The following is a 72,089-nucleotide window of genomic DNA, read 5'->3' as shown; positions in this document are numbered from 1 at the left end:
ATGGTTCATATGCATAGAAGTATCATTAAATTTGGCGTAAGAAGAGTTATTCTCATTAATAGTAATTGGAGCAAGATTATTATCAAGAATTTGAACATGGTAAACAAGTTGTCTATTAAGGGAATTGTTTTTAGTAACCCAATCATGACTATGACAAGTTTCATAAGGATAGTTAGAACCTATATCATAGCATTCTTTATAATAATCATTAGGGATCGGAGGCACATTGTCATCATTTTCAGAATTAATTTCCCGAGAGATTTGCAATATCAAAAGTAGTGTGCTCATTCAAATCATGATTGCTAATGTATGTAAAGGGCATAGGAAGATCATCATATTCAGATTCATTATCACAATAATCATTAGGAGCAACATACTTACGGTTACCTATTGTTATCTCATATACGCGGGGATATGATGTTACCTCTTTCTTTTTATTCTCCTTCTTCTTCTTCTTCTTCTTCGTTCCCTTCTTCTTCTCCTTCTCTTCCTTCTCCTCGTTCCCTTCTTCAGGAGGGAGAGGCTTGAAGGGTGGCTTGTCCGCATAACCTGATTTACTTTCAGAAACAATAGAAGAAACTTGGGAGGATCCCTCCTTTTCATTAATTAGTTGAAAACACACAGCGGTCCTATCATATTTTGGCAAGGTGTCATCTTCTAAAACATTTTGTATGTAAGTATTTGTATGGCCATTATCAATGCAATAAGAAAAACACCCATGCAGGACATCATCAATATCAAGATCACTCATATGTAACAAAGAGATTTTTCTCGACAGTTCTTCACACCCCAAAAATAAAGTAAGTTCATCATGCTGATTAGGAGTAATTTCATCATCACAATACAAATTTGCAGCACTCATTGGGTTCAAAATATCACTGGAGGAACATTGAAAATTAAAATGACCCACTTCATGGCAAACTTCACAAATAAAAGGATAGAGGGCACAAACATTTTTACCAAGATCATCTAGAGCCCTAAACCACTTTCTAGTTTTTTCATTAGCATGATGGATGCAATATTCATCTTTGATTTGATTAATTCCACAAGGTCTATGTATTCCACAAAAATTAACATGCTTATAGGAAATAGCATTCTTAGGAGTTTGAGCATGCTTATTGCAATAATTAACAATAATTTCATTCTTCATGCAAGCCTCTTTAAAAGGTTCATGATACTTATCAAAATTATTTTTAGGCAATTCGAAATGAGAAGCAAAGGCTTTATAAAGATTTGCAGTAACTTGAGAGTCAAGACCATAAGTGGCACTCATATTTCGAAATTTATCGGTATCCATAAAAGCTTCAATGCATTCATAATCATAATTTATACCTGACTCTTTACCTTCATTGTTCTCCCATCCTTCGAGCATTGTCCTCAATCCGATCAAGGAGGTCCCACCTAGCTTCAACCTCCTTGCTTGTGAAAGATCCCTCCGAACACGCGTCCGGATAGTCCTTGTGTTGTCCCGAAAGCCTCGCATAAAAATTGTTAACAATAACATTACGGGGGAGCTCATGAATGGGACATTTGAGCATTAGTGATTTCAATCTCCCCCACGCTTGAGAAATACTCTCTCCATCACGAGGATAAAAGTTATAAATATAATTCCTATCAATATGCACTTCATGCGGAGGATAAAATTTAGAATAAAAGAGAGATGCAATTTCCTCCCAACCAAGAGAATGCCTATTCTCCAACAATTTATACCAATGCGTCGCTTTACCCGACAGCGAAACAGAGAATAGCTTCTTCCTCACTTCATCCATAGAGATACCTGCACACTTGAATAACCCACATAATTCGTGCAAAAACAGTAAATGATCTCTAGGATGGACAGTTCCATCCCCTTTATAGTGGTTGTCCATAACACGTTCAATAATTTTCATGGGTATTTTATACGGAATACTTTCAGCCGGTGGATTTAAAATATCAGAAGCATTATTAGAGTTATCGCATATGGGAGATAAAGCATTATAGAACAAATTTTCTCCCCTAAAGATGGGAAGCTAAAAAGACCACAAAAACTAGCTTCCCCAAGCTTAGACTTCTTCATAGCATTAGCAGTAATTGCATTCATACTAATAACATCGCTACTAGCATGCAAATAAGGTTTCATAGGTTTCTTAATTTTCGCATCAAACAATCCATGTTTTAAATCAGGAAATAGAATAAGAAGCTCACTCTTGTACATTATGCCAAACTAGTGTAAACAAGAAACAACAAGATGCAATTGCAGGATCTAAAGGAAATAGCTTTGAGCACACACACAACGGCGCCGGAAAAATACTTTACCTGGGACCGTAGTATGAGTGCCTTTTTACCTTTCCTCCCCGGCAACGGCGCCAGAAAAGTGCTTGATGTCTACGTTCCCCCTCCTTTCCTGTAGACGGTGTTGGGCCTCCAAGAGCGAGAGGTTTGTAGAACAGCGAGCAAGTTTCCCTTAAGTGGATACCCAAGGTTTATCGAACTCGGGGAGGAAGAGGTCAAAGATATCCCTCTCATGCAACCACTGCAACCACAAAGCAAGAAGTCTCTTGTGTCCCCAACACACCAAATAGGTGCACTAGTTCGGCGAAGAGATAGTGAAATACAGGTGGTATAAATAAGTATGAGCAGTAGCAACGGTGCCAGAAAAGTGCTTGGCGTGTAGTTGATGGTGGTGGTATTGCAGCAGTAGTAACGCAGTAAAACAGTAACAAGCAGTAGTAACTCAGCAGTAGTAACGCAGCAGTAGTAAACAAGCAGTATTTAGGAACAAGGCCTAGGGATTACACTTTCACTAGTGGACACTCTCAACATTGATCACATAACAGAACAGATAAATGCATACTCTACACTTTTGTTGGATGATGAACACATTGCGTAGGATTACACGAACCCTCAATGCCGGAGTTAACAAGCTCCACAATAATGCTCATGTTTAAGTAACCTTTAGTGTAAGATAGATCAACGCTACTAAACCAAGTACTAGCATAGCATGCACACTTGTCACCTTCATGCATATGTAGGAGGAATAGATCACATCAATATTATCATAGCAATAGTTAACTCCATAATCTACAAGAGATCATGATCATAGCATAAACCAAGTACTAACACGGTGCACACACTCGTCACCATTACACACGTGCGGGAGGAATAGAACTACTTTAATAACACATCACTAGAGTAGCACATAGATAGTAGTGATACAAAACTCAGATGAATCTCAATCATGTAAAGCAGCTCATGAGATCATTGTATTGAAGTACATGGAGAGAGATTAACCACATAGCTACCGGTACAGCCCCGAGCCTCGATGGAGAACTACTCCCTCCTCATGGGAGCAGCAGCGGTGATGAAGATGGCGGTGGAGATGGCAGCGGTGGCGATGGAGATGGCAGCGGTGTCGATGGAGAAGCCTTCCGGGGGCACTTCCCCGCTCCGGCAGGGTGCCGGAATAGAGTTCTGTCCCCCGAATTGGAGTTTCGTGACGGTGGCGGCGCCCCTGGAGTCTTTCTGGAGTTTCGTCAATTGGTACTGCGTTTTTAGGTCGAAAGGGGTTATATAGGCGAAGAGGCGGCGCGGAGAGGGCTGACAGGGCGGCCTCACCCTAGGCCGGCGCGGCCGGACCCCGGCCCGCGCGGCCCTATGGTGTGGGGCCCCCCGGCTCCTCTCCGACTCTTCTTCGGTGTTCGGAGCCTTCCGGGGAAAATAGGAGGTTTGGCGTTGATTTCGTCCAATTCCGAGAATATTGCCCGAACAGCCTTTACTGGAACCAAAAACAGCAGAAAACGAGAGCGGCACTTCGGCATCTTGTTAATAGGTTAGTTCCAGAAAATGCACGAATATGACATAAAGTGTGCATATAACATGTAGATAACATCAATAATGTGGCATGGAACACAAGAAATTATCGATACGTTGGAGACGTATCACGGACACGCGCCCATGTGGAAGAAAAAATCTATTTTTTGGGAGCTAGAATATTGGAAAGTCCTGGAAGTCCGCTCTGCAATCGACGTGATGCACCTGACCAAGAATCTTTGTGTGAATATTCTAGGTTTTCTGGGTGTGTATGGAAAGACAAAAGATACACCAGAAGCACGGGAGGACCAGGAACGTCATAAAGGATGAAACGGCAATCATCCAGGGCAGTTTGTAGGGCCTGCCAGCTACGCTCTTACCAAACAAGAGAAGGAGATCTTTTTTGAAGCCCTATTAAGTATCAAGGTTCCGTCTGGTTTCTCGTCGAATATAAAGGGGATAGTAAATATGAAGGAGAAAAAATTCCAGAACCTGAAGTCCCATGACTGTCACGTGCTTATGACACAATTGCTTCCGGTTGCATTGAGGGGTCTTCTACCGGAAAATGTTCGACTAGCCATTGTGAAGATATGTGCATTCCTCAACGCAATTTCTCGGAAGGTAATGGATCCGAAACTTTGTCGGGATTACGGGAAGATGTGGTCGAATGTCTTGTCAGCTTCGAGTTGTTGTTCCCACCATCCTTCTTCAATATTATGACGCACCTCCTCGTTCACCTAGTTGAAGAGATTAGAATTCTCGGTCCTGTATTTCTACACAATATGTTCCCCTTTGAGAGGTTCATGGGAGTCTTAAAGAAATATGTTCATAACCGAGCTAGGCCGGAAGGAAGTATCTCAAAGGGCTACGGAACTGAGGAGGTCATTGAGTTTTGTGTTGACTTTCTTCCTGACCTTAAGCCGATTGGTGTTCCTGAATCTCGGTATGAGGGGAGGCTGACTTGGAAAAGGCACACTAGGAAAGAAAGCAACGGTGTGCAGGGACAAGATTTCTTTCAATCAAGCACACTACACAGTTCTATACAATTCCATCTTGGTGGCTCCGTACATCGAGAAACATAAGAATGCTTTACGAGAAATAAACCCGGGCCAGCCCGAGTCCTTGATTACACGTCCACACATGAATACCTTCGGCAGTTGGTTGCAAAGACATCTCATTAATGACCCATCTGTTGTGGAGCAGCTGTACTTGTTGGCCAGGTTACCATCTTCAAACATATGTACATTCCAAGGGTACGAGATAAATGGGAATACATTTTACACGATCGACCAAGATAAAAAGAGCACCAACCAAAACAGCGGTGTCCGCTTCGATGCAAAAGACGAGAATGGGCAGACCACCACATATTATGGATACATAGAGGAGATATGGGAACTTGACTATGGTCCCACTTTTAAGGTCCCTTTGCTTCGGTGCAAATGGGTGAAGCTCAGCGGTATACATATTGACGATAAGTACGGTATGACAACAGTGGATCCCAACAATCTTGCGTACTTGGACGAGCCATTTGTCCTAGCCAGCGAGGTGGCTCAAGTTTTCTACGTGAAGGACATGTCTAGCAAATCAAGAAAAAGAAATCAACAAAAGAATACATCAACCGAGGAGCCAAAGCGCCACATAGTTCTTTCGGGGAAAAGAAACATTGTGGGAGTGGATGACAAGACAGACATCTCAGAAGATTATAATAAGTTTAAAGAAATTCCGCCCTTCACGGTGAAAATTGACCCAAGCATCTTACTAAATGATGAAGATTCTCCATGGCTACGGCGTAGAAGATCACAACACTAGATGGCGATGTAATAATGTATTCTTCATATATAGTTCCCAAGACAATCTCTACATTTATGTAATAATGAGAACCCTTTCCCCAACACTGTTAGAGGAGACGGAGTCTTTCACGGGCTTGCAGGGAAAATTTTCCGAGGAGCAGCTTCCGAAGATGCTGTAGGGCGTGTGCACCAACGACATCTTCGAGAAGCTGCGCCACGGGAGATTTCCCAACCCTTTCCTTCATCCATGGGAATGAAACTGTGCTTGGCTTGTTGATCTGCTTGGCAAGGTGTATCGATGCTCCTTTTATAGGCACGGCACCGCTTCTACTTTGTCTTGTTCCTTCGACAGGGCGTTGTGCGCTACATGCTTTATCTCATCGAGCAGTGCGTCCACCCACGCGTCCTTATCCTGCCGACAGCTTTAGTCCCGGTTGCAGCCACCAACCGTGACAAAAGGTTACCGACACATCATCCCCCCAGATAAGGCCCTCCTAGATAAGCCTCCCCCAGTCTTTTGTCCCGGTTTGAGCCTCCACCCGGGATGAAAGTTTCGCGCGCCACTTCGTTCCCGCCTATTTTCTTCCCGCATTCCCGCCATTTTTCCACTATATATATGTAGGCTTGGACTCATATCTGCAAACCTCATCACTCTCTCCCATGGCTTCCATCGTATGTCTAACACCCCGGAGGCGGAGGCGCTTTGCGCCTCGAACTACCCCTGCCCGCCCGGCTACCGCGTCCCGACCGGCTGGTTGCTGAGCGTCGGAGGCGTACCGGTCCCTCCTATCCCTGTAGGTGTGCCACGCGAGATGGCCATCACGAACCACTACTATTTCGAGCTCACGCCCGAGCAGCGGAGGAATCCCCGGTGGCATCCCGACTACGGCCCGACTTGGGACAGCTTCTTCATCAATCGGCGTGAGAGGGCGGTTGCCGTGTACGAGGAGGACGGCCCGCCTCCTTCGAACTTCAACGAGGCCGGCCGTCGGATGTGGTGGCGCGGCCGGACTCTCCAGAGCGTCATGGCCTATCGTGGCCCCCGCCTGCGCTACCCTCAATCCCAGCCCACGCGTGGTCATCCGCCGAGGTTCGACAACCGCGACCCCGATGCTAGCGACGATGACGTCGGCGACTATGATGACTACAGTGGCGACTATTATAGGGCTAGGCACGACTATGATTGAATGGCTCCAACATTCGAATCTGGCCATGTATCTTATTTTTCAGTTGAGCTCTGTACTTTAATTTCAGTTCAATCGTAATAAATTTCATGTCAACCACTTTATTGAACAAAAACAACTGACAACGACTTTATAAACTAAATTTAAACTAATAGAACCGACAACGACTTTATTGAAATTACAATAAAATAGATAAATTACTAGTCTAGTCTCTACTCGTCGTCGGAGGTTGTCTCCGTCCAAATGTCATCCCACCGAGGGTCGTTTTCGGTCCAAGTTGTATTCGGGTTCTCGAGCTCGAAGGCGGCGACGGCCCGACGGTGGCGCATGTTGGACCTGCGTTGTGCCCTAAGGTTAGCAAAGGACGCGTCGGTGTTGTCGACATCGTTGGGGAACTGCGCCCTCCACTGGCGCATCAACTGCTCGTCGCGCTCGGCGATGGCGATCCTGCGCTGCACCTGGCGGTGCCGGCGACGGTCCTCGTCGTCGACGAGGCACGGCGGTGGCGCGAGGAACTCCGCCTCCTCTAGCGATTCAACATCCGGGAAGTTCATGTCGTGCCCTGGCCGCCGAAAGCGCCACGCCGCCGCGTCGTAAGCGCGCGCCGCCAGCTCCGGCGTGTTGTACGTGCCGAGGGTGAGGCGGAAGCCATCGGCGCGTATCTCGGCGATGAACCTACCGCTCGGACGCACTCGAACGCCACGGAAACCGGACGCCCCTCGACGACATGGAGGCATCCCGGAGATGAATGAGCGGAGGCGGTGGCGACGTGTGGTCGCGAGAGGGAGAGGGGTGCCGGCGACGTGTGGTTGCACCCGCACTCGTCGCTCTATATAGCGCACGCGGGGCATGGCACGTGTAAGCGGTGGCTACACGTCGCACGCCGGCGTCGGCGGGGCGAGGCACGTGGAAGCGGTGGCGACACGTGGCACGGGGACGCGACACGAGTGGCACGGCGGCGGTGCACAGGGGTGAAACATACACGACTATCCGTTTCATATGATGCGAGATGCAAATAGGTATATGGATGTCATATTCATGTTCATTAGCTTTTTCTGATCAATATTCATATATAAAACATTTGTATTTGAGTTACCATTCAAAAGTTATTGAAATAATAGTTTTATTAATTTAAAATAGAAAAAAGAAAAGGGGTGAAGAGGGATGGATGAGCTGATCCGTGGCACAGACCATCCAACGGCTCTAGGCCGTTGGATTCAAACGGCCAGAGCCGTTGGATGGGCTGTGCCACGGATCAACTCCTACCCCCTTTTGTCGCGGGTCGAGCCACGGCCGCGATAAAAGGACCCCCCTTTTATCGCGGGTGGTGGCACGACCCGCGATAAAAGGGGGGCCTTTTATCACGGGTCGTGCCACCACCCGCGACAAAAGGGGTTAGGTATAAATACCTAACCCCGCGGGCGGAGCCCCCACCCGCGACACCCGGAGGCCATTCCCTTAGCGAAATTGCGCCGCCAGGCTGCCCAATTTCACCGCCGCCGCCGGCCATCTTCCTCGCCTCCGGCCGCCGCCTCTTCGCCTCCGGCCGCCGCCTCTTCGCCGCCCCCGCCCTCTGCGCCGCCTCCGCCCTCTGCGCCGCATCTGCGCGCGCCGCCTCCGCCACTCTGCGCCGCCTACGCGCGCGCGGCCTCGATCTACGCGCGGCAACTCCGGCCGCCGCCTCCTCTGGGGCACCCCCGGCCGCCGCCGCCCCCTCTGCGCCACAGGTAGCCGCCACCCTCCGCCGCCCCGCGCGCGCGGCCGCCGGTGCCGGCCGGCCATGCCCCGGCCTTTTTTTTCTTTAAGTTTTTTCATTAATTTTTTTATTAAGTTAGTTAGTTTAGTTTAGTTAGCATTAGTATTTAGTTTTAATTAGTATTAGTTAGTTAGTATTAGTATTAGTATTTAGATTAAATTTAGTATTAGTTAGTTAGTTTAAATTTTTGTAGATAGTTCATTCAAATTTTGTAGTTACTTAGTTTAAATTTTGTATTAATTCAAATCTTGTAGTTAGTTAGATTAAATTTTGTATTAATTTAAATTTTATATTAGTTTAAATTTTGTATTAGTTAGATTAAACCGACGCAAACACTCTCGCGAACAACACTCGCCGACACCCCTCTCCCTCTCGCAAACAACCGACGCAAACACTCGCCGACACCCCTCTCCCTCTCGCGAACAACACTCGCCGACACCCCTCTTCTCTCCCTGTCACGAACAACCGACGCCGACACCGGCCCTCTCCCTCTCGCAAACACCTCTCTCTCCCTCTCGCGAAAACCACCGACGCCGCAACTCCCATCTTCTCTCCCTCTCGCGAACAACCGACGCCGACACCGGCCCTCTCCCTCTCGCGAACAACCGACGCCGATTAGTGTTAGGGTTAGGTTAGTGTTTGGTTAGCTAGGGTTAGGGTTTGCTTAGTGTTTGATTAGGGTTAGGGTTAGAACATGTACTTATCGATTTAATTTTTTGCAGAAACAATGGATCGATTCGAACGGGACTTGGAACAGGAAGACATTTTCGAGAACATAATCCGCGATGGTGATGGAGAAGCCGGCGGCTCCGGTGATGGAGAAGCCGATGGCTCCGGTGATCATGGAGAAGCCGGCGACTCCGGTGATGGAGAAGCCGACGGCTCCGGTGATCATGGAGAAGCCGGCGGCTCCGGTGATGGAGAAGCCGACGGCTCCGGTGATGGAGAAGTCGACGGCTCCGGTAATGACGAGGTATACGATCAGTTGAGGCATTAATGGAATTCTATATGTACATATGTATATAAATTAACTGATTTTTATTCTCTTAGGCCTCCGAAGATAAGTTGGTGAAACGAGGCCCGACAAAGAGACTGGGCAAAAAAGACCACTTCAACATTGAAGCTATATCACCGGAAGGCCAACCTGTGGCACCCGCGAGTGTCAGAGTGACATTTAAGAATCAGTGCGGAGTTGTGGTTAGAGATCATATCCCGATCATCGTTAGAGAATGGAACAAGACCAAGAATGTGTCCGAAGATCAGGTTGCCGATAGGTACAAGAACACACTTTTTGACGACCTCATGTCACATTTCACTTTGCCAAATTTGGGATCGGACTGCGAGAATGCCAAGCGAGAGGGCGCTAGTGAAGAAATGGGCTCTTAAGAAGATGGGGGAACTTTTCCGAGCGTATAAGAACCGGTTATGGAAAGCTTATAAGGCCGAGAAGAAGCCTCCGGTATTCGAAAACTACCTAGCGAAGCAGGAGCATAATTGGGAAGAATTTGTGAAGTACAAAGAATCGAGAGGAGGCTGTGAACCTGTCCAAGAAAAACAAGAAGAATGCAAGCGAAAAGAAATATCACCATCATACGGGGCGAGGGGCTACGAAGTAGCCATGCCTAAGTGGGATGCACAAGAGGCTGAGATGGAGCGGAATGGGATCACTCCGGAACCCACGCGAGAAGGATGGGACATTAGGGCTCGAAATTGGTTCCTCGCGCATGGCTGTGAGTATGACATGAAGACAGGGAACATTGTTGAAAGTGACAAGCAGGGTTAGGGTACCCGGGGAAAAATGGATTACCGTGACGACAGATATAAAGGCGGGAAAACTAAAGTTTGCTCCCGATAGAGAGAAAGACTTGCTGACGCTTGTCCTCGGTAATCCTGAGAAGGGAGGATGAACAAGAGGCTTCGGCCCTAGTGTTCCGTGGTCGCTTGGGTTTCCGGCCGACGCAGAGACTTATAGAAGCCGAGCGAGAGCTAAACAACGCGAGCTGGAGGTGCAGAATGACCGGATGGCCGAGTTCCAACGCCAACTTGACCAGTAGCAGCGGGAGATTCAGCAGCAGCAGCGGGAGATAAATGAACTAAAAGGACAGCGCCAGCCAGATAATACCGCTGGCATATCTCAGCGACGAGACAGCAGCGTGGCCGACTCGGAGGCCCCTCCTACACGGATGATAGATGGCGGTCCTAGCGACCCCGTGGATGGAATCAAGGAGCAAACACCTTGTGATCTCCATGTGGTGTTCAGGAACATGTCTGTTAAGGTGGCGGTCGGCTATGTCTTACCCGCATTTGGACCCGAAGGTGAGCCGGCAACATGGCATGGCAATGAGATTCCAGCTGGCTATGCTCGTGTCGGGGTGGATTCGGTTGTACCGTCGTGGGAGACATTGGAGCTCGAAATCCCTGGAGGTGATGGGGGCTTACACTCGGAGAGGTGTCTGGGAGAAATCATTCTCTCGGAAAAGAAGAACATCGAGCTGCCAGGCTGGGTAGCCCCTAGTACCAGTCGTCCGAGCAGGTCACCATCACCTCCTCCAGATGATCGCAGGCCACCATCACCTCCTCCTACTGATCACATGTCGCCACCGTCACCCCATGGGTACGATGTCGACCACGACATCTGTAGTCCATCTCCATCTCCAGCGTCGCCGCCTCCGCCCACTAAAAATCGGAATGCACCCTACCGGAAGCGTTTCAAGAGTCCTATCCGCAAGATGTCGCCCCTCCCAAAAGTACCAAAGGTTCCTCCCCCCCGTCCTTGGGATCTTACTGTCGAGGAAAATGCGGCCGCTGTTGCGAAACACAACTATGATCATTTCCATAAGCCAAAACCTCCAGCGCCAGAGCCATACACCGAGAAGCAAATAGCATATGCTACTTCTTTTCTGAACACACCATCGCAATATGACTTACACGAGAAGAAGGATGACTATACACGCCACCTTGCGAGGGTAATTGATGACAAGAGGGAGAATGAAAAGGCTAAGAAGAACAAGGATGACAAGGCTAAGAAGAAGGATATTGCTACCATGAGCAAATCATCAGCTAGAAGTGCAGCCGAGAAGAAGTCAAGTTCAACAACTGCACCCCTCAAGGCCAAGCAAACGACAAAAGGCAAAAAGAGAAAGGAAGTTCCCCTCCTCGAAGATCAGCCCAAACAATCGATTCCAGCACTCAAAGTGTTTAATGTTCCCAAGCTGTACCAGGAACAGGGTGGTTTCGATATGGAAGAAGCTGCAAAGCTAGCGGCTGCCTGTGACGTTACCGTGGAGGAATTGATGTATGCAACAGATGTTGCACTACCCACTGCTGATATAGCTCCTAAATTTGTCTACGGGGCCGACTTGGTCAGCACAGAGCAGTGATGTCTACGGGTGCTTCTATTCTTGTAGACAGTGTTGGGCCTCCAAGAGCAGAGGTTTGTAGAACAGCAGCAAGTTTCCCTTAAGTGGATCACCCAAGGTTTATCGAACTCAGGGAGGAAGAGGTCAAAGATATCCCTCTCATGCAACCCTGCAACCACAAAGCAAGAAGTCTCTTGTGTCCCCAACACACGTAATAGGTGCACTAGTTCGGCGAAGAGATAGTGAAATACAGGTGGTATGAATAAGTATGAGCAGTAGCAATGGCGCCAGAAAAGTGCTTGTCGGCGTGCGATTGATGGTGGTAATATTGCGAGCGAGTATAAATGCGATAAAACGAGTAAACAAGCAGCGATAGCGATATTTAGGAACAAGGCCTAGGGATCATACTTTCACTAGTGGACACTCTCAACATTGATCACATAACAGAATAAATAGATAGATGCTAGACTCTACACCCTCTTGTTGGATGATGAACACCACTAACCGTGTAGGATTACACGAACCCTCAATGCCGGAGTTAACAAGCTCCACAATATTCAATGTTCATATTTAAATAACCTTAGAGTGCATAACAGATCAACAAAACCAAACCAAGTACTAACATAGCATGCACACTGTCACCTTCACACTACGAAAGGAGGCATAGATCACATCAATACCATCATAGCAATAGTTAACTTCATAATCTACAAGAGATCACAATCATAGCCCTACGCCAAGTACTACACGATGCACACACTGTCACCATTACACCGTGCAGGAGGAATAAACTACTTTAATAACATCACTAGAGTAGCACACAGATAGATTGTGATACAAAACACATCGCAATCATAAAGAGATATAAATAAGCACTTCACTATGCTACTCTGAATTACTCTCTGGCAAGATAACGAACACTAATTCATCATGTAGGCAAACCTTAAAGATGCATTCCCAAGTACTAATGAACACCCCACGCTGTCACTTTGAGCATTCACAGGAGGTACTAACACACCAAAATTTCATAGAGACATCCAACTCAAATCATAACTCAGTGAATAAGTATTCTGTGAAATATAGCCTAAGAGACCCACACGGTGCACACACTGTCACCTTTACACACGTGGGACAAGGAATCTCCGGAGATCACATAAGTAAAATCCACTTGACTAGCATAATGACATCTAGATTACAAGCATCATCATATGAATCTCAATCATGTAAGGCAGCTCATGGGATTATTGTATTGAAGTACATAGGAGAGAGATGAACCACATAGCTACCGGTACAACCCCGAGCCTCGATGGAGAACTACTCCCTCCTCATGGGAGACAGCAGCGGTGATGAAGATGGCGGTGGTGTTGATGGAGAAGCCTTCCGGGGGCACTTCCCCGTCCCGGCGGCGTGCCGGAACAGAGACTCATGTCCCCCAGATCTTGGTTTCGCGATGGCGGCGGCTCTGGAAGGTTTTCTCTGGTTTCGTCGAACGTGATAGGGTTTTCGCGACGGAGACCTTAAGTAGGCGGAAGGGCAGCCTCGGAGGGGGCCTGGTGGGCCCACACACTAGGGGGGCGCGCCCCCCCTGGGCCGCGCCGCCCTGTGGGGTGGGGCCCCCTAGCTCCTCTCCGGTACTTCTTCGATGCTCTGGAACCTTCCGGGAAAAATAGGATGTTGGGCGTTGATTTCGTCCGATTCTGAGACTATTTCCTTACTAGGATTTCTGAAACCAAAAACAGCAGAAAACAGCAACTGGCCCTTCGGCATCTCGTCAATAGGTTAGTTCCGGAAAACGCATAATAATGACATAAAGTATGCATAAAACATGTAGATATCATCAATAATGTGGCATGGAACATAAGAAATTATCGATACGTCGGAGACGTATCAGCATCCCCAAGCTTAGTTCCTGCTCGTCCCGAGCAGGTAAACGATAACAAAGATAATTTCTGGAGTGACATGCCATCATAACCTTGATCATACTATTGTAAGCATATGTAATGAATGCAGCGGTCAAAACAATGGTAATGACATGAGTAAACAAATGAATCATAAAGCAAAGACTTTTCATGAATAGTACTTTCAAGACAAGCATCAATAAGTCTTGCATAAGAGTTAACTCATAAAGCAATAAATCAAAGTAAAGGTATTGAAGCAACACAAAGGAAGATTAAGTTTCAGCGGTTGCTTTCAACTTATAACATGTATATCTCATGGATAGTGTCAATGTAAAGTAATATAACAAGTGCAATATGCAAGTATGTAGGAATCAATGCACAGTTCTCACAAGTGTTTGCTTCTTGAGGTGGAGAGAAAATGGTCCTTCAAAGAGGAAAGCATTCGATTGCTATATTTGTGCTAGAGCTTTTATTTTGAAAACATGAAACAATTTTGTCAACGGTAGTAATAAAGCATATGTATCATGTAAATTATATCTTACAAGTTGCAAGCCTCATGCATAGTATACTAATAGTGCCCGCACCTTGTCCTAATTAGCTCGGATTAACACGGATTATCATTGCATGACATATGTTTCAACCAAGTGTCACAAAGGGGTACCTCTATGCCGCCTGTACAAGGGTCTAAGGAGAAAGTTCGCATTGGATTTCTCGCTTTTGATCATTCTTCAACTTAGACACCCATACCGGGACAACATAGACAACGAGATAATGGACTCCTCTTTTAATGCTTAAGAATTCAACAGCTTAATATTCTCATAAGAGATTGAGGTTTTATGTCCAAACTGAAACTTCCACCATGATTCATGGCTTTAGTTAGCGGCCCAATGTTCTTCTCTAACAGTATGCATACTCAAACCATTTGATTGTGAAAACCGCCGTTACTTCAGACAAGACGAACATGCATAGCAACTCACATGATATTCAACAAAGAGTTGATGGCGTCCCCAGGAGCATGGTTATCGCACAACAAGCAACTTAATAAGAGATAAAGTGCATAAGTACATATTCAATACCACAATAGTTTTTAAGGCTATTTTGTCCCATGAGCTATATATTGCAAAGGCGAATGATGGAAATTTAAAGGTAGCACTCAAGCAATTTACTTTGGAATGGCGGAGAAATACCATGTAGTAGGTAGGTATGGTGGACACAAATGGCATAGTGGTTGGCTCAAGGATTTTGGATGCATGAGAAGTATTCCCTCTCGATACAAGGTTTAGGCTAGCAAGGTTATTTGAAACAAACACAAGGATGAACCGGTGCAGCAAAACTCACATAAAAGACATATTGTAAACATTATAAGACTCTACACCGTCTTCCTTGTTGTTCAAAACTCAATACTAGAAATTATCTAGACTTTAGAGAGACCAAATATGCAAACCAAATTTTAGCAAGCTCTATGTATTTCTTCATTAATAGGTGCAAAGTATATGATGCAAGAGCTTAAACATGAGCACAACAATTGCCAAGTATCAAATTATTCAAGACATTTTAGAATTACTACATGTAGCATTTCCCGATTCCAACCATATAACAATGAACGAAGCAGTTTCAACCTTTGCCATGAACATTAAAAGCTAAGAACACATGTGTTCATACGAACCAGCGGAGCGTGTCTCTCTCCCACACAAGCATTTATTCAAACAAAAACACAAACAAAAGCACATAGACGCTCCAAGTAAAGTACATAAGATGTGACCGAATAAAAATATAGTTTCAAGGGAGGAACCTGATAAATTTGTCGATGAAGAAGGGGATGCCTTGGGCATCCCCAAGCTTAGATGCTTGAGTCTTCTTGAAATATGCAGGGATGAACCACCGGGGCATCCCCAAGCTTAGAGCTTTCACTCTTCTTGATCACATTGTATCATCCTCCTCTCTTGACCCTTGAAAACTTCCTCCACACCAAACTCAAAACAACTCATTAGAGGGTTAGTGCATAATAAAAAATTCACATGTTCAGAGGTGTCACAATCATTCTTAACACTTCTGGACATTGCTCAAAGCTACTGGAAGGTAATGGAACAAAGAAATCCACCCAACACAACGAAAGAAGCAATGCGAAATAAAAGGCAGAATCTGTCAAAACAGAACAGTCCGTAAAGACGAATTTTATTGAGGCACCAGACTTGCTCAGATGAAAATGCCCAAATTTAATCAAAGTTGCGTACATATCTGAGGATCACTCACGTAAATTGGCATAATTTTCTGAGTTACCTACAGAGAATTAGACCCAGATTCGTGACAGCAAGAAATCTGTTTCTGCGCAGTAATCCAAATCTAGTATGAACCTTACTATCAAAGACTTTACTTGGCACAACAATGTAACAAAATTAATATAAGGAGAGGTTGCTACAGTAGTAACAACTTCCAAGACACAAATACAAAATAAAATTACTGTAACAAAATAAACACATGGGTTATCTCCCAAGAAGTTCTTTCTTTATAGCCATTAAGATGGGCTCAACAGTTTTAATGATGCACTCGCAAGAAATAGTAGTTGAAGCAAAAGAGAGCATCAAGAGGCAAATTCAAAACAAATTTAAGTCTAACATGCTTCCTATGAAAAGGAATCTTGTAAATAAACAAGTTCATGAAGAGCAAAGTAACAAGCATAGGAAGATAGAACAAGTGTAGCTTCAAAAATTTCAGCACATAGAGAGGTGTTTTAGTAACATGAAAATTTCTACAACCATATTTTCCTCTCTCATAATAATATCCAGTGGCATCATGAGCAAACTTAACAATATAACTATCACATAAAGCATTCTTATCATGAGTCTCATGCATAAAATTATTACTCTCCACATAAGCATAATCAATTTTATTAGTTGTAGTGGGAGCAAATTCAACGAAGTAGCTATCATTATTATTCTCATCATCAAATATAGGAGGCATATTGTAATCATAATTAAACTTATCCTCCATAGTAGGCGGCACCAAAAGACCACTATCATTATAATCATCATATATGGGAGGCATATCATAATCAACATAAACTTTCTCCTCAATACCCGGAGGGCTAAAGAGATCATTTTCATCAAAACCGACCTCCCCAAGTTTAAATTCCTCCATAGCATTAGCAACAATGGTGTTCAAAGCATTCATATTAATAACATTCCCATTAGCATGCATAAGTTCCATGGGTTTTTAATTTTCTCTTCAAACACATCATGTCCTAATTCAAGATAAAGTTCATAAAGATCCCTCATTTTGTTGTTGTCTTCCATTAAGCCTTACTAGTGTAAAACAAGAGACAAAAAGATGCAATTGCAGGATCTAAAGGAAATAGCTTCGAGCACACACACAACGGCAACGAGAAAAGTACTTAGTTACCCGGGACCGGAGTATGAATGCCTTTTACCTTTCCTCCCGGCAACGGCGCCAGTAAAAGTGCTTGATGTCTACGGGTGCTTCTATTCTTGTAGACAGTGTTGGGCCTCCAAGAGCAGAGGTTTGTAGAACAGCATCAAGTTTCCCTTAAGTGGATCACCCAAGGTTTATCGAACTCAGGGAGGAAGAGGTCAAAGATATCCCTCTCATGCAACCCTGCAACACAAAGCAAGAAGTCTCTTGTGTCCCCAACACACCTAATAGGTGCACTAGTTCGGCGAAGAGATAGTGAAATACAGGTGGTATGAATAAGTATGAGCAGTAGCAATGGCGCCGTAAAAGTGCTTGCTGGCGTGCGGTTGATGGTGGTAATATTGCAAGCGAGTATAAATGCGAGTAAACAAGAAACAAGCAAGCGATAGCGATATTTAGGAACAAGGCCTAGGGATCATACTTTCACTAGTGGACACTCTCAACATTGATCACATAACAGAATAAATAGATAGATGCTAGACTCTACACCCTCTTGTTGGATGATGAACACCACTAACTGTGTAGGATTACACGAACCCTCAATGCCGGAGTTAACAAGCTCCACAATATTCAATGTTCATATTTAAATAACCTTAGAGTGCATACCAGATCAACATAACCAAACCAAGTACTAACATAGCATGCACACTGTCACCTTCACACTACGAAAGGAGGCATAGATCACATCAATACCATCATAGCAATAGTTAACTTCATAATCTACAAGAGATCGCAATCATAGCCTACGCCAAGTACTACACGATGCACACACTCGTCACCATTACACCGTGCGGGAGGAATAAACTACTTTAATAACATCACTAGAGTAGCACACGGATAGATTGTGATACAAAACACATTGCAATCATAAAGAGATATAAATAAGCACTTCACTATGCTACTCGAATTACTCTCGGCAAGATAACGAACACTAATTCATCATGTAGGCAAACCTTAAAGATGCATTCCCAAGTACTAATGAACACCCCACGCTGTCACTTTGAGCATTCACAGGAGGTACTAACACACCACAATTTCATAGAGACATCCAACTCAAATCATAACTCGGTGAATAAGTATTCTGTGAAATATAGCCTAAGAGACCCACACGGTGCACACACTCGTCACCTTTACACACGTGGGACAAGGAGTCTCCGGAGATCACATAAGTAAAATCCACTTGACTAGCATAATGACATCTAGATTACAAGCATCATCATATGAATCTCAATCATGTAAGGCAGCTCATGAGATTATTGTATTGAAGTACATAGGAGAGAGATGAACCACATAGCTACCGGTACAGCCCCGAGCCTCGATGGAGAACTACTCCCTCCTCATGGGAGACATCAGCGGTGATGAAGATGGCGGTGGTGTTGATGGAGAAGCCTTCCGGGGGCACTTCCCCGTCCCGGCGGCGTGCCAGAACAGAGACTCCTGTCCCCCAGATCTTGGCTTCGCGATGGCGGCGGCTCTGGAAGGTTTCTCCTGTTTTCGTCCAACTTGATAGGGTTTTCGCGACGGAGACCTTAAGTAGGCGGAAGGGCAGCCTCGGAGGGGGCCTGGTGGGCCCACACACTAGGGGGCGCCCCCCTTGGGCCGCGCCGCCCTGTGGGGTGGGGCCCCCCTGGCTCCTCTCCGGTACTTCTTCGATGCTCTGGAACCTTCCAGGAAAAATAGGATGTTGGGCGTTGATTTTGTCCGATTCCGAGAATATTTCCTTACTAGGATTTCTGAAACCAAAAACAGCAGAAAACAAAGAACTGGCCCTTCGGCATCTCATCAATAGGTTAGTTCCGGAAAACGCATAATAATGACATAAAGTATGCATAAAACATGTAGATATCATCAATAATGTGGCATGGAACATAAGAAATTATCGATACGTCGGAGACGTATCAAGCAGCTGCATAAACTGCCAACACATATGCGGAATTTGCATCAGTGGTACCTTGATGCATGCAAGGAGAACATAATGTACATCGTGGCGACTATACCATGGGAATATTACTACCGAAAGGAGGAGATCCATATTGAGATGAATGAACTCGGCAGTTATTCAATTTAGAAGCCCTCGACAAATCTCTCATGAGTTGCTATTGCTTGTAAGTTGTTAACTACATATAAGTTCATTTTCATTCAGTTCATGTTCGTTCTCATTGCATATACTCATTATATCTTATGTGTTCTCTATTATGCGGATCGAAGATCGGTGAATGCAAAAGTAATAATATTATCAATATTGGGTTTATGGACCCAGATAAAATACATGTTCAAACGGTAAAGCATAACCGCGAAGATACGGGGGAAACCTACTAAGGTTTTTGGGGGAGCAATATTTCGTGATTCAATATTGTTTCCTTACAACTACGAGTGAGAGTCTTAATGATCTTTTATGCACATCCAATTTTTCTTACTCGATGTTAAGTGTAATTCCCGACGTATATACATAACATGTGCAGCTTCCACTCGGATTCTACTAGACATTCAACCTCGATAAGGGAATAGTTGAAGTAAGAGACCCACCGAGTAGAGGCGTGGACAGGTTCAGCGACTTGCGAAGTTGCTCCAAGTGTAATTTCCTTCATCGCCGCGCTATATCTTTCGTGAGATATCAATTAATTATCCACTCATTCAATCATTCTTTTGCCTGGCAGGGCTTGGACCGCTTTCAAGAGACATCGTCAGGATGGTACCTGGGCAGAGAAGCTAACATTTACTCCTGTACCGTGGCCTCAGCAGCCACAAGGGACAAATCTATGTGGATACTACGTTTGCGAGTCCATTCGCATGTTAACCACTGAGAAGCAGAACAAAAATAAATTCAACGTAAGCAATAACACTCACAACTTTATTTATTATCGTCAATATTTCGTTATCAAGATTGATATAGTCATACTCATCTCATTTGCGTATATAGGTGGCTCCAACCAAAGGAACACCTACTAGGAATTGCGGAGGAACTGGCGGGACTTTTGGTTAAAGAAGTACTAAACAACAAAGGCTTGTTTAGTCCAAATAGATGCTCTACCTCCAAATAGACGGTCGTTAGTACCGCTTGTCGATCGTGAGCTAAATGTATATATATATATGTAAGGGGAATCTTCATGTAAGGGGAATCGACTTTGCTTGCAATATTTGTTTGATCGATCTATATATAATGAATGAACGTGTACCACTTCTAGTAGCGTACAAATATATCCAACTTTTATTTTCGAATGAAAAAAATGAAATAACAGGTGGTCGGTGGCGGGGGGGGGGGGTGCTGCACCTCTCAAACCCTAAAGCAGCAGCGTTGTGTGCCCGCCACGTAGAGGGCCTTTTGTCGCGGGTGGTAATACCGCCCGCGACAAAAGGGCCTGTCCCCTGCGCGCCCCGCGGCTGCCACGTGGTGGACCTGACAAAAGGGGGACCTTTTGTCGCGCCTCCCTTGTCGTGGCTGGCCGCCCGCGACAAAAGGGTCATACGACCCGCGACATTAGGCCTGTTTTCCACTAGTGACAAAAGCAAGCGAGTGTACGGAATTTACATGCGCGGTATCTAAGGATGGTAATAGGTAGGGTATGAACATGGTATGGTAGGCGCGGTATGGTAGAGCAATACCATACTCATACCTATATAATGGGTGAATATAAACTTCTAACATACATGTACCTATGTGTATTAAGTTTTACTCGTACCCATAACTGATAGGTACCGGTACTTATTGGGTATCCGACAGGTAGATCAAATAGTACACAATTTATTCATAATTTTATGTATATAGATAGCAAGTTTGATTTAAAAGATGAATTATCTCATCTCAATAACAGGCAATTGAGTACATAATAATTATCAAAATGTAGAAATCACAATCACATATTTTAGCTTAGATATCAACAAGAATAGATGTGTCACATGACAAATTGACAATGTTGTACCATGACTTGACAAGGAGAGTATAGTATTGTTTATGCGTATAAAAATATAGTTATATCCTGCCCATACGAATATGTCATCTACGGACACATGTACCCATGGGTAAAATTGATTATCCGCGATACCGTGGTTTCGGAAGAAGTAGCCTCGCGCGCTTCAAGCGGCCGGACTGACCGACTGAGGGGGTGTTTGTTGTGGCTTTTTTTGGCTTTTGGCTTTGACAAAAGCCACCAAAAACACCTAAATAGGTGTTTTTTTGGCTTAGCACCTATTTAGGTGCTTTTGGTGGCTTTTGCCAAAGCCAAAAGCAAAAAAAGCGACAACAAACACCCCCCGAGGACGGCCCTGCGGCACGTCGGCGTCGTCGGCCGGTGGCCGTTGCTTGGCACACCGACAACGAGCGGCCGCGCGGCGACCAACAAACGAACCTTTTGTGACGCGCGTCACGGCTGGACGGCGCTGGCAAGGCTCACGTTTCCCTCTCGCCTTCCGTGGGTTCAGACTTCAGAGAACGTGGCCACCAACCAGGCCTCTGTACTGTATTGTGTACCGCGTACTCCTAGCACAGTAGCACCTCCTCTGTCCTGGCCGAGTTCTTGTCCATATTGTTTACACCTTCCAGAATCTTTCTTTCTTGCTGCGGACGTCAGGGATGGATCCGTCCAGCTCTTTCGTAGGATCCGCCGTTTCTCTCTCTCTCCCTCCGCTTCCTTCGCTGTCTGTCCAGCGGGAGTGGCACCCGATGCACGTTACTTTTCTCTCTTCTAGAGACAGGATGGAAGGGAGCATCGGAATATACTCTCCCTTCTTCTTGGGACACAAGTCATGGTCATCTGCACGGTCAAAAGTAAACCATATATGTATATTTCGAAATTTTGACCATGCTTCCTTCCTTGTCCGCTATTTTTGACAAAAAAAAAACTTTAGCCTTTTCAATTCAAATGATTTCAGATGATCGCGATATTCGATAAACTTGTTTAGATGATTTCAAGGATCACATTATTTATTTCAAAAATCACACTGTATTTCAAAATGTATGGAAAAAAGTCTAAACATAGTCCTGCAAGCATGCAAAACCCCCATGTGAAATTATTTATATTGTAGGCTACCTAAAAATGAAAAAATATGATAAAATTTTGGAAATTCAAATATTTGTAGTGAGATCCACACTTTTGTTATTTTTTGTACATTTCTAAATATAAAGCATTTCAAATTAATATTTTGCACGTATGTGGAATACATACATATTTTTCTATTATTTTTTGAAACTCATAATGTGATCCTTGAAATTTGTTGAATCAACGGGATCACTGGGCCGGGACCCAAAATCTCCACCCAGAATGACCTATGTGAATTGGAGCTGAATCTTGTTAGTTACTACTCCCTTCCTTCGATATTATAAAATGTTCTAGAGTTTTCAATGTGGACGAAATGCGGACTGAAACATGTCATTCTTCAAAAACTACAACATCTTATACTTAATTAATTCAGCTAAGAAGGAAAAAGCAAAATTATTTGTGTCACAAATTATGAAGAAAATGCAGAGGTGATAGTTAGCCGTGTAATTATTACTAGTGAAATAGTATGACCGTATGAGACCTACATGGGAATTAGAAAATATAAATGTAGTTTAGTCATGTTTAGGGTTTAGGGGGGTGGGGGGTCTTCTGCAAAATTTTGGATTATATATTCAGCTCAAATTCAAAGTGAATTAAAAGTTATTTGAATTTGGTATAAATTTGATGAGATTTGAAAATTAAAAACCCTCCGCGCCAATGCCTCGGAGCTTTGCATGTCCTTCTGCGGCATCAGTTTCGTGCATGTCACCCAAGCGGGCATATCACCCAAGAAAGTTAATTTCGTGTTCACCGTCCGACACAAACGGACACAGAATATTATTTGCCGACCGAACGTCGGACCGTTGAAGATGACCGAAGAGTGGACAGAGAATGGGACCCACGGCCTGTCCTACACCGACGTGTCGCCCTCGTTTCTCGTCGCTCTCCAGCAACGGTAGGCATCACCGATCCAGCGCTAGCCGTCGGATGGAAAAGAACATGCCACACACGAGACGCCATGACAGGCAGGGAGAGAGTAGGTGTTTGGCGGGGCCGCTTTAGCATGCCGACCACGTGTGTCCACCTCCGGCCCGGTCTGGCTGCTCCGGCAAAGAACCGACGACCCAGGTTCCCATCCGGGCCCACTCACCAGTCAAACACCGACCCACCACCAACACCAACACGGCGCCAGCCGCGGCAAGGAAAAAAGAAAAGAGGAAGAAAGGTGGGACTTGGGCTCGCAGCTTCGCATAAAACAGTCCTTGGTTCCGCAGACGGAGGAGGTCGAAATTTCATTTCTTCTAGGCTAGACACTTCTTGCATTCCAACATCACCGGAAACCCAGCAAGAAGAGCGGCGCGCGCGGAGGCGGAGGAGCAGCAGCCGTACGTCGGAGTCGGAGAGACTAGAGATGAGGTGGACGGCGTTCCTGTGGGACGGCGCCTCGCGGGCCTTCAACGGCCGCCCCGCCGTCACCAACCTCGTCCTCGTCCTCGCCGCAAGGTAATTCGCCCTGCCCTCCTCCGTTTCAGTTCCCCCTCCTCTTCCTCATCTGCGTTATTCTTCTCTCGGATCTGTCCTTTCGCCGCTACTATGTTGGTTCGCCCCTCGCTGAGTAGCAGGATCAGCAATTCCGGAGACCCTGTTGTTGTTGTTGTCTTCGTTTCATAGCCTAAATCTTTATTTCGGCGCCAGGAATGTCGCAAATTCTATTTTCGTGACCAGTTCGGGACTCCTGACCTCTCTCAATTACTTCTCCAAGATACAGGGATGGGAAAGTTACAGAGTCCCGTCTCTTTCCAGCCTTGACCCACGGATCTTGGAGTGAAATTCAAGCGATTTCGCATCCTTGGAACCTCTGAAACTACCATGTCGTCTCAAGATCGACTCTGCTGCCGACGGCTCGAGAAGCGCAGGATTCAGAGCTCACCTAGGCTCGAGCACGCAGGATTCAGAGCCCTCCTAGTTAGGTAGATCGACCCTACACATGCAGCGGGCGTTTCTTCTTTTAGAATGTTATTAGAAAAAAGGAGGGAAAAGAAAATACATTTTCCAATTGAAAATTAATAAATTCTTCTTTCCACCTGTTTCGATCGGGGCTTCCTTGCCCAGCTGGCTCCCGAATCTCATTTGTCCCCCACGTAGTTGTGGACCTCGTATACATCTGAATATTCCGCGCTGGTCCATGAGCACCCCACAACAAGAAAATTTGTCCTTGATTTCTTCGCCTTGAATCCTACATTCTCTTATTACCAACTGTGCCCAGGCCTTAGAAAATGCCACAAGTTTTTTCACAGCATAGATATTGTCCTTGTCTTGATCAAGTTGATCATTTTTAAAGTTCGGAGTGATGTCATCGATCGAAGCCACCCCTTGCTGAAAAATATTCTCCAAGTTGTGTGATTGAAGTAGAGCACAGAAGTGAGGTCATTTAAGATGGCCGAATGGTTCCAACAAGTTCTAGATGTTTTCCATTGCTAGAGCAGCTACCTTATTTGCAAACCTGCTGATTCTCTGCTTTCACAATTTGCAGTAGTGGAGGAGGCCTTGTCGCTTATGCAGACTCTCAGCAGGACCAGCCTGAGGGACCGAAGAAGAAGAAAGTTGTGGTTCTTGGCACTGGCTGGGCTGGCACCACATTCGTGAGGAATCTTGATAGCAAACTGTATGATGTCCAGGTCATTTCACCTCGGAACTACTTTGCATTCACGCCCTTGCTCCCAAGTGTCACCTGTGGAACAGTTGAACCAAGGAGCGTTGTTGAGCCAATTCGTAGAATTTTGGAGAAGGTATGATGGCTTCCAGAAATTTCAGGAAACTTGTTCAGCAGTTCTAGGACTTCAATTCTTTCACAACTGCTGAACGCGTACTCCAAATATCCAAATACTAAAAGACTTGTTTTTAGCTTACGGCCTTGCAAACATTGCTCAAAAACTAACTTGAATTCACAAAAAAATGAACCTCGTTCTCTACAAGTTTGACTTGTTAGGGAATAGTCATATTTCATACTTGAACACAAGATGCATTTATCCGTCAGTTAGATGATTAATTATATGCCAAGTGAAATAATGCTGCTGTTTGTAATGCTATCGCAGAAAGGTGGAGATTTCAAATTCTGGGAAGCAGAGTGCTTCAAGATTGATCCAGCAAAGAAGAAAATCCATTGCCGCTCAAACACTGGCACAAATTTTGATGGAAATGGCGAGTTCTTAGTTGACTATGACTATCTGGTGGTAGCAGTTGGAGCTCGGTCTAACACATTTAATACACCTGGTGTGGAGGAAAATTGCCACTTTTTGAAGGTAAGCTCTCAGATGATTTAAATGAACTAAATCTCCCTACAATATTGGGTGCATAACTAACGTTGAAGGATGCCACCAACAGATAAATGGCTTTATGTTATTCTTGCTAAATAATCTTACTACATTTTAGTTGCTTCTGAACTTCTGGCCTTGACGTGATATTTATATGGTTCTATTATACTCACAGGAAGTGGAGGATGCCCAAAAGATTCGAAGGAGTGTGATGGACTGCTTTGAGAAGGCAAGCCTCCCATACCTTAATGAAGAAGAGAGGAAGAAGAATCTTCATTTCGTTATTGTGGGAGGTGGACCTACCGGCGTTGAATTTGCGGCAGAGTTACACGATTTTGTTTCTGAAGATCTATCTAAGCTCTATCCTTCTGTTCAGCACCTTGTCAAGATATCATTAATCGAAGCTGCAGATCACATACTGACTATGTAAGACTACATACGTTCTCTCTCTACTTTTGATTCTTTATGACCTGAAAATTACTACTGCTTTTCACAAGGTTGACACCTTTATACATACGTTATCTACTGCCCCAACATAGCAACACAGCATCACCTCTTTTTTTTTTGATAAGGAAAAAAAATACTAACACAAACATCATCTCATATGTAATATATACATGTATGCTGCTTCCTAGGCTAACGAAGTAACATTTTTTTCTGCATTATGAAGGTTCGACAAGAGAATTACTAACTTCGCTGAGGACAAGTTTGGAAGGAATGGCATTGATGTAAAAACTGGATATAAAGTTGTGAAGGTTGCTAAAGATGCAATCACCATGCAAAATCCAGCTACTGGCGATGTTGCAGTTCCTTATGGAATGGCTGTCTGGTCCACTGGTATTGGAACCCGTCCATTCGTTGTGGACTTCATGAAACAAATTGGCCAGGTAGATACAAATTATTTTGTATTATGTGTCCTTCTGTTGTTCAGCTAGCAATTTGATCATTTATCTTCATATGCAGGCTAATCGTCGTGTCCTAGCTACTGATGAATGGCTAAGGGTGCGTGAATGTGATGATGTCTATGCAGTAGGTGATTGTGCTACCATAAACCAGCGGAGAGTCATGGTACGCAATAGAAAGTGTTGATTTTATATGCTGTAAGAATTTTTGAGGAATTTTTGCTGTCCATAAACCAGTGGTCACTACTAACAAATGAATTATTTTACTTGTTTATTTCGGCACTGTGGTTGTTCCCTATTGTTTTTCGTGTGGAAAGAAAAGTGTTTTCTTCCCTAAACCCTATGTGCAATTTGACTAGTACAACCTTTGTTCAATTTAAACTCCCAAAATGGCTTATATTTATGAGCGGAGGGAGTAACATTTTTGAGAGAGGTTGTGTTTAGTGTTTGTATGTAGTAGACAGCTCAACCAGGGTTCACATGAATGATACTAGCACATTTGATATGTATTGTTGGATACAGTGTAGGATACTTGAATTGCTAGATTAGCTGCTTAGAGCTATACAGTGCTTCTATATTCTTGACTATTTAGGAATTTATGTTCTTGGCATGTAATGCTTGCAGGAGGATATTTCAGAAATATTCAGAGTTGCAGACAAAGATAAATCTGGAACCTTGACTGTGAAAGAAATTCAAGACATCTTGGAGGATATCTATGTGAGATATCCCCAAGTAAAGCTATACATGAAGAGCAAGCAAATGAACGGAATTGCCGATTTAGTTAAAGCTGGCAATGGTGACACTGAAAAGCAATCTGTAGAGCTGAGCATTGAAGAGTTTAAGAAGGCCCTTTCACTCGTGGATTCGCAAGTCAAGAATCTACCTGCAACAGCTCAGGTTTCCCTTCTTCCTTCGTTGGAATTTTGACAGCGTAGAAGTATCAAGATGACCTTTTCAGTTAAAATGCATCACTTCTAACTAGTTTGTTCTGTCAGGTTGCTGCACAGCAAGGACAATATCTTGCAAAATGCTTTAACAAGATGGAGTACGCTGAAGAAAATCCTGAAGGTCCAATCCGCATTAGGGGAGAAGGCCGTCATCGCTTCCTCCCTTTCAGGTGCCTATTGTTGCGCCATAAATCTGCTCATTTCTTTTCCTAGTTCTTTCTCTTGATCTTCAACCTGACTAGACTGCACTGAAGATATTCATGCATGCTAAAAACGATGAAGTTGAATCTGATGTAGCAATATCTGGAAATTTAGTTGAGAACTGAATTAATGAACAAAATATATCACTTACAGAATAATTTAGTTCTATGCATGTGAAACCTTTAATACCTGCATAACTAGTGCTGTCTGTTTTTCTTTCTCGTCTGGTCACTGATACCATTTTCTTTGCTGATGCCTCCAGGTACAGGCATTTAGGCCAGTTTGCCCCGCTAGGAGGGGAGCAAACCGCTGCACAGCTCCCGGGAGATTGGGTCTCCATTGGCCACAGCTCTCAGTGGCTCTGGTATTCTGTTTACGCAACGTAAGTGTCTGATTCCTTTTTAGATGATATGGAAGTCAGATTGTGCGGTCACTATTGTGCTTCATTTCTGGCTCACCTACTTCCTATTGTATCGAACTTAACACTCTTTTTTTCTCTTCTTTGCTCTGAGTTCAGCAAACAAATAAGCTGGCGCACGAGGGCACTAGTGATATCTGACTGGGGCCGTCGCTTCATCTTCGGCAGAGACTCGAGCGGCATATAGTCAAAGGAGATAAGATTTTGTCTGTGATATACTCAGAAGCTAAGGCAGTAGCGGTGCCACCCACCTAAGTCTGTTTTTGCAGATGCATATATTCTTTTTTGTCGGGGGAAAGAATAAAAGTAACCCTGCACTTACGTAGTGCACCACGGAGAAAATTCCTCTGTACCTTTTTACTCTTTTGAGAGTTTTACTTGTGCGGCATGCGCAAACTCGCGGATTAATTTGGTAGTTCCTTTGCCAAAGGACCAGTTTGGGCCTTATTTTGTTCAGAGTAATCCTGTTTATGTGAAGATCTGATTTTGTAATGTGAAATTGGCAAACCAGATGTTCTGTGAAATCCTGTTTATGTGAAAGATGTATATGTCTAACAACTTCGTACTTTTTTCGGTGGCTCCATATGTTATGTTTGTGGACTTGGCCTTTTGATAAATTCTAGTTAGTGGGTTCTTTTTTTTAACACTGGTTAGTGGGTTCTTTGTTGACTATTGAAGATGAAGACAAGTTAAAAACAAAAAAGGTTAAGTATATTTTTGCAGTTGACAATTCTCCAATGTTTCATTTATATATGTTCTAGCTTTTGAGTGGTTCTAGTCCAGGACAACTCCCTTGAAACCCTACTTTCTATGTAGAGGTTTAGGTGGGTGACATTATCTATTCACTGTCTGATTGGTGAGTTCCATGACATTGGTGGGGTAGACAACGCCCTCAAATAAAGGGCAAACTTTGATGGTAGCCGGAGAGATGCAATCCGCAATTAATGAAGATGCAAAGCCAATTAATTTCCTCAGACAAAGGGCAACATGTAGCACTCATATGCACAATTTTGGTGGCACGCTAAAGAGATACAATCCGCAACTACTGTAGATGCAAACTCAATTAATAGCCACAAACAAAGGGCAAGATTAGTACATTACTGGTGGCTTGTTAAAACAGATACAAATTGCAATTCATAACTTCAGAAACTGAATCACTGTGTTTTGACATACTAGAAAATCAGGCGAGAGATGAGCTCTAACTGTCAACTCTGTTATTTTGCACCATCAAAGAGAAGAATGGAAAAGTAAATACCCGCTAAGCTGAAATTTCATATCCTTCTAGAATTCAAGAACAGAGCTTCCAACTGCTGAACTGCATCATTTTGGGAGAAAAGTACTGATCTTGAGACGGTCCAAGAGATCACCACTCTTCACAAATAATAAAGGTCACATCAAATGAAAATTTATACATTTCCTAGAATACACCATTGTCTATGAAAATGACATCTTACGGAAAACAAAATATTACACAGAAGGTACCAGAGCAGAAACTGCAAGTTGCACCCTTTCAGCTTTAGAAGTCAAGGGTGCCTGATTGGCATCTATCTGGCTATGAAGTGGAAACAAACTTAAATAAACGATCTACTCCGTATATGAATTCCAAGAAAGCAACAGGTTGTTCGAAGCCACAAAGGACTAGATAATGCCCCATCATTATTAGCCTCCTTTGGTGGCTGGTTGGTTAGGTATAGGTGTATTTGCACCTAATTTTCCAGCTCAACAGTTATAATAGTACAGATCATATCTGCAAGGGAACAAGAACAATTATGCCAGTACAGGTCAGATAGACAAATAAAAGAGCAGAGGAACCAGATGCTGAGACATAATGCTCCATCTCCTCAAAGACCTGGTAGTTAGACAGCTCAAAATGCTCAATAGATTACATGAAGAAAATCAGAGGGGCACTGCATTTTTTTAATAACATTTTTTTTGCGGAAAAATTCTACTAGACAACTTTGCGTAGGAGATTGGCAGTAAGATGACAAAAAATACAACTACAATATTAGCTGCATAATATTTAGATCTAGGAAATAGTGTAACAACAACGGATATAACTTCCATTAAGCACTTTGAAGAGTGTCTTTCAGGTAAATTACATTTGGTATTGATAGGAACAGCAGCTAGGGAATGGAACACAGTCCCATGTCTAAATCTACAACACCACTTACATGATTTATCACTGAAGATATTATTATCAAGCTCTGACTCACTATATACATGGATACCCTGGAAAGAAATGCAGCGTGAAGCTCAAATCCTAATTACACAAAGCCTCATTCTTGTTCCCAGCCGACACATCCCAATAACTTAAACCCATGAACAAATTGGGGTGGAAGGACAACGTGTTGTAGCGATACAACGCTATGTACGTTCAACCGATGCTTTGCAGAGTCTCAAAATGTTTATACTGAATCAACTCCTTCGATCTGCTGGCGAGCAAGATATCTCTCTCTTCGTTCCTTCTGAAATTAAAAACGTTGAGAATATGAGCACATGGTACATAGCCTCATCTTGGACATTAGTAAAAGACTGGACTACTGCCATTTAAAACACCAGAGCAGTGATCTTACCCATTCATCGATCACGAGACCCTCGCCAACAATACGGGGGCTTGTGTCCTCTGGAGGTTTCTTGCGTGCCTCGAGGGCGGCTTCAGCTTCAGCGAGCTGACGCTTGAGTCGGTCCAGTTGCTTCAAGAAATATATTGCAAAATGTGTATGGTGAACTTGCTGCTCCTCAGAATTGTAAGCGAAAGCAAATGAAAAGAAGGGATCGGTAGTCACTTACTGCGCTAGGACGCTCAGCATCCAAGAACACAACCCGCAGAATTTGCTCAACCGCAACCTGCTCCTTCTGCTCATCGAACTGTTACATACAAAGCAGCAGAGAATGAAAATCACAGCGATTTTTTTTAGGTGACCAGACGGTGTCAAGGGATAACAATATTTTACCAATTCTGGGACATACTCCACAGGCCCTTTGACCTTCAGGCTAACAATCTTGAACTTGACCTTGCACTTCTGATCTAAAGGTTTCTCGTTGTTCTCAGGATGTTCCACAAACTTGAACACTGGCATTGAGGGGGTGAACAATGAGAAAAGGGGGAAGAAAATCACATTTAAATGCACACAAAAAGTTAGATATATCAGCTTTGCATTACCTGTTGCTATGATAGTTTCTCCTGGAGCCAGGATGCCGCCAGGAGGCCTCATGAAGCAGCTCTTCGGTGCTGTTGTTTGGAACTGTAACGTATATTAAATAAATTAGCACTCTAACAATCATTGCTAGGAAGGAGGAAAATTTGCAAAGCATAGTGCTATGTACTCAAAGTATAATCAAGTCATGGGGTTTATTCCATTTAATGTCTTAATTTATCCCTTGACGTAATGAAGAGATGGCTGGAGGGAGAGAAGAGTTGTTACTACCTTGAAGGCCACATGGGACTTGCTGACGTTCTTGATCCTAATCGCGCTCCGAACCTGCTTCCCGGGCTCATCTGCATCGATCAAAAGTAATTAGTTGATGCAAACTGGGGCATATAACAAATTCGAATTATTAAGCTGCCGAATTCCATTGGCAAAACGAAAAGGAATTTCACATGTTGAAGCAGAGAGACAGCTCCAAATATTTCCGGAGAGGAAGAACAAGGAAGGCGGTACAGAACAATCAAACAAAGAACTCGCAGAAGGCGAGCCCAATCCAATCCAATCGAAAAATTAGCGGTAAATATGGTTCAAAGCAGGTGGTTTTAGGCGGGTAAATTTCCTCGAAAAAGTTTTAGGCGGGTTAAGCGCCTAGTAAGAAAGCAGAAACCGCCGAAGCAGAGGAGGAAGAAGGCAAGAAGCTCGCGACCTTGTCGATAGCAAGGGAGACTGGTGAGACAAACCACGGCGGCCGTGGCACATACGTACATGGGAAGTAGAGCTTGGACGGCGGGTCGAGCCTGAGCCGGCGCCTGGTGGGCAGCAGCGAGCGTATCGCGGCGGCACCGGACGACGACGAGGAGCCGGCCGACCCCTCGGCGCCTCCTCCTCCCTCTGCCATGTGCGGCGGCGGGCCGGACGCGGTCCCCCACAGCGGCATGCGTCAAAAGCCCCCTCCGCCGGGTCGTCGTCCGCCTGTCACTGCTGGTCGCGCGCGCGCGCCGCTCCGACACGGCACGGCACGGTGACCGCCCCCTGAAGCACCAGAACGGGCAGACGTATAAGTCGCCGTTCGTCGTCGGGCGTATGGTTGGAATTGCTGGGCTGGGCGGCGAGTGGAGGTGGAGGAAGAAGAATATTATTGGGGGTGGAGAAGGAGAAGAGAAGAGGGGAGCTGCAGTTGAGGTTGAGCGCGTGTGCGTTGGCTGTTCTTATGGATGGGCGGCGCGCGGTGGGGTCGCCTCTGCAGCTACGCCTGCTTTCTTCCCCTTCCCCGCTGTCTTTCCTGATTGGTGATCATGATTGCTGATGGTGCCTGCCGAGTAGCAGTAGCGGTTTTTAGGTGGTTGTTGAGTAACAAGATCTTGGTCGATCATGGCCATAGGATGACAGAGGATTACTACCTAGCTCTGTCAGGTGTTAATTCAGGTGCCAAATCTTGAGCCCAATTTTCGGCACACTGAAACTCATACTCAAAATATTCAACCTGTGATATTGTCTCTATCTTGTTCTTTATGCATATCATCACCGTACGATAAAAGACAAGCTTACTCGAGCGAAGCGGCATCAATTTCGAAGCACACCGATATTACGCTGCCCCCTTTCAGTGCTCCTCGATCCTAGACAACGACAAATGTGTCATCGTTCGTTCGTTCGTTCGAGGTTGAAAGCTAGAGAGTTACATGGGCAAGCACCTTGAAAATAACCAAATTATGGATTATGATGTCCTTTTCCAAGTGTGCATTTGTGTTGTTCATTTAGAAAGAATCGGTTTCTCTTGTTGGGGACTTTGGTTTCTTGATCCGGAACAGAACTTGCCTAAATTGTCTCCAAATAGTTTTCTAGATGACGTGCCAACATGGCGAAGACGGTGACTATATGGTAATGTGAGAAGATGAGACGGTGACATTGATTTCGGTGTGTGGTGCGAGTAGCTCAACTTCCCTCACCTGTAGCTGCAATTTCGGCAAGAAGGGATGCTTGTCATCTCCCAACCCTCGGCTCTTATTAGGGCATATACAATAGGGTGACGTCAGCTTTATCTTAGAGCCGTCATGTAGGATTTTTGCTAAGTTGGAGGAGAAAGAATAAAAAAAAAGAATAATGACTTCTCTTAGCTAAAGCATGATCCCTTAAAAATATAAGAGAAGGTGAGTTTCACCATTCTACCAAAATTTAATTAATTCTCTCATTAATTGTAGCCGATAACAATAAAAGATAATGCATTATATACGTTATAGTTAGTGCCTTCTCTAGATCATGTGGAGGCCTAATTAAGGAAGAGAGATCTCTAAGGTATGATGCGCCTTCTCCACCATTACATGCCATTAGAAGCATCTATAATAGGTGTAAGGTGGTTCGAGAAGGCGCCGAGAGAGGACACTTAATGAGCTAGGGTCAACTATGATATGTAGGGGAACCGTCTCATGCTTATTTTTATATAAATGCAGATAAGAGCCCTAGATTATGGTGGGATGTCTGAGTTTAGTTCTGAATTAAGAAATGATCCATGTTATGTTTTGAACTTTCTTAAAACATGTAATTCAAATCTCAATCTACCTTCCACAATGTGCTTGTATTTCGAGCTCTAAAATGTAAAATACTTTTATGATTTTAGGAAATGCTATGAAGTGAAAATATGCAAAAAAAAAACATCCAAAAATATGAACACAACCAATGCCACAAAGATAAAGCAAAGGCTCGTAGTTCAGATTCAAATCAATTCAATTCCACAATTCAAAGTAATTAATAGGACAATTTCTCCTATTTTGATGATTAACTTCTCCGTCTCCTCAAAGAAATCAATTTATAAACAAAGCGGCCCCTTATAACATACTAACATACCCATACTCCATGTATGCAAAGATTTTTTTTCTCTCCAAAAAAGCAAAATCTAAAGAGCAGGATGCACAAGGGTTTTTAATCAAGCGGAATTAGAATTATTCTTAGCTTTGTAAGGTTGATATGATCTAAGAAAAAGCCTAAACCATAGTCCAGCCCTGCTGCTAGCTAGCTAAGGGTTTGTATATGTACATAGACTTTGACAAGGTCTTTCCGTGGATTAGAGACTTTTCCAGGGAGTTGACTCCATTGACTTAGAAAGCTTCCAACGGGAAAGAACTTTACTCTAGTGGATTTATAGCACTACTACTATTATACTAGTAATGATAACTTTGTTACCGATCAATTATATGCTGTACTACACGGTGATGTTTGTCCAATTGTCCATGTTTCATGCCTATGGCTTCTGCTAGCTTCTCCTAGAGGCAGTGGAAGAAGCCAAAGACCAGCGTCGGAACTACCGGAAGAAGAGGACGGGGCAGAGTACAAGAGCGCTGGACAAGTCAATGGCCGCGGCGCTGGAGTCCGGACGGCATGGCAGCGACCATTGTTGGATCTGGAGCTTTCCAAGCAGCAGCCAGTTCGGCGCCAAGCCATGGAAGAAACAAATAGTTCCGTGGCTCGATGGGGACATGATCAGCCAGTGGTCACGAGCGCCCGTTACAACAGAGACAACAAGAGACCCCGCCCGCCGGAGCACGGAGGTGAGATACAGCATGGCTATATGGCATGTCTCCATCGATCGGACCTATTTCACACATTAATTCTGTCTATTTTAATCTGTTTAGGTAGAGCCGTGGATAGTAGAATAGTGGTCCGATTAAGTTTACCAGTTTGCGTGGCGTAGCCCAATGGCTGACGCATTTGGTTCTGTCCGAGGTCTCAGCAAGAAGAAAGTTTTTTTTGCAATGAAACTTGTACAAGAATAAGGGCTCGTTTGATTCATAGGAATATGAAAAGTATAGGAATAGGAAAGGTGCAGGATTGGAATGTCATGCCAAGTTGATAGGAATATGATGTGTCTTTGATTGTAGCAAATGAATTTTTTCATAAGGTATGAGCTAATGTTTTTTTCCTATATGATTTGCACTACAAGATTTCTATAGAAATAATTCCTATAGAATGTATTCCTATGAATTAAATGGCTTGTATAGAAAACTTTCCCATATGATTCAAATCCTACACAATTCCTAGCTATATCAATCATGTGAATCAAAGGAGCCCTAAGATCGTAGAGTTCATCGCAAATCAACGGAAAGATTGCATCATTCGTTCAAATGTAAATAACTAGTAGGATCCGAACACTCGTCACTGGAGGCTTCATCGCATCGCCGGGAGCCCGTGCCAGTGGCAGCTCCTATGCTTCATTTTCGCGGTCGAGGTTGACGATGCCGTCCACCGTGGGCCTCCCGAAGGAATGCTCCTTGGCGAGCGTCGTCGATGGCCTTCTTCACTATGCGGCCATGCCTTGATCAAAATACGATCCGCTCGACCTTGTTCTTCTCCCGCGGCGGGTGCTCACCATCGAAGTGGTTCACCGCGGCCTCTCCCTCCTCGCGAAAGTAGACAGACCAGTAGGCGCCACCAAAGTCGTACCGTGGGTCAAGCCAAAACGCCTCCTTTTGTCGCCTCCGGAATTAAAGACCCCATAGCGGAATTGAAAGATCGAGATGTCGCCTAGAGGGGGGGGGGTGAATAGGCAATTACAAACTCTTTCGGATTTGTCTTGTAATAATGCGGAATTAAACTAACGTTTAGTTTACAAGCACAAACCCTAAGTATGCTAAGCTCAACTAAGTGTAACAATAGCAACTAGAGCTAAGCAAGATAGGCACAAGATATATGTAGCACAAGTGATAGCAAGATATATGTACTTCAAGCACGATGGCTATCACAAGGAAAGAGAGCTCGGGTATAGAAATAACCGAGGCACACGGAGACGAGGATGTATTCCCGTGTTCTCTTGCTTTGCAACAAGGTACGTCACGTTTGGAGGAGTGGAGGTCCCACGAAGGATTCCCCGCGCCACGAAGGCTCACCCTATTCTCCGAACCACACCCACGAAGGATAATGGCCCTTTCCTTATGGTTAGCTTTTCCTCCGCTCCGGAGATGGCAAGCTCCACAACCACTTCACAAGCTTCACGAAGGAGAAGCCCGGGCCCCTTCACAATCTTCCACGAAGAGATCACCGGGACACCAACCAAGCCAACTAGGAGGTCACCCTCCAAGAGTAACAAGCTCACGGTCTCTCACTCGAACAAATCATGGTGGAGAGCTCAACACTATGCAATGATGCAAAGCAAGAACACCGGAGGTATTCAAGTCCTTCACACTCAAATCCCACCAAAACAACGAATGCTAGGATGAGATTGGAGAGGAAGAACAAGGGGGAAAGTCAACCAAAGACTCCAAGATCTAGATCCCAAGAGTTCCCCTCACTTAGAGAAGAAATGGTGTGGTGGAAGTGTAGATCTAGATCTCCTCTCTTAGATCCCTCGAGAATGAGCAAGAATCATGGGGGAGAACAAGAGAGAGAGCAACTTCTTCAAATGCAACAATGGAGGTGAGAGAAAGGGAAGAAGTTATTGCTCAAGGTGGAAGAAGGGCTATTTATAGTCTAGGGAGAAAAATAACCGTTGGGGAAAAAAACCAGGTGAAAATCGGCTCAAAATCGGGCTAAAAAAGAGGCCAGCCGGTTGCCAGGCCGGCCGACCGGCCTGGGCGCTGAGGAGCCCGGTCGGCAGCCCGGTCCGACCGGCCCAGCAACCGGGTGCGGCCGGTGGCGCACTGGGCGGCGGAAAGGCCTGAGGCCGCGCGGGGGTAGCCAGGCCGCGTGGGCCGGCGGCTGCCCTGCAGCGCACGGGCGGCGCGGAGCCAGGCCGCGCGGGGCGCGACGGGGGCGCGGGCCGGATGGGGCGGCGGCCCGGTTACGGTCCGGTCGGACCGGAGGGCTGGCTGGGCTGGCCGGTGCATGGGCCGGTGGCCGCCCGGTCGACCGGGTGGGCCGGTGTGCGGCCCGGCAGGCCGGGCGGCAACCGGCTGCCTTCCCTCTTTTTTCTTTTCTTTTTCTTTTTTTCCTTCTTTTACCTTTTCTTTAATAACTATTGCTCCCGAACTCCGATTGACATGAAACTAATTTCGTTGGAAAGATAACAACAAATGCTATCCAATAGAAAGTGCAAACTCAAGAAGTTGTAGGAGGGGATTTTATCATGAATATAAAAGGGTAGAACCTTATATCATGAATAACCGGTAAAATCACCCAACCTCGAAAACGCAATAGAAGATGCATGCGAACTCCGTTTTCGATGAACTTGGGCTTGTTGTAAAGCTAGCAACAAGCTCAAGAACCTCACATAGAGAAACACCAAGAAGCAATAAGGATATGCAAAGTATGCAAGAGGTTGAGCTCCCTAAGACGATGTGATCAAGTTACTCAACCGAAAGCCCCTCTTAATAGTGCGGCTATCTATCCTATAATCCGGTCTCCCAACATCCACCTTGAGACCGGTAAAAGGAAAACCTAGCAAGGTCATACCTTTGCCTTGCGCATCCCGCTTGATCTTGATGATAACTCTCGCAAATGCTCCCCCATACACTATGATGGGAAAGCTCCATTGATGCACATCTTCACAAGTCCATTATCATCAAATGGACGGCAAGCTTCAAGTATGTGATTCACTTGAGACGCTCATCTTGAACTTGCCCAACTCAACCTTGTATCGATGATCTTGATGCCAATACACAAGATATACCTTTATCTTCATGGCATCCATACTTGAATCCAACACATGGAGAGCAAGTAGTACCTATGGAATATTCCTTCATATAAACTCAATGAAAACATTAGTCCATGGGGGTTGTCATTAATTACCAAAACCACACATAGGGGCAATGTACCCTTACAATCTCCCCCATTTTGGTAATTGATGACAACCACAATAAGAGGGTTTATATAATGAATATTAGTGACAAGTACGCAACTTATCCGAGAATAAGTTGTATACAAGAGGTTGTATTTGATATGGTCAAGTAACACAAAGCTACTAGCCCATATCAAAACCGGCTCTACTCACACAACTACAACAAATGCAATGGATGTGAGTAGAACCATGCATATATAGAGAAACTCCCCCACAATGTATGCACGTGTGATGAACATGAATTCATTGCATATATTGTCAAGATTAACCTTTGGGATAGTTTCCACTATATATATACAACCATGCAAGACATATAAATATGGAATGCATGAGAGGCAAAACACTTAAACACAAACCAAACTTAAGTATAAAACCATTCCCTTAAACCCTCTAAACTTCTCCCCCATTGGCATCGATTGTCAAAATGGGTGAAAAATTTAGAAGGCCAATATAATGTGAGTTCCTCCCCAAAGTGTGCGCTTCTCATAATTTGAGTGGAATCAAGTGCACATATCCAATGATGAATACTTGAAGGAAATCAAACTATATTGAGGATCAAAGATTGCAGAAAGATAACATGGTGAGGTGAGCTTCAACAAATAAAGCAAGCAATCAAAGATCCACTTGGACAAACAAAGATATCATGATAAGAGAGATATAGTGCTCTAAAAATAAGAAAGCTCCCCAAGGTTCGTGCACAATTTATAATGTTTGCATTTGAATACAATATGCACAAACATGGAATCCTCACTCCCTATATATCATTTAGAACACAACTAAGATAAAGAGAGTATGCTTATCAAGAACAACTTTTAGTCCAACAATTACGAGATATGAATGCATGAAGAAAATAAATAAACCAATCACTCATAAATTTTCTTTACCAACGCACTAAAAAACAAAAGGGGTAAAAGATGATCGGCAAAGAACAAGGATATCAAGGTGATGGATTAACGCTCTTATGTATATGAGTTTCTAAAGTGGACAAAGTGATCCATAAGGAAACATGCACACACAAGAGGTTAACAAAATAGATAAGACAAGATATCCAAGATGAAGTCATAAAATATACCAAAGGATGTTTGCTTAAGAAGCATATATAGCCTATGGCTCCAATTTTCACTTATGGTATATGAATGAACTTCAACCAAGTTAAACCTCAAAAACATCACAACTAACAATAAGGGAAATAGAGCTAGTTGGAGTGTTTTTGAGAAAGGCAACAAGTATCATAAATATGGATTTATTTCGCAATTTCATCAATATTGCACATAAGAGCTCTTTGAGGAATTGATATGCAATAAATTGCTAGAGGGCATATTTGGGTAGGTGAATCATAAACATGATGTATATATATATTCCCAACATATGCATCTTCTCAAATTACTCAAATGTACAATAAAAAGTTTTACTTTAAAGATGAGTTTTCAAGAACCGCAATATTTTTGAAATAAATAATTTCATGCCAAGATACAACCTACAAGAGGTTGGATGCTATATGAGAATGCATGAATGAGATACTTGTTACCGAGATAGCAATGGCTTGATGTAGTAGATAAGAGTTCATCGATCATCCTAGCTTGACTCCAATTCTCATATGGTGACAACACCTTCCTTATAGATGAGACAAGCCTCCATTGCATCTCCAATGTACCTAAAACATTTTTCAAGTACATCTTGGTCCCCAAACTTATTGGGTCCAACATGGTTAGACTAACCACAATATATAGGACACACTCCATATAAACATGTGCATACTTAGATGAAATTTGAATTTCATGCACATCTTAGCCATTTAGGATTTGATGGAGTGTATCCTACATAATGGATCAAAAGAAAGCAAGCATGCTACAAGTATAAACAAATTACATATAAGCATGCACCAAAACTTTTAAAGATCCAAGAAAGATATACTTTGGACAACACACCAAAAGAATTAAATAAGGCATAGAGGTGCCACAAAACAAATTTGTTGTCCAAATTATATCTAAGAAGCAAATCCCAAAAGATTTGTTCAACAAAGTTCAACAAATGAACTAAGAAGAGACCATTGAGCATAAAAGGATGAAATAAAGCAAACATGCTCAAAGATTTATCTCATTCAACAAATAAAGCATAGAAGAGGGAATGAGATAGCAAAACTCCCCAAAAGAGCAAGGTTCGAACAAATAAACCAAACCCTCACTTTTCACAATGGCACGATGTACCGTAAAGAAAAGCTATGTATTCCAAAACAAACACTTGATATGAATCAAGAGGATTTATCAAAAGATTTTTCAAAGGGACAAGGAAGACATATGGGAGCAACAAAGGTTTCTTGGAAATAAAATAAGAAAGTAAGAAACAATCCAAGGTGAAGATGATCCAAAAATTCAACCACATACAAGGTTATCAATTGTCAAAGACAATGATTATATTGGAAATAATTTCCGGTGGAGTATTGACAATGATAGTAAGGATCAACTTCACAATAAAAGGCATAGGATAAGTATATGGAATTATGCACTATGCACGGATGAAGATTCTTGATAACTTCAACTAGTCACACAATCACGCACGGCAATGATTAGAATAACTTGAAGCAAACGGTGTCCCAAATAAGATATAGAGATATGTATTTGAGGAAAAACCGCACCAAGAATTTCATATTCAAACAAGAACCAAAAGATGAGCAATAAAATCTTTTTACTACAAGTGGAGCTTGTTTGAGCAAACATGCCACCTAGGAACAAGATAATTAAGAGCATCAACTCTAAGTGGCATAACCTCATATGTTCACATTTTCTAGGCTTGTGATATGTACAAAACATATTACTCCCCCATGATGTGATAAAACATTTCTTCTAAACAATAGGCAACTAAAATTCAACTAGAGATGATTAATGGATATTTAGAATTTGAATTTCTCATGAGTATGACACACCACATAGTGACTAGATAATCTTGCAATATCAATACTAAGTGGTGGTACCCATGTACACATATTTTAAAGAAAGAGAGATGCACAAAGCATATCACTCCCCCAAAATGGGATGTTCCATTAATCACTCAAAGAGAGCCAAATAAGATGTCATCAAGATGCATTAGGATCACAACAATACACAAGTATATGATGAGTCAAACAAACATACTTGAATACACAAGATAGGTAAGTAAGACACAACACATACAAACACATATTTGGTACAAAACCAAACATGCAAAGGGGCAAGTAACTTACAATAGATATGATGAGTTGAAGTATAAGTTACCGCAAAGAGGAACATTGGATATAAGATATAGATGATAATCCATACGACTTGGCTTGGTAAAAATATAATATATGAAGATCCCTTAATTCTTCATGAAGTAGCCAAGTCTCCAATGCCCTCCATTTGTACCTATTGATCAAGTTTGAGATTGTTGGTCCCCAACCAAGTTGGGTCCTAAGAGGTTAGTCACAATAGGCTTGGCAACCCAAATGGTTCTTTTCTTGAAACCACTTTGAGTTCCAACAAACTTGGCAAACACATTGCCATCCTTATCCTTCCCTAGAGTATAATCATCATCAACAATTATAGGGTTGGATAAGGTACCACCTAAGCAAGAAGAAGCAAAGTGCCCCTTCTCACGGCATAAGTAGCAAGTGTTCCCCTTTCTCTTCTTTATTGATTTCTTCTCTTGGGGAACAATATCTTGATTCTTCTTGGGAAGTGGCCTATCTTCAACTCGAGGTCGAGCATGAGCTTGACCTTTACCTTGTGGCCGTTTCCCTTGTTGTTTCTCACTCAAGTGCTTCTTCTTTTTCTTCAATGGGCATGATCTAACATGATGCCCTTCAACCTTGCACTTGAAGCAAACCAACTTGGCCGGATCATTGACTTTGTCTTGGCCCTTCTTCTTGTTGCTCTTGCTCTTGGACTTGTTCTTGTTATTGGAGTTGAATCCAAGTCCACTCTTGTCATTGGGGGATTGTTGCACACTTAGCATCTTGTCAAGTGCGGATTTCCCTTCATGACGCTTTTCCAAGTCTTTCTTCAAAGAAAGGACTTGGGCCTCGAGCTCTTTGATTTCCTCTACATGGTTAGTAGAAATACAAGTACTAGAGGAAGTAGAAGCTTCATTGTTAGAGCAACAAGGCAAAGTGAGTAATCCAACACAAAGTGTATCACTAGTTTGACTAGATGGATTACAAGGACTAGCACATGGCAATATAACATTTGTAGTAGAGATTGTGCTAACATCCATATGAGGCTCACAAGATGTTACCTTAGTGATACTTGCCTCATGAGCTAACTTTAGCCCATCATAGGAAATTAGAAGATCATCATGAGAGCTTGAGAGCTTTTTATGATTTTCTTCCAATTCCCTATAATTGCTAGTTAGCAACTCAAGTTGAGCCCTTAGCTCAACATTCTCCTCTAAGGTAGATGCTTTACAAGAATTAGAGTTAGTAGCACAAGCATCAACAATAGTTTTCTCATTTTCATGCATATAGGATTCAATTTTTTGTGTAAGCATAAAATTAGTATGCTTCTCATCTTTTAGCTCATGCTTGAGGAGAGTGAATCTCATTTCCTCATTTTCAACATGGGACTCCAACTTCACTATGGTTTCCCTATATTTATTCAAGGTATCCATAGAGTGTTCGAGATTAGCACGAGCTTCTTTATTACCATGAAGAGAAGCATATACTATTGCCATATTATGCACCAAGGTATTATATTCTTCATCATTATTATCATCATCATTCTCATCATTAGAGGATGTGTTAGGAGTCAAAGTAGGAGATACCTTTGATCCATTTGCCATAAGGCACATGTGCATACCGGAGGATGAAGATGAAGATATTCTTGAATCCTCATTTGAAAACATGTCTTGATCCATAGAGTGTTTGGTTTCCTCTACATTGTTAGTCAACAAGCAACTAGAGGAAATATAAGCATTTTGATTATGGGAGCAAGACAAGGCAAGCATATCATCATGGGATTTATGTAAGCAATTTACACATGATATGCAAGGACTATCAACACAAGCATGTAGATTATTTTCAATGCTAGATGTGTTAAGTCCAAAGAGGAAGCATTGCAATGGGATAGAGATGAAGAATCGTCACTATTGAGCACAATATCAACATTGCAATTTTCCTCACCACTCACCATATCATTACCTCGTGTCTTGCTACACGTTGGTGAAGTGGAAGAAGATGAGAACTCATCACGGCCGGAGGTGGAAGCAACTTGGAGCTCTTCATGATGTGAAGGGGGAGAGAGCTCCTCGGAGTCACCACCGACCAATTGAGAAGTGGATCCACCAAACATTTCCTTAAGCTTGATCCACATCTCATGAGACAATTTTCGCTTTATATATATCAAGAACCTACGAAAATCGGGTCTCAAGGAGAATAAAAGCTCATTAGATACTTGAGCTTCAAGATGTAAGTTTTTCTCATCCTCTAAAGATAGATTTTGAGGATCCATCGGAGGAGAAAAACCTACATCTAGAAATTGCTCAATGTTTGGACACAAGGTCCGAAGATTGCAAAGCAAGAAATTTCACCACAAATGATAATTTGTGCCAACAAAGATAATTGTGTCATTGTGCACTATACTAGCCGACATCTTTACTCTCAAGGCGGTGAAGCCTAAAACAAGGAGAAACCTTGCTCTGATACCAATTGAAAGATCGAGATGTCGCCTAGAGGGGGGGGTGAATAGGCAATTACAAACTCTTTCGGATTTGTCTTGTAATAATGCGGAATTAAACTAACGTTTAGTTTACAAGCACAAACCCTAAGTATGCTAAGCTCAACTAAGTGTAACAATAGCAACTAGAGCTAAGCAAGATAGGCACAAGATATATGTAGCACAAGTGATAGCAAGATATATGTACTTCAAGCACGATGGATATCACAAGGAAAGAGAGCTCGGGTATAGAAATAACCGAGGCACACGGAGACGAGGATGTATTCCCGTGTTCTCTTGCTTTGCAACAAGGTACGTCACGTTTGGAGGAGTGGAGGTCCCACGAAGGATTCCCCGCGCCACGAAGGCTCACCCTATTCTCCGAACCACACCCACGAAGGATAATGGCCCTTTCCTTATGGTTAGCTTTTCCTCCGCTCCGGAGATGGCAAGCTCCACAACCACTTCACAAGCTCCACGAAGGAGAAGCCCGGGCCCCTTCACAATCTTCCACGAAGAGATCACCGGGACACCAACCAAGCCAACTAGGAGGTCACCCTCCAAGAGTAACAAGCTCACGGTCTCTCACTCGAACAAATCATGGTGGAGAGCTCAACACTATGCAATGATGCAAAGCAAGAACACCGGAGGTGTTCAAGTCCTTCACACTCAAATCCCACCAAAAAAACGAATGCTAGGATGAGATTGGAGAGGAAGAACAAGGGGGAAAGTCAACCAAAGACTCCAAGATCTAGATCCCAAGAGTTCCCCTCACTTAGAGAAGAAATGGTGTGGTGGAAGTGTAGATCTAGATCTCCTCTCTTAGATCCCTCAAGAATGAGCAAGAATCATGGGGGAGAACAAGAGAGAGAGCAACTTCTTCAAATGCAACAATGGAGGTGAGAGAAAGGGAAGAAGTTATTGCTCAAGGTGGAAGAAGGGCTATTTATAGTCTAGGGAGAAAAATAACCGTTGGGGAAAAAAACCAGGTGAAAATCGGCTCAAAATCGGGCTAAAAAAGAGGCCACCCGGTTGCCAGGCCGGCCGACTGGCCTGGGCGCTGAGGAGCCCGGTCGGCAGCCCGGTCCGACCGGCCCAGCAACCGGGTGCGGCCGGTGGCGCACTGGGCGGCGGAAAGGCCTGAGGCCGCGCGGGGGCAGCCAGGCCTCGTGGGCCGGCGGCGGCCCTGCAGCGCACGGGCGGCGCGGAGCCAGGCCGCGCGGGGCGCGACGGGGGCGCGGGCCGGATGGGGCGGCGGCCCGGTTACGGTCCGGTCGGACCGGAGGGCTGGCTGGGCTGGCCGGTGCATGGGCCGGTGGCCGCCCGGTCGACCGGGTGGGCCGGCGTGCGGCCCGGCAGGCCGGGCGGCAACCGGCTGCCTTCCCTCTTTTTTCTTTTCTTTTTCTTTTTTTCCTTCTTTTACCTTTTCTTTAATAACTATTGCTCCCGAACTCCGATTGACATGAAACTAATTTCGTTGGAAAGATAACAACAAATGTTATCCAATAGAAAGTGCAAACTCAAGAAGTTGTAGGAGGGGATTTTATCATGAATATAAAAGGGTAGAACCTTATATCATGAATAACCGGTAAAATCACCCAACCTCGAAAACGCAATAGAAGATGCATGCGAACTCCGTTTTCGATGAACTTGGACTTGTTGTAAAGCTAGCAACAAGCTCAAGAACCTCACATAGAGAAACACCAAGAAGCAATAAGGATATGCAAAGTATGCAAGAGGTTGAGCTCCCTAAGACGATGTGATCAAGTTACTCAACCGAAAGCCCCTCTTAATAGTGCGGCTATCTATCCTATAATCCGGTCTCCCAACATCCACCTTGAGACCGGTAAAAGGAAAACCTAGCAAGGTCATACCTTTGCCTTGCGCATCCCGCTTGATCTTGATGATAACTCTCGCAAATGCTCCCCCATACACTATGATGGGAAAGCTCCATTGATGCACATCTTCACAAGTCCATTATCATCAAATGGACGGCAAGCTTCAAGTATGTGATTCACTTGAGACGCTCATCTGAACTTGCCCAACTCAACCTTGTATCGATGATCTTGATGCCAATACACAAGATATACCTTTATCTTCATGGCATCCATACTTGAATCCAACACATGGAGAGCAAGTAGTACCTATGGAATATTCCTTCATATAAACTCAATGAAAACATTAGTCCATAGGGGTTGTCATTAATTACCAAAACCACACATAGGGGCAATGTACCCTTACAGGAATTCCTTGCCTTTGGGCAGAGGAAGTATGAGAACCCCGCCCAGACTAATACCAAAACCATCCGACGCCGTTCCATTGGGTTGAAGACCCACTTCCAATCCTTGGCGCCGGTGAGACAGAAGATTCCACCTACTAGTGGTCTGTGGAGCAAGAAGGACTAAATACGACAATGATGATGGATGTGTGAGCACTTGTGCGCGTGGTTGCTTGGCTATAAAAGGATAACATAGGCGCTATTGATGGCAACACAGAAGGCCAACTTTTGTCCAGCATGGTGCGATCGCTGAATCAAAGCAATGTGGAAGGGGAACCGAGGTAGGCAGCGAAGCGACGCATGTTCAGAAGCGAAGAAGTCCGCTGGCAGGCCGCTAGGAGGGCCCAAGAACACAGAAGACGGACACGAGCCGTGTCCACGATAACGCATCTTGAACCCAAATTGGAGTTGCGGTTGCATCGGCGTGGACAAGGCTGTCACTTTGCATCGGGTCACCGAGCTGGGGTTTCACCCATTTCTTGTCTGCACGGACCAAACCGGATGCATTTACCGACTGCGTTAGGCCGTTGTAGATGCCTTTACGAGAATACTTATTTATACGGAAAGACTTTGCATTAAAAACTAGAAATGCAAAAAAGAGCTCCTCTAGTTATGCACTCCCTAAATCCGTAAAAGGATGTCTGAAATTTAGCAAAATTTAGATATATCTAGACCCGATGCAGTATATAGATATTTCCATATTTTGATAAAGTTGTGACATCCTTTAATGAATATAGAGGAAGTATTGTTTTACACCAATTACTCCATCAAATAAAAATCTCGTCCAAGTTAGCCCGTTTAAGAAACTCTGTGAACTCTTTGTCTGTTGTGTGTACTGGGTAATTAAGGTGTGAGGTGATGATCTAGATTCGAGAATATCAGGAGGACCCCGATGAATGGAACACATGCAGAACTGAAGGTTGTACTCCCTTGATTTATTTGTTGCGGACACGGTTTGATGTATAAATACATGTTTTACGACATTTGATTTGGGACAGATGGAGTATATGATCTTCGACGATGCCCTCCTAGATTTGTACATTGCTGCTGCACCACATCAGCCGAACATGTCGGCCTATCGAACGAAACAGGCAAATATCTTAAGTTCGATAAAAAAAAACATAGTTCAAAAGTATATGTGGCACAGATGCACACCCAGGGTAAAAATCACACAACAAACAAAAATAGCGAGTTAAGAACTTTAATTATTACTCCATCCGTTCCTTTTTATAATAGTTATAGATTTTTGGCATTTGTTTCAGAATATAAGGTTGTAGCTTGACTTTGTTTTCAATTACCCCCTCTACCGGTCAGCTCCCACACGACATACATTAAAAAAATCCATACAAAAGGAAAACAGTTAATTGAGATTTGTAATGTATGATCCCAACGATTCCTTAGATTTAGGAAGTATTGTTTTTCTTTACTTAATAGTAGAACCTTGCTGCACATATACGGAGAGTCAACTAGAGAAATTTCTGGAATTTGTTATGTTAATTTAGGAAGTTATCAATTTCCCTTATTTTACTCTGATCTCAAATCGTTAAGCCAATATATCTTATGTAAAGAATACTCTTGCGCTAATTTTCATGCAAAAAACTATAGGCACTATAGAATAAAACGGAGGGAGTAGTATGTATTTTAAAAGGGTTGAATTTAAAATTGGGATTATGCACCTAAAATAAACAGAAAATTTGAGAGAGACATTAAGAGCAATAATATATATAGAGTTATACACTCACTATTCTCCTTCTTTTTTAGATTTTTCTTCATATTTTTTCTGGGATCCCATTGTCCATTATGGGAGTGTTTGGATGTTCGCATTCGAGCTATTCTTCAGGCCCGAATATTGAGTAACCATAATATTTTGTGCGTTCGGCCTATCTCTAAGTTTTAATGGGCCTCGACAACTACGGTGGTAGCATTACCTAGACAAGTAGTGGCGTGGACCGGGATTCCTATGCACCGACCAGGTCGGTGCCAACCAGGCAGCGCACACCCCTGGTCCGGTATGGGCCTGGCCCATTTTCGCTTTTTTATTTTTTTGTTTCTGCGTTTTTCCTTTTTTGTTTGTTTTTCTTTTTCTTTTCTGGTTTTTTTGTTCAAATTCGAAAAAGTTTAAATTTGAAAACTTTTAAACATCGAAAATATTTAATTGTGAAAATTGTTCAAATTTATTTTTTGTTTGTATTCAATTTTCGTTCGTATTAAAAATGTTTAAATTAAAAAAATTCATACTAAAAAATGTTTCAAATTAAAATTTCGTTCGTATTCAAAAATGTTCAAATTAAATTTTTGTTCATATTAAAAAATGTTCAAATTAAAATTTTGTTTGTATTCAAAATTTCAAATTAAGTTTCTGTTGGTACTAAAAAATGTTCAAATTTTGAAATCAAAAATTTAAATTAAAATTTTGGAAAAAATGTTCTAAATTTGAAAATATTTAGAACAAAAGAACGAACTTTCGAAAAAAATATTTTTTAAAACAAAATCGTAAAACTTCGCATTATAAATATTTTAGCTTTTAAAAAACGTAAAAAAAAGACAGAAAAAGGAAAGGAAAAACCGGAAAAATAAAGAAAAAGTGAAAGAAAATATTGGGCCGGCCCAAACCATCCGTCTGGGGGGGTGTGCGGCGCCTGGTCCGTGCCGACCAGGTCGGCATACAGCACCCCCCGCGTGGACAGGTAGCTTGGGTCGTCCACTGGGCCAGTCGTACCGAGAGATTGGTTAGTGCACCCTGTCTTCCGTGGGCCGTTTTCCGGTGGTCTTCCATCCCCTAAAATAAAAGAGTAGTTCTGATAAGGAAAAATAGAGATGCCGTTACAGTGCATGCACTGTCACAATAGCATTCCAGACAAGCCGGCGTGATGGATCGCAGTCAGCCAGTCACACATACCGCCGTATATGCACGTGCCAGGTTAGCATGCAAGGTAGATTCAATGTTCGATCTAGCTACTGGCCTACGCCACAAAATGGCTACTACCAACCCCAATTTTATACTCCCTTCATCCTAGAAGATATATCTTAATTTTATCTATATTTAGATTTATTTAAAAACCGAAGTTAAATTCATGCTGAATTCTGACCGCATAACCGGGATTTCCAACGTACCACGGTTACAGAATAGTGCTAGTCGTGAATTAGCGAGTTCTGGTAGATTGAATAGCCATACTGATGTATGGTTAGGGTTTGGGCCAGATGTCATTCTGAATGCCCTCTTAAGTAGGGGTGTAAATGGACATAATAATTTCCGCAACGAAACCGGTCCCGAATCCATTTTAAGGTGTTCATGTCGGATTTTAAAGAATCTAGCAGATAAGGATATCCGATTTCGAAGTGATGCTTCGAATACGATATAGGATATGGTATAGCAAATAGCATGCGTATATGAATTATCCGATATTTAATTACGATAATATGAAGATTTTAAATAGAATAATCCTATTTTTAGTCAAAAGGCAAGGCGAATTCACAAGGTTAGTAGTTATTGAGTTTCCATATTCATTTGGCGAGCATGTTTAGCTCTAAATTCTATCAATTCTTAAGTTTTAACGGAAATTGTCTCTCTTTTTTCTTAACTACACAAGACTAAAAGTTTAAATCCTTTCAAAATTTGCAAAAACTATAACTATCTACCGATGAAAGCATATATCCGACTATGTTTGTTTCTGAACCGAGTCGCCCCGTTTCCGATTTGAATCCGCAGTCCGATAAGTCCGCATTCGAATCCGAAATCGATCAATATCCGCTCCGATTCGGATCCGAGAAAAATATATGGTAAAGGATATAGTATAAGCAAAATCCGATCCGATCTGATCTATTTACACCCTACTCTTAAGGGATTGTAATGCCACTATTATCTAATTAATACAATCCCTTTAGGCCTGCAAAAAATTAAATAGTATCTACATACAGCTAAGTTTAGACAAAGTTAAGATAATTTTCATAGGAGTGAGTGAGAAAGCAGTTCGTTGTCGTACGGCTGATATAGCAGCAAAAAGTTCCTGCATGCACGAGTGTAATGACGCCACTACCAGGAAAGTGAGATATTCTCGGAGTAATATTTTCCATGCCATTGAACAGAACGAAGTTAGACTTCTTGACCTCCTCTCCAAGAAAGAAGAAGGTATCGAGATAGGTTAGTTCATGTGTACTTCTCGATATATCGAGTCCGGCCTTTGACTCGTTAGCAAGACCAGATTCTGGAAGCCTGGAACACACAGCGTCGGAAGTGTTCCAACGTTGTCCCAGATGGTGTAAATGCTTTCATTCTTCGTTGCAAGAAGAATTGTGAGTTGTTAACAACTACCCCAGCGCAGAAAGTTATTAAGTTAGTTCATACCCTGTGGCCGATCATGTCAATATTTGACATGTTCGTGCAACCGATTAAAGTTACCGTGCCGTTGGTTACCCCTAGCATACACTAAAGCAGAAATGATCTAGTCTGTTGACCAGTTCAAAAGGTAAGAATTACAGAATCTATCTCAGACCGTAGCAAATGGCGAAGGCGTCATGCTAATAAATCTATTAGAGCAACTTCAATAGTATAGTTGGTCGTTGGCTACAAGCAAAATATCATGTCATCTATAGCTAATATATAGCTAATAAGTACAATAGTTGGCTATAAAAATATACTATTTTTCAATAGATGACACACCTTTTATTGATACAACTTGCCAAGGAGCACATGCTAGAGCTAGCTCTTGCATAAGAGCCGGCTTACATTCTCTCTCTTCTAAATAAACACAAATATATATTTTAATTCTTGTAGCCAGCTACACGGCTAATGTTCAGTCAGGAGAAAAAAGGCCCCCGCGTCGCTCCTCCTGGAGCGGCTCGGGCGGAGTCCCAGACCTGCACCACCTAGCCGCCCCCTCCTCCAGATCCTCCCCCGCCGCCGCCGGTGGATGCCGCCGGGCAAAGCCCGTGCGGTGGCCGGTGGCGGCGGCCTTCTTCCAGTAGCGACGCGAGCTACTGTCTTCGTTGATGCTGGCCGCACCCAAGCGGGCGTGGGTTGGTGCGGGCGAAGCCGGCCGCGCCCAAGCGGGCTTTGGTGCGGGCAAGGCCGATCACGGCCAAGCGGCCGTTGGTGCGGACAAGGCCGCCCGCGCTCACGCGGGCGTCGGAGCGGTTGGACGCCGGGGCGGCGGTCCCGGGCTGCGGTGGCGGTGGCCGGCGAAGGGAGGCTGCTATTCGGCGCGGACGGCGGTGGATCCGGTGCTTGGCGGCGGATCTGGCGCGTGGCGCAGCAGCTTCGGCTGTAGGTGGCCGGGATGCTCAGATCATTTGCGTGGCGGGCCTCCCCGTCCGGATCTAGTGCTCCGGTTGCTCGCCTTGGTCGCGTGCTGCTCCCTTTGGGCGGAGGATTCTTCCTGATGCTATGGGCCACGTGTGAGGCTGGGTTGGAGAGGATGGAAGCTTCCGGGTGAAAACCTTGCAGTGATGCCGGCGACGGTGACGCCTTGTGCGCCGCTTTCCTTCTTGGAGGCGTCGTCGAGGAACTTGTTCCTCCCCCTCCCATCGAAGTCTCATGGTCTCCGGGTGAAAACCTAGATCCAGTTCCTTTGGATCAGATGACGGCGGCATCTACGATGTCGCTTCCTTCTTGGGGGCATCGTCTTGGAGACCGAGACTATCGATTGTAGGCGGCGGTGCATCTGTTTGGGATCGATGAAGCCAAAGGGTAGCAACGGTGGGTGGCAGGAATACCCTTGACATACTGACAGCGTCAGGCGTGCTTTGTTGGTCCTCTTCTCAGGACCGGAGCGGATATGTCTTCTCTCTCCGATGCTGTTGAAGGCGGCGAACAAGCTCGTGGCAGATTAGGCGACGGCTTCGAAGTGAACTTGGTGCTATTGTGACAAAGTCGAAGTCTCCCGTCGTAAGCCCGAGGGATGATGTGCGATGAAGCCACTTGCCTCGGTGTTCTCTTTGTGTCGTTTAGTTGGCCTTCCCGGCGCTCTGTATGTCTAGTGGTATTCCTGTGGATGTAAAGGTTTTTGCCCGGTTTTCCTCCAATAAACCGAACTGTTTGGGTCCCTGTACCATTTTTCCTCTATTGCAATGAACACATGCTGCTATTCAAAAAAAAATCTTGTAGCCAGCTGAGTAGGAGGACTTAGAGCAAGTACAATAGAGTCTAGTCAGCTGACTATAAGACATTAAATAATATATTTTAGATGAGTTGGAGGAAAGAGAAGAGGAGAGAGAAGGGAGGTGGGCTACTATGCAATAGCCAGCTCTTGCACGTGCTCCTAGGCACTTTGTGAGAGTGAAAGGTGGGTCATATGTTAGTAAAAGTGCTTCATTCTTATAGCCAACTATTATACATGTTAGCTATATGATGACTACAAATGATATGACATCTTGTTATAGCCAGCAGGTGGCTATACTATTTGGAATTGCTCTTATTGGACTTGCTCTTATGGCACTCTTACGTCAATGCTGCATTCATATTCTCGAAAATACAGTCAAAAGCAGTATACTACTATTATTCCATCCCATGCGTTTCCAGGTTTTATTAGTCTATGTTCCATCCCATGCATACTTTCTGAACCAGTATGCATGTGGAGTAAGAGGGTTGGAACATTCACCAGTACTACAGAACACTACATCACATATGATTGAAAATAATCATACTAGTACAGAAAACCCAGGTAATATGCATGAGAAAATTAATACTGATATTGCTACCATGCAAAAGGTCACAATAATTTAACACTGAAAGTATTGGTGAATTTAGAGTTCCAACATGCCGTATAAACACTAGTACCAAGCGATACTAAAGACACCGAATCCAACTCATCTACAAATAAGTCTTTGATATGGACCGAAAATAGGGGAAAAATCTCATTGCAACAGGAGATAGGCTCCATTGCCATAATCTTGTCATTAGTGTGTAAACGCTCAAATGTAATGGTCCAATAAACCTTTGCCCATGAGAACATGGGAAGACCGTTGCAAAACACGAACTTTCCGCTTAATTATATAGTACATCAGTTACAACTAACGGAAAAAAACTATACAACAACAAAATGCACCGGCAACATTGGCTTCAATTCGCCATAGACAAGACCACCTCGCCATTATTAGGAACGGAGCCAGGAAAAAAATATGATGGGTGCCAAATCAGTTTAGTTGGAGGGGCGCAGGTAGGGAAATTCTAGCCAATTAGAGGACTAATCTGCATAAAAATAGATGGGATCTTTCCCAAAAAGTTCAACATAGGTGGGGGGAGGGGGAGGGCAGGGGAGCATGGCCCTAGCTCGCCTCCCCCTAGCTCCGTCCCTGGCCAATATGCCAAGATCATAAGTTTTTGCCGTTTGTCTACTAACAACCACATCGAGTCTGCCACGTGTGCCATCCATTTTCCATGTATTATGTGGGCTCGGCACACGACAACCCACATCATCTTTTCTGTGTGTTGCGTGGGCTTGACACATACGACAAAGACCAACCCCTTTGCCGTGTGTTTTCTGTGTGGCACACGACAATGCCCGTAGCCTTTGCCGTGTGTTTTTCGTTGGTACATAGAAAGACACTTCCCTCCTAGTTCTACAGGACGATGTTGACATTGTAACAACTCCGTCAGATGCGCCGGGGAAGGGCGTTCAACGTGGCCCTGTTGACGTCAGAAACCCCCTGGCGGGCAGAGACGGGCAACACGGTAGAGCCGGGAACAACTAGGGCTGCGTCTGGCCCCAGTCCCTCAGAGCGACGGCCCGCAAAGCCTCCTGGTCGCACGCACCGATGTTTATCACAAGGGCGTGCCACCCGACCTATACCCGGTCGGGAAGGTGTGGATGATGCCTCGCTTAGTTTCCTGCAGGGCACACACGTAAACGTTAAATACGAGCCTCGATCGGCTCTCGGGTTATCCCGTGAATCGGCTCAAAGAGCCGATCCACCCATGATTCGGACGAGGTGTCCAAATATATGGTGGTCCCGCTTGATCAAGGTAAAGCTAATGAGATCTACGACGATGTGGGGTTTTCACCGCATAATCGGATCGTCCTACTCCAGGTTGGGCCTCGCGGCCACGCACGGTGATCGTAAGCCGATCCTAAACAAGGCCTAAAAACCAACACGAGGTTGATCCTCGGAACGTCCTGCTTAGGGCCAACGAACGACACCCTACGTGCCGCTGGATCCCCCCCCCTTTGTAAGGCCTAACTATTGCAGATATTAAACTAATCCTTGTAGAACAAGGAGCAATCGTAACGGATCAGATCTACTAAACTATGATCAAGCGGGGTGCCGCCCCTACACCTAAGATAGGTGTAAGGGCGGCTAGACATGCAAGGGTTGCACTACGAAAGCATGTAATATGAAGAACAATGCTAACCCTAACGTGTCTAAGATAACTACGTTGCTCGCCATCAAAAAGGCTTCGATACGAGCAACGCATGAACAACGTAGGCAGGCTTGTGCTGCCTAGATCGCAAGATGCGATCTAGGCAGCATGATGCTTACCGGTAGAAACCCTCGAGACGAAGGAGTTGGCGATGCGCCGAGATTTGTTTGTGGTTGAACGTTGGTTGTTGTTTATTCCATAAACCCTAGGTACATATTTATAGTCCGGGGGACTTTCTAATGTGGGCGTGCACTAAACCGTGCACGGGTAAAACTCTACCTTTTAATCTAGATACAATCTACTATAATCAAAGATACACGGGCAACCTAGCCCAAATTCTCCGTGCAAGGCCGCTTCATAGATCTTCCATGTGCAATCTTCCAAGCCCATCTTAATCGCGGCCCACCTCCTGATTTAGCCAAAATCTGGTGATAACACATGCCCCCCTGGTTTTGGTAATGATAATTTCAAAACCACTCTCTTTTTCCTCCGAGGGGTCATGTCATGGCAGAGCAGAACTGTCGCAGCACGCTTCATCATGACGACTTGCCTTCCCAACTTCTCTGCTCGATTTGACAGTTTTGGCACCATGTCCTCGAGAACTGCTCGAAAATTAAAATCCCCCATCTCCTTTTATTTAACCGCATCGAACAGTTCTCCTCTTCACCCCTTCCGCATTAGCACTCCAAAAAACCCTCCCCTGCAACCATGTCTTCTTCCTCTTCCTCTTCTTCTTCATCGGATCTTTCCCACGTGTCCTCTCCCATCCGAGAGTCGACGCCCTCGTGGGGTACGCAGGCGGCGTACGACATCCTCGCCCCAACGGCGTGGGACAAAGAGGACCACGACTCCTCCGTCAGGTCCGAGGATGACAAATCCCTGACCGACGGGGAGAGCGACCTCCGCTTCCTTGCTGACGGGGAACCGGAGGAGGAGAGCGATGACGATCGCTTCTCCTGGGCAGACTTCACCACCTCCGAGGAGGTGATGGAGGAGGAAGAGGAGGAGGAGGACGAAGACAGCTCCTCCGACGAGCCGCCGGCCAAACACCGCCACCTCTGGCCCGGGAACCTCAGCGACGTCGACAGCGACGACGACGCTGACGAAGAGGACGAAGACAACGAGGGCCCCGTCGGCGGCCGCTGGAGCAGCGATGACGAGCCGGTAGGGAGTAGCGCCGACAGTGGCGATGACGGCGACGACGACGACGAGGGCAGCAGCGGCCCCTAGATAGGATCTTAGCATAGGCCCAGCAGTAGCAGTCGGGGCAATGTAACCCCCTAGCACTTCCTTTTGAGAGCAATCAGCTCTTCTATGTAAGAAATCTGGCTTATCAATGAAGAAGTTCCCTAATTTTGATTTTGCCGATTTCCTCCAGGATAATTTAGCCGATTGTCCTTTGTACTGATTCTGCCGATCGTCAATCTGGTCAATGTCCCATAAGCCGATGGCAGCGCATCGGTTCCTCCCGACAAATTTCGAGATGGATCCACCCGGACCCAAACTCCTTGTCTAACAAGGTCAAGCCATAATCGCGCAAATCCTAGGACTTGCAAATGCAGATCTCTCAAGATGGCATGTTAAACCTAGCGGCAAAACTCCTGAAATAATGTCCGGTTTCCTTATTAATTTCAGACATTCTCCTGCCGCATTATCCTCTCCGAATTCCGCTCGCTCAGCTCCGGCAGCTTCCTTCTGCAACAATCCACTGTCTTTCGAACGAGCTGTTATGAAGAGTGAGCCGATTTCGACAAAATCGGCTAAACCTTCGAGGGCGAGCTGCCCCCGAGCCTCAGCCAAGGCGAGGATAAAGAATGGACATCACCAGCTTCCAACTGTGGTGCCGCATCTATCGATTCCAACAAATCGGTTCCCCAGATCATTGATATTTCGGGGCGGGCTCAATCACGTCCAAGAGAGCTACCCTGCAGGGCCACCAGCCGATCACCTTTCTTCCGTTGACAGTCGATACGATGGATGATTACCCACAACTCCATGGTCACGGCTGATTTGCATGCCAACATTCCTCTGATAGTACTGCCGAACTGGCGACCTGGAAACTTTGCGCACTCGTACTAAGGTCGATGACCGTGCATCGGCTCTGCATCATGACACACCTCAAAAAGGATCGTTAATCCCGATCATGAATCTAACCAGCCCATCTACCAGCTCCAGGCAGGTGTCCACGACAGAGCCCTGGGCTTGTCGCTGAATCAACAAAATCGGCTTCCTGTAGCAAAGGATCCTTAAGGGCAAACTGCCCCCCGAGCTTCTTCAGTTCAATCCTTGCGCCTCGTTGATCAGATCAGCAGGCTGCAGCAATCTTCCGGTGAAGGTGTCCCCGCATTTCTGACGCCCTCCCGATGGCTTCGTCATCGGCGGTTCTCCTGGTCTTGGAAGAGACATGCTCCCTTCGTTAGGCTCACCCCTACCCTGACTTGTACGTTTATGCTGCCGATCTTGCTGGTTCCTTGCTGCTAATCGCCGCTGATCTTGGAGACTTGCGAATGGGAACTAGGGGTCCTTGAAGGGAAGATCCTCCCCCTGCTCCATTGATTCTTAAGTCGATGTCTGCACATCGGCTATGCTCGAAATTTTTTTAATTTTCGGCCGACTTGTGTATCGGCCCCCATACTCCAATACCCATCGTCAAAGGATGAGACGCTTTTAATTTTCGGCCGACTTGTGTATCGGCCCCCATACTCCAATACCCATCGTCAAAGGATGAGACGCTTCTACTGCATATCCTCGTGTTTTATCCACCTGGGTGCCCCCCGGAGCCGATTCTGTCAAGAGAATTGATGGCGTCGGCTCTGTTGGATAACATGTCGAACCCAGGCAGAGTGGATGTTGAGGGTAATTTTGGCCGATCGCTGGAATCGGCCTCCCGTGGCTTTCTCGGTGAAGGTTTTGTGATGTCCCTTCACAAATCTTTTGGGGCCGATCACAAGGATCGGTCTCGCCACGTTTATCCATCGACATTTGCTTTTGTTACACGGTCAGGCCGGTGGATAACACCAGCCTAACCCCGTTCTTTGTCACGTCGATGCGCTCACAGTCGTCCAAATTGATACCCGAGAGCGGCTCCTGGCCCGATGTCTCCCAAATGTCCATGCCGGCTGTTGAAACCTCGACCGAATCATCCGCACGGACGACTTCTACTTCATCTCCATCCCATCGTATCGGGCATTGGTGCATCGTGGATGGAATGCAACGATTGGCGTGGATCCAATCCCTCCCTAGTAGGACAGCGTAGGTACTCTTGCTGTCGACGATAAAGAACGTCGTAGGGACAGTTTTTCTTCCTACGGTAAGATCCACATTCAGAACACCTTGCGCGTCAGATGCTTGGCCGTTGAAATCGCTCAATGTTACGTTGGTCTTGATCAGATCCGAGCTAGAGCGTCCCAACCGTCGTAGCATGGAGTATGGCATAATGTTGACTGCCGCTCCGGTGTCTACCAACATCTTGTTGACAGGCTGCCCATTGATGTAGCCTCGCAAGTACAGGGCCTTCAGATGCCTGTAACTTGTTTCTTTTGGCTTCTCAAAGATGACCGGCCGTGGGCCGCGATCTAATTGCGCCACGAGGTGCTTCATACAATCTTGGAGCGCTAAACTCCGTTGGAAGAATGAAGACCATGTTTGTGCCAGCCGATGTATCATCATCGGCTTTCCTCTGCTTGGGGCGCCACTCTTTTCTTTGTGGCCGACCCTCTTCATCCAGGGTTCGCCGGATTTTGGCGGCCAGATCAGGCCGTGCCTTTCTTAGCGTGCGCAGGTACAATCTTTCAGCTTCTTTCAACCCACGCAGACGCTGAACCCTCCGCTTTTGGGAACGGCTGAGCCCATCAGGGCACCACCTAGGCCGATGATACTTATCTTCTTCATCATCGTCCTCTAGTTCCTCGAGATCTTCTACCCGAGCGGGCTCAGCATACTTGCTCCGAGGTGGGGGAGGCCCTAGACGCTCGAACACAGACACGTTAGCGGCGTCCTTCTTCCTCTGGTTTGCATTCGGGCAGTTCTCGATTGTTGGCAATCGGCTCATTCCCGAGTCCCGGCAATGTTTGAAGAACGGACAGCTCCAGTGCCTATCCATGTTATCCTGCCCCCTTGACCTTCCTTCAGTGCGACGATTGTACCCGTCGTCGCTTCTATCATGTTGACGGTACCTCCTGACCTCTGCATCAGACCGACAATTCCTCTCATTTCTACGTCGTAGCGCCGACGTCGGTCGTGCTGCCGCTCATATTCGTCGAGGAGGCGCTCGGAGAGTGGACGTTGATACCGCACGCTTCTCATTCCCTCCCCTGCCAGGTACCTCCTGTCATCATCTTGGGGCCGGTCGCGTGGATCGGCCTCCTCTTCATCCTTGCCACGGGAGTGGCTGCTTTCTGCTTCGTCTTTGTCATGGCGGCTTGCAAGCCCTGCCATGTTGACACCAAAGGAGCACTTTGGCTGGCCTATGGAGTGGCTGAGATCCACCATGTTGACGCCAGGCGACGGACCTGGGTCCCTACCGAGCTTGATATCGTGCGGCCGGGTCTTCTCAGAGGAGCCGATGAGTTCGGCTTCGAGGGTTGCCTTGATCTCGTCATGTTTCCTTTTGAGCTCCTCGGGCAGATCCTCGTACTTCAGCGTCCTGGTGCGTTCTTCTGACGGGGCGGACGAATCCACCCCATCGAGTGCGCCTTCAGGTGCGAAACCCTTCCACCTGACGCCATGGGAGCGGGTTCGGTGGAAGGAGCCGATGAGTTCGGCTTCGAGGGTTGCCTTGATCTCGTCATGTTTCTTCTTGAGCTCATCAGGCAGATCCTCGTACGTGACCGGAGTGTCTTCCGCCATCTCGGATGTAGATGGCGATGTCGTGGATGTCGTCGGCTGTCCCACCGGGCGTGCTAGAATGTGTTGACGTCAGAAACCCCCTGGCGGGCAGAGACGGGCAACACGGTAGAGCCGGGAACAACTAGGGCTGCGGCTGGCCCCAGTCCCTCAGAGCGACGGCCCGCAAAGCCTCCTGGTCGCACGCACCGATGTTTATCACAAGGGCGTGCCACCTGACCTATACCTGGTCAGGAAGGTGTGGATGATGCCTCGCTTAGTTTCCTGCAGGGCACACACGTAAACGTTAAATACGAGCCTCGATCGGCTCTCGGGTTATCCCGTGAATCGGCTCAAAGAGCCGATCCACCCATGATTCGGACGAGGTGTCCGAATATATGGTGGTCCTGCTTGATCAAGGTAAAGCTAATGAGATCTACGACGATGTGGGGTTTTCACCGCATAATCGGATCGTCCTACTCCAGGTTGGGCCTCGCGGCCACGCACGGTGATCGTAAGCCGATCCTAAACAAGGCCTAAAAACCAACACGAGGTTGATCCTCGGAACGTCCTGCTTAGGGCCAACGAACGACACCCTACGTGCCGCCGGATTCTCCCCCCCTTTGTAAGGCCTAACTATTGCAGATATTAAACTAATCCTTGTAGAACAAGGAGCAATCGTAACGGATCAGATCTACTAAACTATGATCAAGCGGGGTGCCGCCCCTACACCTAAGATAGGTGTAAGGGCGGCTAGACATGCAAGGGTTGCACTACGAAAGCATGTAATATGAAGAACAATGCTAACCCTAACGTGTCTAAGATAACTACGTTGCTCGCCATCAAAAAGGCTTCGAGTACGAGCAACGCATGAACAACGTAGGCAGGCTTGTGCTGCCTAGATCGCAAGATGCGATCTAGGCAGCATGATGCTTACCGGTAGAAACCCTCGAGACGAAGGAGTTGGCGATGCGCCGAGATTTGTTTGTGGTTGAACGTTGGTTGTTGTTTATTCCATAAACCCTAGGTACATATTTATAGTCCGGGGGACTTTCTAATGTGGGCGTGCACTAAACCGTGCACGGGTAAAACTCTACCTTTTAATCTAGATACAATCTACTATAATCAAAGATACACGGGCAACCTAGCCCAAATTCTCCGTGCAAGGCCGCTTCATAGATCTTCCATGTGCAATCTTCCAAGCCCATCTTAATCGCGGCCCACCTCCTGATTTAGCCAAAATCTGGTGATAACAGGCCCCTAATTTTTTATCGTGTGTCCCAGGGACACACGACATAAGACTTGTTGTTGTAACGGCTCCGTCATATACGGCCATCCAGGCCATGTGTGCCTAGTGGTTAGCATTACGGATGTTTTGCCGTGTGCCAGCTCGGGGACACAGAGCAAAGAGCCATCGTCGTAATGACTTCATCAGATGTGGCCATCCAGGCAACGTGTGCCTAGTGGTTGCCGTTACAGATGTTTTTCCGTGTGTCCGTTCGGGAACACACAACAAAGAGTCTTTGTTGTAACGGCTCTGTCAGATGCGGCTATCTAGGCTGCGTGTGCCTGGTGGTTGCCGTTACAGATGTTTATTGTGTGTCTATTTCTTCGCATTGTGGTTTCTTAGAGTTTTGCCATGCCATTTTTATTTGCCTTGTGTTTTGCGTGGACTTACCGTGATAGTTGTCTTTGCAATGTATTTGTTTGGACAAAACATGACAAACCTTTGTCTTTACCGCGTTTCGTGCTGTTTTGGCACACGGCAAAGGAAGCGCCACATGACATCGACCGTTTTTTAGGTAGTATTCAGATCATGCTAAGGAAAATAAAGTGCATCTTAAAATTCTCCATGGAAGAAAATATAAATATAATTGGTGGCAACTAAATATACATTACATTTAGACGGATGGTGATTTATCACCGGCGGGGCTCTTCCCCCTTTAAAAAAAAGTGATGTTCTCCCTGGTTCCATATAAAAGAATGAAACTATACAACAAGGCAAGTCTAAAACGAACTTGATACTCCAGAAGACTAACATTTTTCGGCACTACAACAAGGTAAATAATTTTTTATAGGTCCAAAGTGAGCCAGATGAATATAAATATACATGCAAGATTTATCTAGTAATAGTTTTTAATACAATTTTTCCGTGCAATACTTATCAAGTTTTCATATTTATAAGTGCTAATAAATATACAAATATTTCTAGTAGCTAAAAATAAGTATACATCTTTAGAAATAGTAAGAAAACATAAGAATTAATAAAATATTCATATTTTCCTATTACCTCAAATGAGTGGTGCCGCGCAGTTTGCGTTGTCAAAGCTAGTGATGAAGCCGGAGAAGGAGACGTGAGAGGACTCTTCCTCGTTCACCGGCACCCGTAGATCAGTCCTCCAAGGGGCCAAGAAGATGGTCATGGCGGCCGTCGGATCTGCTTGAAATATTGCCTCAAGCATGCTGGGTCATGCATATATTTGGATCAATTGGTAGGTAAGAAGTCAAGACCTTAAGAGGCCATCCTAAGCTCCGTAGGCATTTGTGCTGGCTAGTTACCAGATGGAAGAAACATATAAAAGCAGAGAAAAATGGGACATCCTTTTGTAATCCTTGATCTCACGTCAGAGTATATGTAGGAGGTCATTATATATATTACTAATATAGTTTTGCTTGTTGTAGGTCAGCCAATAATTATGTTAGAGCTAGGTCGACGGACTGACTTGGGAACCGTTAATTTGTCTTGTTGCAATTTTAGCTAAAAAAAATTCATTTCCATGTAAATTACAAATAAAATTTGACAATGTACACGTAATAATAAGTAAATAACACTAAACCTTATTTTGGGTTTTATATGCACAATGGAAAAAAGAAGCATGAAACCACCAACTACATACTTCGCTTCTGTCTCGCGAGAAAACCCAGACGACGGTTTCCTTTTTCAAAATTTTCAGCTGACATAGATAGTTGTCCCGTTGTCCGTTCATGGATATGCCAGGTGTGTGTGCCGGTGTGCACCTACGTTAGTAAGGTTTAAGATTGAGGTTGACGGCGGTGCCGATCCGACAACGACGTACGGCTCCGGCGACCACGGCAGCACTTGCACAGTTCCACCAACCATGTATCGCCAGTTTAAACGCCCATCCCGCTACGCCGCTTCCCGCCCACGTCCCGCGCGCTACCTATATAAAGCCTTCCCACATATATCCCTCCGCACCACACCACCCAGCGATCTCTCATCTCGATCTAGCGTCTTCTTCCTCCTGCTCAGCTCTCACGACTCACAACACACGACTACACGAGTCATCGAACACGATACTTCGTGATCGTACCTCGTGATCAATTTGATCAATCGCTCTGAGATGGGTAGCCTCGACGCAAACCCTGCCGCCTTCCCTGCGTTCAACAACAGCGTCGTCGACGGCAGCTTTCAGCCGCTCAATCCCGACGACGTGCGTGCGTACCTCCACAAGGCCGTCGATTTCATCACGGAATACTACAGCAACGTCGAGTCTATGCCGGTCCTCCCGGACGTGAAACCCGGCTACCTGCAGGACGAGCTCACGGCGTCCCCACCGGCGCACTCCGCGCCGTTCGACGTCACCATGAAGGAGCTCAGGGCCTCCGTCGTCCCCGGGATGACGCACTGGGCCAGCCCCAACTTCTTCGCCTTCTTCCCGTCCACCAACAGCGCCGCGGCCATCGCGGGCGAGCTCATCGCCTCGGCCATGAACACCGTCGGGTTCACGTGGCAGGCGGCTCCGGCCGCCACCGAGATGGAGGTGCTCGCGCTCGACTGGCTCGCGCAGCTCCTGCGCCTGCCCACAAGCTTCATGAACCGCACCGGCGCCGGCCGCGGCACTGGCGGGGGCGTCATCCTCGGGACCACAAGCGAGGCCATGCTCGTCACGCTCGTCGCCGCGCGGGACGCCGCGCTGCGCCGGAGTGGCTCCGATGGCGTGTCTGGTATCACGAGGCTTACGGTGTACGCTGCCGACCAGACGCACTCCACGTTCTTCAAGGCGTGTCGCCTCGCCGGCTTCGACCCTGCAAACATCCGATCGATCCCCACCGGGGCCGATACGGACTACGGGCTAGACCCGGCGAAGCTGCTCGAGATCATGCAGGCTGACGCCGACGCTGGCCTCGTGCCAACGTACATCTGCGCCACGGTAGGCACCACGTCGTCCAACGCCGTCGACCCGGTGGGCGCAGTGGCGGACGTCGCCGCCATGTTCAATGCCTGGGTCCACGTCGATGCCGCATATGCGGGCAGCGCGTGCATCTGCCCGGAGTTCCGGCACCACATCGACGGCGTGGAGCGCGTGGACTCCATCAGCATGAGCCCACACAAGTGGCTCCTCACCTGCCTCGACTGCACCTGTCTCTGGGTCCGCGATGCTCACCGCCTGAGCGACTCCCTGGAGACAAACCCGGAGTATCTGAAGAACGATGTTACAGACTCCGGCGAGGTCACCGATCTCAAGGACATGCAGGTCGGCGTCGGCCGCCGCTTCCGTGGGCTAAAGCTTTGGATGGTCATGCGCACATACGGGACTGCTAAGCTCCAAGAGCACATCCGCAGCGACGTCGCCATGGCAAAGACCTTCGAGGGCCTCGTCCGTGCCGACGATCGGTTCGAGGTCGTCGTGCCGAGGAACTTCGCGCTGGTTTGCTTCAGGATGAGGGCGAGTGGAGCCATGACGGAGGAAGTCGCCGATGAGATGAACCGTGTGCTGATGGACCGGCTCAACAAGTCCGGGAAAGCCTACCTCGCACACACGGTGGTCGGCAACAGATTCGTTCTGCGGTTCGCGGTGGGATCGTCGTTGCAGGAGGAGCGGCATGTGAGAAGCGCGTGGGAGCTCATCAAGAAGACGACCGCCGAGATCATGGAGGAGCCGATCATGCAATGATCCAGTTGTTCAATTCATGTGTTCGATTATTTATTATTTCGAAATTTTTATTTATTATATTGTGGAGTGGCTAATAATACTGTAAAAGGGTTTCAACCGCGGTGAGCATGGTCTCACAAGATATTAAGGTGTAAGTGGGATCTCGGCACTATGATCGCTAGAGGGTTTTGGTTTAACGATGGGGACATCCATCGGTTGCGTGTTAATTTATATGCCAACATCGGCAGAGGATGAGTACACGGAAGGTTACAACAAACAGAGAAAAGGAAGGGATGATCCTGATCTTATAGTTACGATCGGATCACCCCGAATACATCTGAACTTCTATCTATCTCTATCTGAACTTCCGTCAGGGTTTAAACTGAACTTCCGTATCATAACAGATACTTTAACACCCCTCCTCAATCACAGCCTTCTTAAGGTTGAGGTTGTACTTAAATTCTTCAAACTGCCGAGCTGGTAAAGCTTTTGTGAAACCATCTGCCACCTGGTCCTTTGATGGAATGAGTCTAATCTCAAGTTGCTTCTTTGCTACTCTTTCTCTTACAAAGTGGAAATCAATTTCAATATGTTTAGTCCTAGCATGAAAGATAGGATTAGCTGAAAGATATGTAGCACCCATATTATCACACCACAAGCATGAGATTTCATTTCTTTGGATTCCCAGTTCTTTCAATAAAGACTCAATCCAAATAACTTTTGTTGTGGCATTAGCCAGAGATTTATATTCAGCTTCTGTGCTTGATCTTGACACTGTTGCTTGTTTTCTAGCACTCTAAGAAATTAGGTTGGGTCCAAAGTATACAGCAAAACCTCCTGTAGACCTCCTATCATCCACACACCCTGCCCAATCTGCATCTGAGAAGGCACTAACTAGTGTAGAAGAAGATCTTTTAAAGGTTAAGCCAAGACTCACTGTACCACTGACATATCTCAATATTCTTTTTACTGCTGTCCAATGTACAGTAGTGGGAGCATGAAGAAATTGGCATACCTTGTTGACAGAAAAAGCTATGTCCGGCTCTGGTGAGAGTCAGATATTGTAATGCTCCAACAATACTTCTATACCTTGTACTATCTTCTGGTCCTAGAAGTTCTCCTTCAGTGACAGAAAGTTTCTCTGATGCTGACAATGGAGTAGGTAGTGTCTTGCACTCTTTCAATCCAACTCTGTTGAGCAAATCTGAAGCATATTTCTCTTGGGTTAGTATAATACCATGATTAATTTTCTTTACCTCAATACCCAAGAAGAAGTGTAAATCACCAAGGTCCTTTAATGCAAATGCCGAGCTAAGATCTTGAAGGAGTGCATTGACTGCTTTGTTGGAGGAGCTAGTAACAATAATGTCATCAACATATACTAGCACAAACATAATAATGCCTGACTTATTGTATATAAAAAGTGATGTATCTGCCTTTGATGTTAGAAAACCAAGTTCTTGTAGTTTTGAACTTAACTTTGAGAACCATGCTCTTGGTGCTTGTTTCAACCCATAAAGTGACTTGTCAAGTTTGCACACGTGATAGGGTGCATTGGGATTTTCATAACCAGGTGGCTGCTTCATATATACCTCTTCTTCCAGAACACCATGAAGAAACACATTCTTCACATCTAGTTGCCTCAAGCTCCATCCTCTTGATACTGAAACATCTAGAACAAGTCTAATAGTAGCAGCTTTAACGAAAGGACTAAAAGTATCTTCATAGTCTATACCATATCGTTGTTTAAAACCTTTTGTCACTAATCTAGCCTTATATCTATCAATAGTACCATCAGCTTTCCTTTTTATCCTATAGACCCATTTACAATCTATCAAATTTGTTCCCCTTTTATATGGTACTAAATGTCATGTTTTATTTTCTATTAAAGCCTTATACTCATCATTCATAGCTTCTCTCCATTTTTTATCAGCTAGTGCTAGTTGCAAAGTTTCAGGTTCATTTGTGGAGCAAGATAAGCCATACCTCACTGTTCCATCAGTATAAATTTTTGGTTTGGCATGACCAGTTTTGGACCTTGTTACCCGGGCTGGAGGTGCTGCTGATTTTGCTGCAGATCCACCATGCGCAGAAGATCCACTCACTGGCGCTTGATCCGAGGCTGCAGCAGGTCTTGATCCTGCCGGAGACGCGTTCCCGCGCGACGGACTGGCTGCATGCTGATGACCCACAAGTATAGGGGATCGCAACAGTCTTCGCGGGAAGTAAAACCCAATTTATTGATTCGACACAAGGGGAGACAAAGAATACTTGAAAGCCTTAACAGCGGAGTTGTCAATTCAGCTGCACCTGGAAACAGACTTGCTCGCAAGAGTTTATCGGTAGTAACAGTTTTATAGCGATAGCGATAGTAAAATAACAGCAGCAGAGTAACAAAGACAGCAGTAGTGATTATAGTAAACAACAGGATTAAAATACTGTAGGCACGGGGACGGATAACGGGCGTTGCATGGATGAGGGAAACTCATGTAACAATCATAGCAGGGCATTTGCAGATAATAATAAAACGGTGTCCAAGTACAAAGCAATCAATAGGCATGTGTTCCAATTATAGTCGTACGTGCTCGCAATGAGAAACTTGCACAACATCTTTTGTCCTACCAGCCGGTGGCAGCCGGGCCTCTAGGGAAACTACTCGGATATTAAGGTACTCCTTTTAATAGAGTACCGGAGCAAAGCATTAACACTCCGTGAACACATGTGATCCTCACATCACTACCATTCCCTCCGGTTGTCCCGATTTCGTCACTTCGGGGCCATTGGTTCCGGACAGCGACATGTGTATACAACTTGCAGGTAAGACCATAAACAATGAATATCATGATGAAACAATAACATGTTCAGATCCGAGATCATGGCACTCGGGCCCTAGTGACAAGCAGTAAGCATAACAAGTTGCAACAATATCATCAAAGTACCAATTACGGACACTAGGCACTATGCCCTAACAATCTTATGCTATTACATGACCAATCTCATCCAATCCCTACCATCCCCTTTGGCCTACAGCGGGGGAATTACTCACACAGGGATGGGGGAAACATGGCTGGTTGATGGAGAGGCGTTGGCGGTGATGATGGCGATGATCTCCTCCAATTCCCCGTCCCGGCGGAGTGCCGAACGGAGACTTCGGCTCCCGAGACGGAGTTTCGCGATGTGGCGGCGTTCTGGAGGGTTTCTGGCGACTTCGACTTCTCTCCGTGCGTTTTTAGGTCGAGGCCGATAAGTAGTCCGAAGGAGGGCATCGGAGGCCGGCCGAGGGGGCCACACCTTAGGGCCGCGCGGGCCCCCCCTAGGCCGCGCCGCCTTATGGTGTGGGGCCCTCGGGCCTCCACTTGATTTGTCCTTCTGGCTCCGTCAGTATTCTGGGAAAATAGGGCCTTCGTCAAAATCCCGAGGTTTTTCCCGAAAGTTGGATTTCTGCACAAAAACGAGACACCGGAACGGTTCTGCTGAAAACAGCGTTAGTCCGTGTTAGTTGCATCCAAAATACACAAATTAGAGGCAAAACAACGGCAAAAGTGTTCGGGAAAGTAGATACGTTTTGGACGTATCAACTCCCCCAAGCTTAGCTTATTGCTTGTCCTCAAGCAATTCAGTTAACAACTGAGCGATAAAAGAACTTTCACGAACACATTTGTTCATATGATGTAAATATTCTCATTCTATGGCTAACACTTAGGCAGTTCATAATAAGATACATGCAAATAAGATCATCCAATAGCTATGTCAATCATGGAAAGGTACCAACAATTAATAATAAGCATCATGAACCATGTATATAAGCAGGATTGCAATGTTCATAAAAGAGTATGATAGAGTGGTATCTCGCTTGCCCATATTTGATCAGCAAAACATAAATGCTCAGGCACCTCTGAAGTTCATAGAAAGACTAGAAATAGTGATTGTCAAAGATAAAAGCATCAAAGTTATACCACAATCAATCATATTTTGAGACAAGCATATTACACTAAGAATGACAGTTGTGCTCTCAAGAAAGTGCTCAAAGAAAGGATGGAGACACAACATAAAAGTAAAAGATTGACCCTTCGCGAGAGGGAAGCAGGGATTAACATGCGCTAGAGCTTTTCATTTGTAAAGCGAGAGTGAAATTATTTTGAGAGGTGTTTGTTGTTGTCAACGAATGGTAATGGGTACACCAACTACCTCGCCAACCGGACTCCCAAGAGCGGCTCCCATGAATTATTTGCATGTTTATGTGGCACTCCTTCCAACCTTTCTTACACAAACCATGGCTAACCGAATCCTCGGGTGCCCGCCAACAATCACATACCATGAAGGAGTGCCTTTTTAGTTTAGTTTTATTATGATGATGACACTCCCCCCAACCTTTGCTTACACAAGCCATGGCTAACCGAATCCTTCGGGTGCCGTCCAACAATCACAAACCATGGAGGAGTATCTATTTAAGTTAATTAATTCGGGAATGGGAATCCCATTGCCAGCTCTTTTTGCAAAATTATTGGATAAGCGGATGTGCCACTAGTCCATATGAGAGTCCGTCAAAAGTAAATGACAAGGTTGAAAGCTAAACACCACATACTTCCTCATGAGCTATGAAACATAAACACGAATTGAGAAGCATTTTGAAGGTTTTAAAGGTAGCGCATGAGAATTTACTTGGAATGGTTTGAAATGTCATGCATAGGTATTTATGGTGGACACTTTGGAACAACTTGGTTTTCAGGTGTTTGGAAGCACGAGCAGCGTTCCCGCTCAGTACAAGTGAAGGCTAGCAAAAGACTAGGGAGCGACAAATCAAGAGAGCAATAACTGTCATAATCATGCTTGCGGCAAAATAAATTAACTGAGGCATAAAAGTGATACAAGAACTCTGAAGCAATGTAAATCATTGAGGCTTAATTGACTCTTGTTCAGTCATATGCATGCGTGAGCATGTCCCAAGTTAATTCAAACGAATTATTCAGAGGAGGATACCACAATATCATACCTATCTATCTATGAATAAAACAATGCAAGCAAATATCCATGACATGCTACTCATATTAATAAATTGGAGCTAAACATGAGAGATCATGAACTACTAGACTTTCTTAAATGACATATACCTCACATGAACCAACTAAGCATGCTCACATGGATGAGTATATGTACAAAAATGAAAACAAATAGAGTTCATACCAGCCTCTCACCACAATCAGATTGTCGAATATCGTCATCATTGCCTTTCACTTGTGTAGCTTGGATAATATGAAATGAAAACCACGCTCCAGCCACCGAAGACCATTGAACTCATAATGAACTTTACAAACCAAAGAAGAACAGCAAATATTTTTGGTGTTTTCGAATTTGAGAACAAGAACAAAAGGAAACAAGCAAACAAAGCAAAATCTTTTTGGGTTTTCTTATAGCAATAGCAAATAAAGCGAAACAAATGCAAGAAACCAAGATAAACAAATGATGAAGAGAAACAACAGAAATATTTTTGGTCTTTTTGTGTTTTAGGAAAGAAACAAAGCAAGAACAAGAAAATGAAAACTAAAGGAAACACAGAAAAGCGAGATGGCAGAAATCTGCCAAAACACGACAAGATAGATGAAATCGATTTTTACAAAAATCTTACGTTGCTCAGCTCGAAAAGTGTTCAACTAATGAAAGTTAGATAACAACCTGGGGGCAATTGCTCCTTTAGGAGGTAGTGCTTTAGGTTCCTCAAAGACTACTTGGTATATAGATAGCACCCACCAAAAGGAAGGGAGAAGCGAACTCGACCTGGTGGTTTTTGATCATTTTATTGACGCGATTTTCAATGAAAGCTGAGATGGGGTAAGTGTGAAGAGTCAACTATTGCCCTACTTTTCTTATTTCTTAGAAGAACCTGCACAAAAATTGGCAGCTCAAAATAATGTTCTGGCTGTGCGCACGAATTTTTCTAGTAACAGTCCAGAATCTGTTTTCAGGCAGCACTTCCCCAAATATCACCTCCCTCTCATTAGAAAACCACTCAAAGAGACTAAACAAGTATGTACAAGTATCCAGCAACCATAATATGCAAAGAATGAGTGATGCCGGTATACCTCCTCCCAAGCTTAGGCTTTTGGCCTAAGTGGAGATCAACCCCATGGTGCCCATGAAGAAGCACCCTCGTAGCACGAAGATGGATCATATTCCGGGTATGTGCTAGAAGAAGCAACCGGATACGTGACGGTGTAGTCGTAGGAGGGCTCGGCGTCCTCGGAGTCATGCTGTTGGTGGAAGTTGTGTATCTTCAGCTTCTCATCCACCTCCTCCTTAGAGCGCGACCATGGTTTCCTGTTGATACTGAACAAATCTGGTTGGGGCAAAGGGACTTCCCTCTCTTCCCCGTCAGTAAACAACACTCTATAAACAATATTATCTAACCTAGAGTTAGCTGTAACAAATTGATGACTCTTCATAGCAGCAATATCAAGCCTCATAGGAGTTATTTTCACATCATTAGGGTCAAGAGGAAGCTGGTGTCGATTTTTTCGGGAGAGAGAAGAGTGTGGGAGGAAGAGATGCTAAAGTGGGGTAAAGGGGGCCCACACACCAGGGTGGCGCGCCCCCCTTGCTGGCCGCGCCAGCATGTGGGGTGCCACCCTGGGGTGCCCCACTGGTCATCCCCAGGTGCTCCCAGGTGCCTTGTCGAAAATAGGACCAACGGTATAATTTTTGTGAATTTTTGAAAACTTTGAAAAATGCACATTTCTGGGTATTAAGTTTATTATTACTGGCGAGATTTTTTTTTGAAATCTCTAATTAACTAAGGAACTTTGCAAAATAAAAGTGCTACATCAACTAGAGCAAATGGAGGAAGAAAGAGATGTTGTTTACCTCCTCTATGCATATAAAAAGTATTTGTTAACAAGGTTGATCAAGTCTTGCCAGCAAATAAATTTTACATAGCATATGAAGAAATAAACCTCAAATCAATCATGTTACCTTGAATTGTATTGATATGGATCCAGTCATAAGAGTTTGATATTCTTCTTTAGGCTCATATATAGGACAATCGATAGTTCCCACTTTGATAGTTCTCACATTAGAAATTGTATTAACTCCACATGCTTTTTCAATTCTCTTGGGGAAATAGACAGTATGTTCCTTGTCATCAACATTAAAAGTGACTTTTCCTTTATTGCAATCAATAACAGCACCTGCAGTAGTAAGAAAGGGTCTCCCAAGAATAATGGACATATTATCATCTTCAGGCATTTCCAACACAACAAAATCAGTTAATATCAAGCAGTTATTAGTAACTTGAACAGGAACATCCTCACATATACCAACAGGAATAGCAGTAGATTTATCAGCCACTTGCAAAGATATATCAGTCGGTATCAACTTATCTAAATAAAGTCTCTTATAAAGAGAAAAAGGCATAACACTAACTCCGGCTCCCAAGTCACATAGAGCAGTTTTAACATAATTATTCTTAATAGAACAAGGAATAGTAGGTATACATGGGTCGCCCAACTTCTTTGGAACTTTGCCATTGAAAGAGTAATTAGCAAGCATAGTGGAAATTTCCTCATTGGGGATTTTCCTTTTGTTAGTAACAATATCTTTCATATACTTTGAATAAGGAGGCAATTTAATAGCATCGATCAAAGGGATTTGCAAGAATAAAGGTTTCATCCAATCACAAAATTTATTATAGTGTTCTTCTTCCTTTGATTTTAGTTTCTTAGCAGGAAAAGGCATTTGCTTTTGAACCCAAGGTTCTCTTTCATTACCATGTTTCTCAGCAATAAAATCTTCTTTAGTGTACTTTTTATTTTTAGCATGCTTTTCGAGGTTCTTCTTCAACCTCTTCTTTATCGGGAGTATCATTCTTATCATTATATTTATCATGTTCATTACCACTTTCGGTTTCAGCATCGAAATAGAAATACTATTAGGATCATTAACAGGTTCAGAGGATTCTACAACATTCTTATGTTTCTTTTTCTTTTTCTTAGATTGAGAACTAGTTTTAGTTCGTTGAGAATCTTGTTCAACTCTTTTGGGATGTCCTTCAGGATATAGAGGATCCTGAGTAGAAACACCACCTCTAGTTGTTACTTCATAAGCATGTTTTTCTTTAGAATTATTTCCCAACAAGTCATTTTGAACTTTAGTGAGTTGATCAATTTGAGTTTGAACCATATGAAAATGTTTAACAAGCATCTTAA

The 72,089-nt window shown here is 44.7% G+C and overlaps 3 protein-coding genes across 3 annotated transcripts; 2 read left to right on the top strand and 1 right to left on the bottom strand.

Annotated features, from left to right (window-relative positions):
* The first annotated feature begins 23,567 nt into the window (after positions 1 to 23,567).
* On the top strand, positions 23,568 to 28,532 carry LOC124690129 (external alternative NAD(P)H-ubiquinone oxidoreductase B2, mitochondrial-like). The gene is made up of 10 exons (XM_047223563.1): positions 23,568 to 23,684; positions 24,715 to 24,970; positions 25,277 to 25,483; positions 25,671 to 25,921; positions 26,166 to 26,382; positions 26,459 to 26,563; positions 27,022 to 27,294; positions 27,393 to 27,514; positions 27,808 to 27,927; positions 28,063 to 28,532. Exons 1-10 carry the CDS (start codon positions 23,593 to 23,595, stop codon positions 28,148 to 28,150), a joined length of 1,731 nt encoding a protein of 576 aa, XP_047079519.1. The 5' UTR covers positions 23,568 to 23,592; the 3' UTR covers positions 28,151 to 28,532.
* Positions 28,533 to 29,997: 1,465 nt separating this feature from the next.
* LOC124690140 (vesicle-associated protein 4-1-like) lies at positions 29,998 to 32,064 on the bottom strand. Its single transcript, XM_047223572.1, has 7 exons — positions 31,878 to 32,064; positions 31,392 to 31,462; positions 31,127 to 31,208; positions 30,918 to 31,036; positions 30,754 to 30,831; positions 30,537 to 30,656; positions 29,998 to 30,428 (listed from the first exon to the last, which is right to left on the bottom strand). Exons 1-7 carry the CDS (start codon positions 32,047 to 32,049, stop codon positions 30,369 to 30,371), a joined length of 702 nt encoding a protein of 233 aa, XP_047079528.1. The 5' UTR covers positions 32,050 to 32,064; the 3' UTR covers positions 29,998 to 30,368.
* A 30,294-nt stretch (positions 32,065 to 62,358) lies between these two features.
* Positions 62,359 to 63,912, top strand: LOC124683164 (tryptophan decarboxylase 1-like). Its single transcript, XM_047217729.1, has one exon. The coding sequence runs from the start codon at positions 62,359 to 62,361 to the stop codon at positions 63,910 to 63,912; it is 1,554 nt and encodes a 517-aa protein (XP_047073685.1).
* Positions 63,913 to 72,089: the final 8,177 nt, after the last annotated feature.

The sequence above is a fragment of the Lolium rigidum genome, chromosome 1 (genome assembly GCF_022539505.1).
Source record: "Lolium rigidum isolate FL_2022 chromosome 1, APGP_CSIRO_Lrig_0.1, whole genome shotgun sequence".
NCBI classification, from domain to species: domain Eukaryota; kingdom Viridiplantae; phylum Streptophyta; class Magnoliopsida; order Poales; family Poaceae; genus Lolium; species Lolium rigidum.
This window is presented reverse-complemented; position numbering and strand designations above follow the sequence as displayed.

What these genes read in the sequence shown, in the direction of transcription:
- LOC124690129 (XM_047223563.1), top strand. Translation starts at nt 23,593, where the DNA reads ATGAGGTGGACGGCGTTCCTGTGGGACGGCGCCTCGCGGGCCTTCAAC. An exon ending in AAAATTGCCACTTTTTGAAG is followed by an intron (nt 25,484 to 25,670) that starts GTAAGCTCTCAG and finishes TTATACTCACAG; the next exon opens with GAAGTGGAGGATGCCCAAAA. An exon ending in GCAGATCACATACTGACTAT is followed by an intron (nt 25,922 to 26,165) that starts GTAAGACTACAT and finishes TGCATTATGAAG; the next exon opens with GTTCGACAAGAGAATTACTA.
- LOC124690140 (XM_047223572.1), bottom strand. Translation starts at nt 32,049, where the DNA reads ATGCCGCTGTGGGGGACCGCGTCCGGCCCGCCGCCGCACATGGCAGAG. An exon ending in GTCCAAGCTCTACTTCCCAT is followed by an intron (nt 31,463 to 31,877) that starts GTACGTATGTGC and finishes TGATCGATGCAG; the next exon opens with ATGAGCCCGGGAAGCAGGTT. An exon ending in ATGCTGAGCGTCCTAGCGCA is followed by an intron (nt 30,657 to 30,753) that starts GTAAGTGACTAC and finishes TATTTCTTGAAG; the next exon opens with CAACTGGACCGACTCAAGCG.
- LOC124683164 (XM_047217729.1), top strand. Translation starts at nt 62,359, where the DNA reads ATGGGTAGCCTCGACGCAAACCCTGCCGCCTTCCCTGCGTTCAACAAC.